General features: G+C 40.4%; 1 non-coding gene and 2 pseudogenes across 2 annotated transcripts; 2 read left to right on the forward strand and 1 right to left on the reverse strand.

Annotated features, from left to right (window-relative positions):
- The first annotated feature begins 4,306 nt into the window (after positions 1-4,306).
- Positions 4,307-7,981, forward strand: LOC148874566 (receptor-like protein kinase FERONIA pseudogene; annotated as a pseudogene). The gene has a single exon (XR_016112182.1). The product of XR_016112182.1 is annotated as a receptor-like protein kinase FERONIA pseudogene (transcript).
- A 7,590-nt stretch (positions 7,982-15,571) lies between these two features.
- On the reverse strand, positions 15,572-36,634 carry LOC148874567 (uncharacterized; annotated as a pseudogene).
- An 8,970-nt stretch (positions 36,635-45,604) lies between these two features.
- On the forward strand, positions 45,605-45,711 carry LOC148874568 (small nucleolar RNA R71). Its single transcript, XR_016106133.1, has one exon. It is a non-coding gene; the product is annotated as a small nucleolar RNA R71 (small nucleolar RNA).
- Positions 45,712-72,089: the final 26,378 nt, after the last annotated feature.

A 72,089-nucleotide genomic window follows, 5' to 3' on the forward strand; every position in this document is an offset into this window, starting at 1 on the left:
TGTTTAGGAACTTGAGGTAATTCCTGAACTAGTTGATCCATTGGAAGATTCTCAGCAACTTGTGGAACTTCAGTGATTGGCTCTTCAGCATTTATTTGAACTTGAGGAGTGCTATGAACTAGTACCAATCTATCTGAAAACGTGGAAGGTTGAGTTTCTGTATGATCATGATTAGGAATTAAGTCCCTGAACCGATCCCTCCCACTGATCATGTTATTTTCAAGAAACTTGGCATTTCTTGATTCCACAATCCTAGTAGAGTGAGATGGACAGTAAAATCTGTAACCCTTAGACGTTTCAGCATAGCCAATGAAAAAACTACTAATCGTCCTTGGGTCTAGCTTTTTCTCTTGTGGGTTATATATTCATACCTCAGACGGACATCCCCAAACACGCATATGTCGCAAACTCGGTTTCCAACCTTTCCATAATTCAAAAGGTGCTTTTGAGACAGCCTTGGTTGGAACACGGTTTAATATATACGCAGCCGTCTTTAGTGCTTCAGTCCACAAAAATTTAGGAAGATTGGAGTTATTAAACATACTCCTCACCATGTCCATCAGTGTTCGGTTCCTTCTTTCTGCAACACCATTCTGGTCCGGAGATCCAGGCATAGTGTGTTGGGCAACAATCTCATGTTCTTGAAGAAACTTGGCAAAAGGACCAGGTGCTTGTCCACTCTTAGTGTACTTACTATAATATTTACCACCTCTATCAGATCTCACTATTTGTATTTTCTTCCCGGATTGGTTCTCTACTTCAGCTTTAAAGACTTTGAAGGCATCCAATGCTTCATGCTTGTTATGAGGCAAATACACATACATGTATTGTGAGTAATCGTCGATAAAGGTGAAGAAATATTTCTGACCGGGCATATCCATGTCTGGACAACATATGTCAGTATGTATGATTTCTAATATGTTTGAACTCCTTTTGGCACTCTTCTTAGACTTGTTTGTCTGCTTACCCTTGATGCAGTCTACACAAGTCTTGAAATCAGTATAATCAAGAGTACTAAGTACTCCATCATTTACTAATCTCTTAATTCTATCTATAAAGATGTGACCTAATCTTCGGTGCCATAACATAGAAGAGTCCTCATTAATATTACACTTCTTAGTGCTAGTATGAACATGCACTGAACTATTAGTAGCATCATTTTGTAAGCAAATACGATAAAGACCGTCAAATAAAATACCATTTCCAACACAAGTTGATTTATAAAATAAACTAAAAGAGTTGTCTTTAAAAGTAAAGGAAAAACCAAACGGCACAAGTCTCGAAATAGAAATCAAGTTTCGTGAGAAACTTGGTACATAAAAGGTCCTTTCTAAAACTAAAACAAAACCACTACTTAAAGTTAGGGTGCATGTTCCTATAGACTCGACATGCGAGCCCATCTTGTTGCATGATAAGATGCTCAGCTCACTTCCCACTGGCTTCCTTAGGTTTTGCATACCCTGCAAAGAGTTTGCAATAAGGATTGTAGAACCATAATCAATCCACCAGGTGTTAATATTAACATTAACCATATTAGATTCATAACAAACAAATGAAGATAGATTACCTTTCTTCTCAAGACACTTCTTGAACTTGGCACAATTTTTCTTTACGTGTCCCTTCTTTTTGCAGAAGAAACACTTATTCTCCTTCTTAATATCAGCTTGGGGTAGTATTTTACCTTTCCCCTTCTGATTAGCCTTAGAAGTGGTGGACTGAGATTTATCAGCTTTGTTCTTCCTGTTGACCGTGGCCAGCATTGCACTTTCACCCAATTCTATCACAAGCATCTCCTCTTCTTGAACAGACATGGTCATTAATTCATTAATGGACCATTTATTCTTATGTGTGTTATAAGATATCTTAAAAGGCTCGTACTGTTGTGGAAGGGTGTTCAAAATGAAGTGTACCAGGAAGGACTCTGACATATCTACCTCAATTCTTTTCAGTTGAGCCGCTATGTCCCGCATTTGCATAATGTGCTCACGCACACCCTTAACAGTTGTGAGACGGAGAGAAGAGAATTTCATGATTAGGGTGCTTGCCAAGGCCTTCACTGAAGTGGCGAATTGATCGTCAATGGCTTTCAGCAAGTCACGGATTTTGTCATACTATTTGACAGAACCACGAATACCAGCAGTAATTTTTGTCTTAATGAACACTACGCTGAGCCGATTGGATCTCTCCCATCGCTCATATAGCGTAATTTCAACAGGAGTACTTTGTTCAGTTACAGCTGGTGGTTCGTCTTTCCTTATAGCATAATCCATGTCCATCCACCCTAAATGAAGGAGAATCCTTTCCTTCCATATCTTATAGTTGTCACCCCGAAGTTCAGGAATGTCAAGACGCATATCAGAGTAAGTAGTAGGTTGAGATACTGTAAAAAGTCCAAATGCTTATGTCAAAATTTGAGGCTTACAAAACTTAATTGCATGTGTTACCAATGTAAAACATGCACAAAATTAAATCTAATGACATAAAAATTGTCTGTGGGCTAAATTTTTATTCAAATAGATCAATATGTCTTTACAATAGAAATGTCAAATTATTTACTTTTCGAGTACTTTATGAAATAATTTGATTTTCTATTCTCAATGATAAAACTACCAAACTATATTCCAGTTCATAATCCCTGTGGGTGAATTATGAAAATAATCTGGTATTTTATCCTAATCAATTATATAAATATAACAAAATTTCCTATGGGATAAATTTTATTATATCAAGTATAATTAATCACGATTTTATGTGATATTAACTTAATATATAATTTTAATTAATTGAAGATGTTGTGGCTACTCTCCAATTAATCAAAAATTATATTGATCACTAGACAATTCTTCTTATAATATTCCAGGCTCTACTTAATGCCTAAGAACTATTATTCCTTATGTGATAAGCATTTACGGAGAATAATCACATAATTCATGCATAAACTTAATTTGAGCAACATAATAAAAATGCCCCAAAAATAATTGCTTTTGTGCTAAAATAACTTAAACTAAAATTGCATGTATAAAATAAAATTATACATAAATATTCACAAAATTTAGGCACATATATAAAACTAAACACTAAAAGTGTTTTTTTCAGGTAACTACCAACATATTGTAGCCCAAAACTAAAATTATTTATGCACTAAAAATATTTAATAACATGATAATGACAAATTAAAATTATACATGCACAAAATATAGTTGTTAGCATGTAAACAAAGTGCATACTACAAACGTTTTAATAATTTTTTTTTTTAATGCCCAAAGCAAACAACATGTCTTTAGTTTAGCTCATCAGGGAGTCAAATACAATCAGCACCTAAAACATGGACCCACACCATTTGGTGTCGTCTCCTACCTTTAGCCGGGTCGTTTTTGACCCGTTTTCTAACCTGGTAAATTCTGGTTCATATTCATCATTTTATGCACCGTTCTACATGAAATCAATCACAAAATTCATAGAAATCCCAGTACAAAAAATGATTATTGTTATTGTTATTAATAATTACCGTTATATATTGTTATTAAAAAATACTATTAATAAATTTAGTAACCCAGTTTTAATAATTACTGATTATTATAGTAATTTAATAAATATATAATTAGTGATTATAATTAATTATTACTGTTATTATAAATATTGTTAATAAAAAGATATTTACTTTACTTTTACTTTAAATTAAAATTATAAATATAGTTATTAATAAATACTATTAATAAATTTAGTAATTATTGTTATATTAAAAATAATTAAAGATGTCATTAAAAGTATTGTTATTGATTATTTAATAAAATATTATAATTACTGACTATTACTGATAAATACTATTAATTTAATTTAATTTTGGTAATTATTAATTTCATGAATATTGTTAATAACTCATATTCATAAATTTAATAATTACTGTTATATTAAAAATAACTAAACAATATTATTAAAACTATCATTAATAATTATTTAATTTAATAGTATAATTACTTACTATTATTGATAAATGTTGTTAATAACGTTCTGACAACCGACGGATCGAACGGATGGTCCGTTCTGGCAACAAAAATTACGAAACCATTATCACCACCGGTTTTTGGGTCGACGTTCGTTCATCCGGTTCGAACGGATAGTCCGTTCTGACAACAAAAATTATAGGCAAAAAATTGAGTTTGTGAGGTCCATTAAGTAGTATCATATATGTTATGTCATTTGAGCGTGTGACTCATACGACCTGAAAATGGAACCATCTAACAATTGGGTTTTGGATCGATGGTTTGACCGTTTGGTTTAAACGAGCGGTCCATTATGACAATTGTAAAGTCCATTTTAGTAAATGAACATTTCTATTATTTAGCTTTTGATTAATAAATCCCATCCATCATATAGGGATCCCTACTAATTAATTATATGATTGAGATACATTAGCAACATCTTTCAACATGCTTCCAATACACAGTTTGGATGTGATGCGGGGCATTATAGAGCGAGATCACTTTTGCTTCCCACAGAGGTGCCCCAATTGACCAAGACTTTTCCTTAGCAGCTTCAGACTTCTAAAGCCTTTATTCTTCACAAAGATATAGAAAGAGATGATTAATGGTCGGCAAAAAAGTCGCGTCGGCGATAACAATCTTGTAGTTAATTTCCTGCTTTCTGCATCCATGAAGAACACCAAGGGAGATCACCTCGTTTCCCTGATCAGTATTTTCTGCCTCTTCATCACTCTAATAATCTCAGTCTCCGGTGACTCTCCTTATGATCCCACCGACAGAATCTTCCTTGATTGTGGTTCCCCTGCAAACGTGGGGTCAACGAAGGATGGTCGGAACTGGACGGGCGACATCGGGTCTAGGTTCGCACCATCCGCACATCTCAACATATCAGCAACCTCCACAGCTCAAGCCTCCTCAGTGTTCCTAATCCCTTACATGACAGCTCGTATCTTTTACTCACCCTTTACCTACACATTCCCACTCACTGCTGGCCAGAAATTTATTCGCCTTTACTTCTATCCAGCCTCATATTCCGGTCTCAACCAGACAAACGCTTTCTTTGATGTCTCCGCTGGTCCTTACACTCTCCTCCGTAACTTCAGTGCCTCTCTTAATGCTGTCAACGTGAGCTACTTTGTTAGAGAATTCGTTATCAACGTAGAGGACGCGATCCCATTAAACATCACCTTCAACCCAACTCCAAATACTTTCAGCACATACGGATTCGTGAATGGAATCGAGATCGTTTCCATGCCCACGGATCTCTATATCCGAGGTGACCAATTCCCTCTTGCTATTGCGGGTCAGAAGTCTCCGTTTTCCATCAATAACGAGACAGCCCTTGAGACGGTTTACCGATTAAACGTTGGTGGATCTGCAGTAAGTCCTGAGCAGGATACCGGCATGTACAGGAACTGGGAAGACGACACCTCCTATTTGCTCGGCAATCAAGGTGTAGTTCCCTCTAATATGACAATCGTGATCAACTACACGGAACAGGTACCTCGCTACAGCGCACCGGACACAGTCTACCGGACGGCCAGGACGATGGGTATTAACAGATTGTATAATGGCGCCCACAACCTAACTTGGTATTTCCTTGTCGATCAGGGGTTCTATTACCTATTTAGGCTTTATTTCTGTGAGTTTCAGACTGAGATAACAAAGAGCTTTCAAAGAGTGTTTTATATATATATTGCAAATCAGACTGCTGAGACACAAGCGGATATCTTCGAATGGAGCGGGTACGGGGTTCCCGTGTATAGAGATTACGTTGCAATGGTTCCAAATGGAAGTATGGGCAAGGAGGATCTGTGGCTTCAGCTGCATCCTAACACGTTAGCAAATCCTGAGTACAACGACGCAATCTTAAACGGACTTGAGATCTTCAAGTTGAGCAATTACGACCACAATCTCGCCGGACCGAATCCTCCTCCACAGGTACTTCCATCTGAGTTGCCTTCCCAGCGATCTAACGGTAACAAGTCAAAGAGAAAGATTTGGCCTTTAGTCTCTGGAGGTGTTTTGGCTGGATTACTCGCGCTTTCCGTTGTGTGTTTCTTTGTTTTCCGGCGACGAAGAGCGAAGGACTCCGGTACCAGCTACGGAGCACCGGGGTGGATCCCCGCGAAGGTCCCTGTTTCACCGTCTGTGTATTCTTCGAAGACAAACAACACTTCATCGCTGCCATCGGGTCTCTGCCGTCACTTCTCGCTTGCGGAGATTAAGGTGGCCACAAATAATTTCGACGAAGCACGGCTCATTGGCATCGGCGGCTTCGGCAATGTTTACAGAGGGTACATCGATGATGGGACCACCCCAGTTGCAATCAAGCGTCGAGATCCAAATTCCAAACAAGGGGCTCACGAATTCCAGACCGAGGTAGAGATGCTGTCGAAGCTACGGCACCTCCATCTCGTCTCTCTGATTGGGTATTGCGACGACCATGGAGAGCTGATTTTAGTCTACGATTACATGGCCCACGGTACCCTTCGTGATCATCTGTACAAGTCCAATAAACCACCTCTCTCGTGGAAGCAAAGGCTAGAAATTTGCATAGGCGCCGCGCGTGGCTTACACTATCTGCACACAGGTGCGAAGTATACAATCATCCACCGTGATGTGAAAACAACAAATATCCTATTAGACGACAAATGGGTAGCCAAGGTTTCAGATTTTGGGCTATCAAAAGCAGGGCCCAATGGGTTGGATAACACCCATGTGAGCACGGTGGTTAAGGGTAGCTTTGGATATTTGGATCCAGAATATTACAGACGTCAGCAATTGACTGAAAAATCCGACGTGTATTCATTTGGAGTAGTTTTGTTCGAAGTACTGTGCGCAAGGCCGGCACTGGATCGGAATCTTGACCAGAAACAGGTGTGCTTGGCCGATTGGGCCCCACAGTGCCTTCGTGATGGGACTCTCCATCAAATCATTGATCCGTATCTAAGGGGCAAGATTGCACCAAAGTGTTTGAGGAAGTTCGTAGAGATTGCTGAGAGCTGCCTGACTGACCAAGGAACAGACCGGCCAACAATGGCTGACGTGTTGTGGAATCTTGAGTTTGCATTGCAGTTACAGGAGACTGCCGAAATTATTGGCAAGGATGATGGTGAGTCAATAAGCCAAACGGACGATATGGTTACCCCGTTTAGTTCCTCTGCCGCCTCTGCAGGAAAATCTACTTCAGACGATGACTATGGTTTATTCAATATGAAGAGCAGTGATATAAGCACTTTCACCAGTGACGGAGGCAGCAAGAGCCACGATGAATATGGAGCATTGTTGTCGGGAACTTTCCCTGTGTTCTCTGAAATTGAGAACCCTAAAGGACGGTGACAGAATAATGCATTGAAGGAGATCAAATCTACCCCGCACAAGATTACCCCCTACAACGTCCCACAGCACACTGCTGTGTATTGGAAACATCTACTGATTTGAACTTGCAGGACAGGGATGTGCCGTGTATTGTATTGGAAATCTACTGCCGTGTATTGTATTGGAAACATCAATAGACGGCAGGGATGTGCTGTGGGACATTGTGGGAACAATCTTGTGCGGGGCTGATTTGAACTTGCATTTTCAAGTTGAAAGGGGGAGAAATGTCATGATTTTAGGTTCACGCTAGGCGTAAGTCTTTATGCCGTGTGAGGATGATAAACGCATGGCCCATGCAGGTGTGTGACATGGCGTAGGAAGAAGAGCAGCAGATTTCCTCCCTTTTACGTAGGAATAGGTTAATAAAGCCAAGGTGTTGGCCTTAGGAAGTAGTCAATTTGGTTAAGTATAGTTATTACTTAATAATAAGTCAAGTTGTTAGTGGTTAAGTAGTTATGTTCCTATGGCTTAGGGATAGACTAATTACTAGAGAAGCTAATCTCTTAATCAGTGGCTATGTTAATGGAAGGAAGTTCAGAATTTTCTTGTATTTAAACACCACCCATCCAACATGGGAGGGCAGTTGGAAGTTAATAAATCTTATGGTTTTATTCTCACCTTAAGAAGAATAATCATTTTTCTTACTAGCTTTGACAAGGACCTATCAATTGGTATTAGAGTTAGGCACTATGGCTACTAACAAGGAGAGAATTGAGAGTTTAGAGGTTGGACTTGGAGGACTCCAAGATAGCTTTAGTCGTATGGAGGCGGGAGTAGCTGATAAGTTCCATCAGTTAGAAGATGCCATCAACAAATTATCAGAAGCTCTACTCTCCAACCGTGTTGCATCGACTCCCAACAGCCTCGAATTTAAGGCAAACTCTCCAACCGGGCGTTCTCGCAACATGAGAGAAGAATCTCGAGACAACTCCGAAGTGGGACGACAACTGTTCTCTTCCAAACTAGCCAAATTGGAGTTTCCTCGATTTACAGGATATGACCCCACCGATTTTTGAATACCAAGGCACCCTTGAATCTCACAAGGTGTCCTTGGCTTCTTTCCATTTGGAAGGCGAGGCTAATCAATGGTGGCAATGGTTGAGAAGATCTTATAAGGAAAAAGGTAAAGAGGTGACATGGGAAATTTTTCAAGAGGAACATTGGGCAAGATTTGGTCCTACCGAATGTGAAGACTTTGACGAAGCATTGTCAAAGATTACACAGGTGGGCTCCTTACGTGATTATCAAAAAGAGTTCAAACGGCTGGGAAATCGGGTACAAGGGTGGACTCAAAAGGCATTGGTGGGCACCTTTATGGGAGGTCTTAAAATTGAAATAGCAGATGGGATTCAGATGTTTAAGCCAAATTCCTTGAAAGAAGCCATCAGTTTGGCTAGGATGCGAGATGAGCAGCTAAACCGTCAAAAGAAGGCTACATGTCCATTCAATAGGACCACTATCGACTCTTCTCCAACGAAACTGAAGTCTGCTTCACCAATGAAACGACTCACATGGACTGAGATGCATAGGAGGCGTGCTCAAGGCCTTTGTTTTAATTGCGATGAGAAATTTGTAATAGGGCACAAATGCAATGGACCGCAGTTGCTGTTGCTTGAAGTAAATTATGACGAAAGTGAGACAGATGACGAAGAGGGAGCTCACACCAACCTTTGACGAGCTACGGAACAAATACATCAAATTTGACCTTAAGGACAAGGTCCCCATGAAAGACGGGGGCAATGATAGATGGATGGCCCATACAAATATCATGTAACCTGAACTTTCGGCGTATGGTTGGAAGATCTACATCAGCAGATAGTTGTTTAGTCAGTTCTTTTTGTTGCATAAGAGTCAGTCAAAGAAGTTAGCTTGCTAGCCCATTGCCATAAGAATCGGTTAGTCTATTAAGAGAGTTAGTCTGTTTGTCTGTTACATAAGAATAGGTCAATTTGTTAAAGAGGTTAGCTTGTTAGACTATGGCATAGGAATCTTTCAGTTAGTTAGAAGGGATAATCCCATAATTAGGGGCTAGTTTAGTGGTAATTAGTTAAGTTGTTCTTGTATTTAAACACCAACAACCAGCTGAAGTGGTGTTGGAAATTAAATAAAAATATTGTGGGTTTCATTCTCACCCTAAGCAGAATACTCTTTCAACTCTAGCTTTGACTGGGACCTATCAATTGGAGTTTGACGAAGCATTATCCTCAATTGGAGTTTCCTCAATTTGCGGGAGATAACCCCACCGAATGGTTCAGAAGAGTAGATCAATTTTTTGAATACCAAGGCACCCTTGAATCTCACAAGGTGTCCTTGACTTTTTTCCATTTGGAAGGTGAGGCTAATCAATGGTGGCAATGGTTGAGAAGATCCTATAAGGAAGAAGGCAAAGAGGTGACATGGGAAATTTTTTAAGAGGAACTTTGGGCAAGATTTGGTCTTATCGAATGTGAAGACTTTGACGAAGCATTGTCAACGATTACACCGGTGGGCTCCTTACGTGATTATCAAAAAGAGTTCGAACGGCTGGGAAATCGGGTACAAGGGTGGATTCAAAAGGCATTGGTGGGCACCTTTATGGAAGGTCTTAAAATTGAAACAGTAGATGGAATTCAGATGTTTAAGCCAAAATCCTTGAAAGAAGCCATCAGTTTGACTAGGATGCGAGATGAGCAGCTAAACCGTCAAAAGAAGGCTACATGTCCATTCAATAGAACCACTATCGACTCTTCTCCAACGAAACTGAAGTCTGCTTCACCAATGAAATGACTCACGTGGACTGAGATGCAAAGGAGGCGTGCTCAAGGCCTTTGTTTTAATTACGATGAGAAATTTGTACCAGGCCACAAACGCAAAGGACCGCAGTTGTTGTTGTTTGAAGGAAATTATGACGAAGGTGAGACTGATGACGAAGAGGGAGCTCACACCAACCTTTGACGAGCTACAGAACAAATACATCAAATTAGACCTTGACGACAAGGTCCCCCTGAAAGACGGGGGCAATGATAGATGCATGGCCCATACAAATATCACGTAACCTGAACCTTCGGCATATGGTTGGAAGATCTACATCAGCAGATAGTTGTTTAGTCAATTCTTTTTGTTGTTTAGTCAGTTCTTTTTGTTGCATACGAGTCGGTCAAAGAAGTTAGCTTGCTATCCCATTGCCATAAGAATCGGTCAGTCTGTTTAGAGAGTTAGTCAGTTAGTCTTTTGCATAAGAAAGGTCAATTTGTTAAAGAGGTTAGCTTGTTAGACTATGGCATAGGAATCTTTCAGTTAGTTAGAAGGGATAATCCCATAATTAGGGGCTAGTTTAGTGGTAATTAGTTAAGTTGTTCTTGTATTTAAACACCAACAACCAGCTGAAGTGGTGTTGGAAATTAAATAAAAATATTGTGGGTTTCATTCTCACCCTAAGCAGAATACTCTTTCAACTCTAGCTTTGATTGGGACCTATCAATTGGAGTTTGAGGAAGCATTGTCCTTGATTGGAGTTTCCTCGATTTGCAGGAGATGACCCCACCGAATGGTTCACAAGAGTAGATCATTTTTTTGAATACCAAGGCACTCTTGAATCTCACAAGGTGTCCTTGGCTTCTTTCCATTTGGAAGGTGAGACTAATCAATGGTGGCAATGGTTGAGAAGATCCTATAAGGAAGAAGGCAATGTGGTGACGTGGGAAATTTTCAAGAGGAACTTTGGGCAAGATTTGGTCTTACCGAATGTGAAGACTTTGACGAAGCATTGTCAAAGATTACACCGGTGGGATCCTTACGTGATTATCAAAAAGAGTTCGAACAGCTAGGAAATCAGGTACAATGGTGGATTCAAAAGGCCTTGGTAGGAACCTTTATGGGAGGTCTTAAAATTGAAATAGTAGATGTGATTCGGATGTTTAAGCCAAAATCCTTGAAGGAAGGCATCAGTTTAGCTAGGATAAGAGATGAACAGATAAACCGTCAAGAGAAGGCTACATATCCATTCAATAGGACCACTATCGACTCTTCTCCAACGAAACTGAAGTCTGCTTCACCAAAGAAACGACTCACTTGGACGGAGATGCAAAGGAGGCATTCTCAAGGCCTTTGTTCTAATTGCGATGAGAAATTTGTACCTGGGCACAAATGCAATGGACCGCAGTTGTTGTTGCTTGAAGGAAATTATGACGAAAGTGAGACAGATGATGAAGAGGGAGCTCACACCAACCTTCGACAAGCTATGGAACAGATACATCAAATTGGACATTGAGGACAAGGTCCCTCTAAAAGACAGGGGCAATGATAGACGCATGGCCCATGCAGGTGTGTGACGTGGCATAGGGAGAATAGCAGCAGATTTCCTCCCTTTTCTCTTCATTTTCTTGTTAGTTTATTTCTGTTCTATTTCCTTGTAACCTGTACATAGGAATAGGTCAATAAAGCCAAGGTGTTGGCCTTAGGAAGTAGTCAATTTGGTTAAGTATAGTTATTACTTAAGAATATGTCAAGTTGTTAGTGGTTAAGTAGTTTTGTTCCTATGCCTTAGGGATAGGCTAACTACTAGAGAAGCTAATCTCTTAATCAGTGGCTATGTTAATGGAAGGAAGTTCAGAATTTTCTTGTATTTAAACAACACCTATCCAACATAGGAGGACAGTTGGAAGTTAATAAATCTTATTGTTTTATTCTCACCTTAAGAAGTATAATCCTTTTTCTTTCTAGCTTTGACTGGGACCTATTTCCTCACAGGACACATATCGATCATTTTCTATTATATTTTGTAATCTTACAATGTTCTCACCGGCTTGTAGAATATGTTTACATTTGATTTTTCTTGCTTCTTCAGGGCTCCTCTTTATTAATTTTTGTTATTTTCCTATAGCGAAACAGAATCTATAAAAATGGCATGGCGCCTATTAGTGAAGACTCATACATTAACTTTGTCAATAGAAATTGACGAAGCTCTTAGCTTATGTGACATTCCAAATCTCCTCATGTTAAGAGAAAGAAATATCGACTTATTATAAGAGAAGACGCCTAATTGACGATCTATGATTCTATATCCTTCTCAAATTTCATTATTAATTAGGCTATCTTAAATGTCAAATACAAATAAGCATGTTATTTTTTGTGTTGAGTGATGATAGAAATAATCATGCATAACGATCCATCTGTTGGACCATCGAATGTTTTTAGCTTGTCAATGGATTATAGGTTAGAGATAGAGGTGTATATCGGTCTTTTTTCGTCTAAGACTCAACATAACCCAGCATGCCAAGTTGACAACACGCAGACCGTCTTAGGCCTGGGGTTCTGGTCTATGGGCTGACACGGCATGGCACTATCTAGTGGGCTGTGCCACCCGTGGCCTGCATGTCAACACGGCCTGGCCTAGCATGACTTGTGGGGCCATAGTAGGTCAAGCACGACCTGCCTGAGTGTTTAGCTTTGGGTATTTATGTATTTTAGTTTCTGGGGGAGGAAAATGACAACAATGCCCCCAAACAACTATATAACAGCTAGTTTGGGAGTGTTTCAGTAAAGTGAAACGACTTTATAATGATAAAAATGCCCCTCTCAATGACTAAAAAGTGACTAGTTTTTTAGGGTAGTTTGGAAAATTGAATTATTTTCAATTCTTATAAATAGTCATATCCTCCTCCACTCTCATCCCACCAATTTTCATATTCTCTCTACCCTCCAATTGGCTCTAATTCTCAACTTTATTCAAGTTTCAACAATAATAGTATTTTCTCAAGTATCTCAAGTTAGCAACTTCGGAGGTTTGGAGGCTTTGAAAACAAATTGAGATTCCAAATTGAAAATCCGGGTAAGTGCAATTAAATTAATTTTTATTTTTTAGGATTTAAAAAATACGACCGGCTCTTCCTTCCAAAATCAATTCCCTAACATGTTTAGTGTTAGCACCGATATGGATGCTATTGATATTGTCGAAATTCTCACCCTTAGTACTCTACTAGGGAAAGTAAAACAAGAGTACTAAGTGGAGTAGCCTTGTCTAGAAAATATTTAGAATGAGGAGGTTGAGAAGAAGGGAAAAAGAACCATTTGTCAAAAATGTAGGAGTAACTCTAGTTATTGAAATAGGGGTGGTACTAGCCACTCGAACAGGCATTTGCTCTCCCATGACAAACAAGAAGAAAAAGAAGAATAAGAGAAAGAAAATCACAAACACAAATTGGATGTGGGGTTTTTAGTATTTTCAAATATGAAGGGATGAGAGATCTATCCCATGGACGCCCAAAGATTGCGGAATAAAGGGCGAATTTCAAAAAAATTTTTCTCTCCCTTAAACTGGGAATCGCATTCCCTATTTAGAAAATCATATTTTCAAGGATCATTCTTGAACCTTAAACTGAATCAGATCTGAACCAAAAGGAGTAGGAGAGAATTATACCTGATGCGGAGAAGTAGTATCTCCTAATGGAGGTGTTCACGCCCAAGGAAGGATCCAAAAACTGCTCTCACTGAAGATGGCGCAGTGCAGGATGGAGCAGAATCAACAGTGTTCTTCTCCAAAAACTCTGTCATTTGCAAGAATCAGCAGGATGGGACGTGGGCACAGCTTCCTTTCAATCATTTCTCAAAGAACTGATGTCAAGATCCAATCTTGACTACTTCCACAACTAGAGATCGAACTGGAAAACAGGGCGGCAAGAGAGTATTCGCAGGGTGCAGAATTCTCTCTTCTTGATTTCAACACTAAAGAAAATCTGATGATCTGTTTTCTAAAGACTGCCGCCCCCTTCTTTCTTTCGTTAACCTAAAAGATCAGCTCCTAATCCAATTACGAGCAACTTATCCAAATCATATTTGGATAAGACTTCTCTTTAGGTGATAGGGATAAACCCTTATCTTATCTGTAGATTAGATTAGCTTTCTCCTAATCTCATTAGGAGGTTTCTAAATCTGAATCACATTCAGATCTGGACTCTCTGAGTGGATAGGGTCAAAACCCTATCCTATCTGCTAGACCATCTCAGAATTCGCCCCTTTAATTAACTAAAAGAATAGCTCAGTTCGAAATGGGCTTTAGGCCCATTAAGCTTATGTGCTCACTTATCCTTTCTAACTGCTGCCCAATTGGGCTTCCTCGTATGGCGTGGGACCCAAGCATTGATCTACACATCAGCCACATGGGTTCGGCCCAGCCTTTGTTACAAGGCTTGGCCGAATACACTGTTAAAGACAGTGCACCCCCTGAAACCCATCGAATGGGCTCTATGGGCCCAACACTTACCCTAAGTGGTCCCTGGGCCAAGCCACCTTGTAACACCCAAGGACTGTGGGCAAATGCAAGATTAGCCCATCAGGTATTATCCTCAATTGTCTTACACTTAACCTCTCAGCCCATAATGATCATACACTGCCCGACAAGAGAGGACCTCTCCCTCGGCTGCAAGGAACAGTGTTGCACTCTCTACTTATATGGATCCCGAGAATTAAAACCTTCTTGCAAACATTTTAGAAACCATAATTTATATACTTTTATCTCATATAAAATATACTTTGCAAAACAAATCTCAACGGTTGAAATCGGCTGCCGACAGTCTTGGTTTCCATCAGTGAGAGTGCATCCCCGATCATTACCTTTGTCCGACAAAGGGGCTGATCCTGTCACTATGATCACCCACTCAGATGAATTCTCGGACTGTCCCAACATACCCAGGTTTTGACCCCCGCTAAGGATCTCACTGATTGGTATATCAAAGACAGCTCAATCCGACACCTAGTGCAGTATCATAATCGAGTCTAGGGGTCAGGTGTAACTTTCCAGTTTTGCCCATCAATCTCCAAGGTCCAAGGCAATACTGGAAATCTGGTCCAGTTCATAGATTCAATTAATCCTACACTATATGTGCCTATGGTCTCACCCTGGCAGCTGAGACAGGCCACCCCAACCGACTTGGTGGCACCACAGTGTCAGCCTTGTCCGGATAGGTCTCCCTAGACCGACCCACTGGCTGTGAACATTCTAAACTAACATGAGTCTCATTAAGTGTCCAGTTTAAGGGTATTACACAGAAACATACCAAGGGAACATGAATCAAATATGCACTTTTATTCATTTACAATAAACTCATAAAGTACATTATTCTGATTGAAGCTAAGGGCATACAAAACTGTCTAACAGCTCCCACTTGCACTTAGGTCCAATCAGGTACTAGCCGGAGCCCCATGCTTTCCACATGTTTCTCAAACACTTTCTATGACAGTGGCTTTGTCAATGGGTCTGCTACATTTTCTGCTGACGCTACCTTCTGAATCAGGACGTCCCCTCTACCAACAATCTCCCGTAGTACGTGGTACTTCCTCTCAATGTGCTTTGACTTCGAGTGGGCTCGCGGCTCCTTAGCCTGAGCAATGGCTCCATTGTTGTCACACAACAATGGGATGGGTGATGTGCTGGACAGAACTACTCCCAACTCGTGAACGAACTTCTTCATCCACACGGCTTCTTTGGCAGCCTCACTTGCGGCAATGTACTCGGCCTCGGTTGTGGAGTCTGCAGTGGACCCCTATTTGCTGCTTTTCTAGCAAACAGCACACGATCCTATTGTGAAAACATATCCAAATGTAGACTTTCTATCATCTGGGTCTGACTGGAAATCAGCATCTGTATACCCTTGGATCTGTAGTGAGCTACCGTCGAATACTAGACAAAACTCTTTTGTCCTTCAAAGGTACTTAAGTATGTTTTTCACAGCAGTCCAATGCTCCTGCCCTAGGTTGGCCTGAAATCTGCTTACTACACTCACTGCCTGAGCTATGTCAGGACGAGTGCACAGCACGACATACATGGTGCTCCCTACGGCTGAGGCATAAGGAACGTCTTTCATGCCATCAATCTCCTCAGAAGTCTTGGGAGACATCTTCTTGGAGAGAGTGACTCCGTGCCTGAAAGGAACATTTCCTTTCTTGGAGTTTTTCATGCTGTATCTCTTGACTATTTTGTCAATGTAAGCAGATTGGGATAATCCTATTATCCGCTTCGATCTATCTCTATAGAGTCGAAGACCCAGTATATAGGAGGCTTCTCCAAGATCTTTCATGGAGAATTGCTGTGATAGCCATACTTTCACCGTAGTTAACATTCCTACATCATTCCCAATGAGTAGAATGTCATCTACATACAGAACCAAGAAGGTAACCTTATCTCCACTGTACTTCCTGTAGACACAGGGTTCATCCGGATTCTGTTCGAAGTAAAACGATTTGATAGCAGAATTAAAACGGATGTTCCAACTTCTAGAAGCTTGCTTAAGTCCATAAATGGATCTGTTAAGTTTACATACCATGTTTTCCTGTCTTGCAGCAATGAAGCCTTGCGGCTGTTGCATATAAATATCTTCAGTAAGATCTCTATTCAGGAATGCAGTTTTGACATCCATCTTCCAAATCTCATAATCATGGTATGCTGCTACAGCTAGTAGGATCCTAATGAATTTAAGCATGGCCACAGGCGAAAAGGTTTCCTCATAATCGATGCCCTCTTTCTGAGTGTACCCTTTCGCCACCAGACGAGCCTTGAAGGTCTCAACCTTACCATCGGGGCCCTTCTTCCTCTTGTAAATCCACTTGCAATCGATTGCCTTTACCCCAAAGGGCGGATCTAATAGAGTCCAGACTCTATTGGTCTCCATTGAGTCCATCTCTGCTCTCATGGCCTCCACCCACTTCTGGGAATCTATGTCCAACATAGCTTCCACGTAAATCACGGGATCCTCCTCACTACTCAAGGTTTCCACCAGGTAACTATCCTGGTCATAACCATAACGGACTGGTGGCTTGTATACCCGAGTGGATCTTCTATGTTGTTTACTACCAGGAACTTGTGGGACATCTCCCACTGCTCCTGAGCTCTCCTCATCAAGAACAACTTCCTGACTATGGGTGTCCAAGATATAATCGGTTTCCAAGAATTGTGCATTTCGACTACAAAACACTTTCTACTCACTTGGGTCATAGAATAGATAACCTACAGAGCCTTTTAGGTAGCCTACAAATAGGCAACGACTGGTATTGGATTCCAACTTGTTTGCACTCGATCTTTTAACGTGTGCTGGACAACCCCAAATCTTCAAGTGTCTGACACTTGGTTTCTTTTCGGTCCAAAGTTCATATGGAGTATTCAGAACCGATTTGGTTGGAACCCGATTCAGCACATAAATCGCTGTCTCTAATGCGTAACCCCAAAAAGATGTGGGTAACTCTGAGTGTATGAGAAGTGACCGGACCAAATCCAATAAGGTCTTATTCCTCCTCTCTGAAACACCGTTAAGTTGTGGTGTAGCAGGAGGAGCTAATTGTGATACTATCCCATTGTCCTTTAAGTAGTCCCTGAATTCGTTAGAGAGATACTCGCCACCTCGATCTGATCGGAGGGCTTTAATTTCTCTCCCTAACTGTTTCTCGACCTCTTGTCTAAACTCTTTGAACTTTTCAAAGGATTCAGACTTGTGTCTCAATAGGTACACGTAAGCATATCGTGAAAAATCATCTGTGAAGGTGATGAAATACACGTGTTGATTTTGTTTCCTAACACTCAGGGGACCACATACATCAGTATGTATTAGGTTAAGTGTGCCTGTACATCTTTCAGGCTTCCCGTTAAATGGTCGTTTCGTCATCTTGCCTTGTAGGCAAGGCTCACAAGTGGGAAGATCTTCTACAGTTAGAAAATCCAAAGGACCATCCTTTACCAACCTTGTGATTCGGTCAACACCGATGTGGCCAAGTCGGTAATGCCACAGACACGTGGGATTAACTGTATCACGGGCTCTCTTCTTGGGGATTTCAGTCGATATAGTTTCGATTATGTTAGTTTCTAGAGAAGGATGTAGAACATAGAGACCGTTCTCCAGTTCCTCGTATGCGATGAATCTGTTGATTCTTTTAATAGTGATCAGATGCATGTAGATAGCAGTCTAGCAAGGTCCTGGGGATTTCAACTGATTTGGTTGGAACCCAGTTCATCATGTAGATAGCATTCTCTGATGCATATCCCCAAAAGGATGTGGGTAATTCTGAGCGTATGAGAAGTGATCAGACCATGTCCAGCAAGGTCCTATTCCTCCTCTATAAAACACCATTGAGTTGAGGTGTATCAGGAGGAGTTAATTGTGACACTATCCCGTTGACTTTTAAGTAGTCCCTGAATTCGTCAAAGAGATACTCGCCACCTCGATCTGATCGAAGGGCCTTAATTTCTCATTAGGTACACGTAACCATATCGTGAAAAATCATCTGTAAAGGTGATGAAATACACGTGTTGATTCCGTGTCCTAACACTCAGGGGACCACATACATCAGTATGTATTAGGTCAAATGTGCATCCAGATCTTTCAGGCTTACCGTCAAATGGCCGCTTAGTCATCTTACCTTGACGGCAAGGCTCACAAGTGGGAAGATTTTCTACGGTTAGAAAATCCAAAGGACCGTCCTTTACTAGCCTTGTGATTCGGTCAATACCAATATGGCCAAGTCGGTAATGCTAGAGGCACGTGGGATTTACTGTATCACGATTCCTTTTCTTGGGATTTTTGACCGATGTAGTTTCGGTTAGGTTAGTTTCTAGAGAAGGATGTAGAACATAGAGACCGTTCTCCAGTTCCCCGCATGCGATGAATTTGCTATTCCTTTTAATAGTAATCATATTACTAAAATAAACACTATATCCATTAGCACACAGTTTAGAAACAGAAATTAAATTTCTTCTCAAGTTCTGTACATAAAGACAATCTTTAAGTACAAGGACTCATTCTCTAAAAACTAATTCTACGGTTCCTATTGCCGCAGCTGCAACACTTGTAGTCATTCCCAAAAATAGTGTCACTTCGCTTTCACTCAATCTTCTATTAACTTTGAACCCCTGCAGTGAGTTATACGCATGAGTTGAAGCCCCGGAGTCAACACACCAGGACACAGAAGTAACTAACATATTAGTTTCTATGACACAAGTTTCGATGTTACCTTTCTTGGATTCCAAGTAGGCAAGACAGTTCCTCTTCCAATGGCCGATCTGCTTGAAAAAGTGACAGACATCAGATGCCTTGTTCTTCTTCTTCTTTTTGGGTTTGGCAGCTTTCTTCTGGGGCTTCTTTGCCTTTCTCTTTTTCTTGCCCGATTTGTTAGCTTCAACAAGCATAACCACAGGCTCATCTTTCTTGAGTAGATCCTCGGCCCTCTGCAGCATATTGCTGAGTTCCTGGACGCTGACATTCAGCTTATTCATATTGTAGTTCATTGTGAACGCATTGAAGGAAGAGGGCAAAGAATTCAAGATGGCATCCACTTGCGTGCCAAGATCTAGCCCGGATCCAAGAGCTTCGAGTTCGTTAATGTATTCCATCATCCGAAGACAATGGTCATGAACTTTCTGCCCCTTGGACATCTGCGCGGTCATGAACAATTTCAGGACCTTCTGTCGAGTAGAACGGTTCTGCTCTACATACACTGTTCTTAGACTGTCCAATATGTCCTTGGCCAGTTCGATCTGATCGAACTACCTCTGTATTGAGTTGTCTAATGAGGCAATGACAAAGCAGTGGGATAGGGAGTTCTTATCCTCCCAATCTTGGTAGTCCCTCCTACAGGCCTCAAAAGCCCTATCACTCGGATGCTCCGGGGCAGGATTTTTCACCACCTTGTCTAACTTTTCGGAAGTTAGGACCAGAATAAGATTTTTGTACCAGTCGGCATAGTTTGGGCCCTTAAGCTTGTTATCGTCTAGAAGCTTTGCAAATTGACCGTTTGTCATTTTCTGATAAAACAACAAAGACGTCAGTCCACAACCTTAGTTTGATTCATGTTACCTATATAGATATGGTTTTTAACCTATGTTCCATTCCCATTTGTTCATCTCTGAGATTTCCCTCCTTTCTCAGTGACGAAGATGATGAAATGTCTTTGGAAATGTGGAAAATCACATAGGGTGCGTAAAGCCAACTGTTTTAGCTGCAAAACCCCACCACCTTTCTGTGACGGATCATATCCACTCATCAAATGAGTTTCCCTTTGGCCTCTGTCAGACAAGGTTCAGAGCCGTTTTCAGGTAAACCTTTCTGTCCAGTGAGTGCTCACCCATCATATTCAGGTTACGCCAAGGTACTGTGAGAGAGTTCCCATTTTCTGGTGAAGCCCTCCCACATCGGTCTATGACGCCCCTATCATCTTATGAAACACTCTAACAGATCCAACAGCAAATGGATAGCCCAATTTTATTGTGTGTTTCCTCATTACTGAAGAACCCATCATTGTGCTAATGACGGAAGGCCTTTAGAGAGTCCATCATATGGTGAAAGAATGGTAGGATCCATCTAATGGACGCCATAAAGGTTGCGGAATGGGTGGGCGAATTTCAAAAATTTCCTACATTCTCTCAACTGGGAATCATATTCCCTAAATTTAGAATACAATATTCAAAGATCCTACTTGAACCATAATCAAACCAGATCTGTACCAAAAGATAAATGGGAGGAATATACCTGATCCGGAGAAGCAGTATCTCCCAAAGTTGGTGTTCACGCCCAAAGAATGCTCCAAGATCCGTTCCTGCTGAAGATGACACAGTTGTGAATGGAACAGAACCAGCAGGGTGCGTCCTACACACTGGATCCTTCACAAGAATCCTATGAAAGTATTAAACACTGAATCTTTTTCAGTCTTTTTTGCAAGACTGATGTCAAGAACAGATTTCTTGACTTTCTTTTCTGCAAAGATCTAATCTTGCTATGGCAGATGGCGGCGGCAGGAGGAGATCTCCAAAACGAAAAAGGTTGAACTGCTTTTCCTGTTTTTCTGGAGAGTATGAATGAGAGCCTCTCTCAATTCGCAGGAGATATCCTATATCTCTTTAAGGTGGTTCAAAATCTCCTTTCTTCTTGATTAAGAAACCTCCCTTTTAGGAGTTATCCCAATCCAAATCAGTATTTGGATAGGGGATAATCTTAATCCTTTCTGCAGATAGAGTTAGCTTACTCCTGATCTTATCAGGAGGTTACCGGATTTAAATCTAATTTGAATTTGGTATCTAAGAGTGGATAAGGCTAAAGGCCCAATCCTTTTACAAACTTTAATCTCAAATTCGCCCCATGGATGGGTGATCATATCAGCCCACCTCGAAATGGGCTTTTGGCCCATTAAGTGTTCAGTGTCTAATTACTTTCCAATCTGCTGCCCAATTGGGCTTCTTTGTATGGCATGGGACCCAAGCATTGATCTACACACCAGCCACATGGGTTCGGCCTAGCCTCTAAAACAAGGCCCAGCCGAATTCACTGAAAAACTCAATGAACCCCTTGAGTCCATCATATGGACCCTATGGGCCCAACACTTACATTAAGTGGTCCCTGGGCCAAGCCATCAGCCCTTAATGATCAAGCACTGCCCGACAAGAGAGGACCTCTCCCTCGGCTACAAGGAACAGTGCCGCACTCTCCTCTCACATGGATCCCGGGAATTAAAACCATTTGCAAACAATTCGAAACCGTACATATATATATAAATATATTAATTTTGCAAAACAAAATTCCAACGATTGAAATCAACTGTCGGCAGTTTGGTTTCCATCAGAGAGAGTGCATTCCTGATCATTACCCTTTGTCCGACAAAGTGGCTGATTCTGTCACTATGATCACCCACTCAGATTATTTCTCAAACTGCCCCAACATACCCAGGTTTTGATCCCCGCTAAGGATCTCACTGAATGGCATATCAAAGGCAGCCTGATCCAACACCTAGTGAAATGTCATAATCGAGTCTAGGGGTCAGGTGTAACTTTCCAGTTTTGCCCATCTATCTCCAAGGTCCAGGGCAATACTAGAAATCTGGTCCGGTTCAAGGATTCAAGTAATCCCATACTGCATGTGCCTCGGGTCTTACCGTGATGGCTGAGACAGGCCATCCCAACACTTGGTGGCACATCAGCATCAGCCTTGGCAGGATAAATCTCCCCAGACTTATCCAATGGCTGTGAACATTTAAAACTAACATGAGTCTCTATAAATGTCCAGTTTTAGGGTTTTACACAGAATTAAACCAAACAACATGAATCAAACATGCACTTTATTTATTTCCACTAAATAACAAAAGTACATCAAATCAGATTGAAGCTAAGGGCACACAAAACTGTCTAACAGCTCCCACTTGCACTTAGGTCCAATCTGGTACAAGCCGGAGTCCCATACTTTCCACGTGTTTCTCAAACACCTTCTGTGCCAGTGGCTTAGTCAATGGGTCTGCCACATTATCCGCTGATGCTACCTTCTGAATCAGGACGTCCCCTCTACCAACGATCTCCCGTAGTACATGGTACTTTCTCTCGATGTGCTTCGACTTCGAGTGAGCCCGAGGCTCTTTAGCCTAGGCGATCGCTCCATTGTTGTCACACAACGGGATGGGAGATGTGCTGGATGGAATCGCTCCCAATTCGTGTATGAACTTCTTCATCCACACGGCTTCCTTGGCATCTTCACTTGCGGCAATGTACTCGGCCTCGGTTGTGGAGTCTGCAGTGGACCCCTTTTTGCTGCTTTTCCAGTAAACAGCACACGATCCTATCGTGAAAACATACCTAGATGTAGACTTTCTATCATCTGGATCCGACTGGAACTTGTAGTGAACTACCATCGAATACCAGACAAAACTCTTTTGTCCTTCGAAGGTATTTGAGTATGTTCTTCACAGTAGTCCAATGCTCCTACCCTGGGTTTGCCTGGAATCTGCTTACCACACTCACCGCCTGAGCAATGTCAGGGCGAGTGCACAGCTTGGCATACATGATGCTCCCTACGGCTGAGGCATAGGGAACGTCTCTCATGCTCTCAATCTCCTCAGAAGTCTTGGGAGACATCTTCTTGGAGAGAGTGACTCCGTGCCTGAAAGGAACGTTTCCTTTCTTGGAGTTCTCCATGCTGTACCTCTTGACAATTTTGTCAATATAAGCAGCCTGGGATAATCCAATTATCCGCTTTGATCTATCTCTATAGAGTCGAAGACCCAGTATGTATGAAGCTTCTCCAAGATCTTTCATGGAGAACTGCTGTGATAGCCATACCTTGACCGAAACCAACATTCCTACATCATTCCCAATGAGTAGGATATCGTCCATGTACAACACCAAAAAGGTGATCTTATCCCCACTGGACTTCCTGTAAACACAGGGCTCATCCGGATTCTGCTCAAAGTCAAACGTTTTGACTGTATAATCAAAACGGATGTTCCAACTCCTAGAAGCCTGCTTAAGTCCATATATGGATCTATTAAGTTTACATACCATGTGTTCCTGACCAGCAGCAATGAAGCCTTGCGGCTGCTGCATGTAGATATCTTCACTAAGATCTCCTTTCAGGAACGCGGTTTTGACATCCATTTGCCAAATCTCATAGTCATGGTACGCTGCTACAGCTAGCAGGATCCTAATGGATTTAAGCATGGCCACGGGCGAAAAAGTTTCCTCATACTCGATGCCTTCTTTCTGAGTATACCCTTTTGCCACCAAGCGAGCTTTAAAGGTCTCAATCCTGCCATCGGGGCCCTTCTTCCTCTTGTAGATCCATTTGCAACCAATTGCTTTTACCCCGGGGGGCGGATCCACTAGAGTCCAGACTCCATTGGTCTCCATTGAGTCCATTTCAGCTCTCATGGCCTCCACCCACTTCTAGGAGTCTATGTCTAACATAGCTTCCGCGTAAGTCACGGGATCCTCTTCACTAGTCAAGGTTTCCACCAGGTAACTATCCTGGTCATAACCATATCGGACTGGTGGTCTGGATACCCGGGTGGTTCTTCTAGGTTGGTAATTACCTGGAATTTGTAGGACATCTCCCACTGCTCCTTAGCTCTCCTCATCAAGAACTATTTCCTGACGATGGGTGTCCAGGATGTAATCTGATTCTAAGAACTGGGTGTTTCGACTGCAGAACACTTTCTGCTCACTCGGGTCATAGAATAGATAACCCACCGAATCCTTTGGGTAGCCTATAAACAGGCAATGACTGGTTTTAGATTCCAACTTGTCCGCACTTGTTCTTTTAACGTGTGCAGGACAACCCCAAATCTTCAAGTGTCTTACACTTGGCTTCCTTCCGGTCCAAAGTTCATATGGAGTTTTCGGAACTGATTTGGTTGGAACCCGATTCAGCACGTAGATAGCAGTCTCTAATGCGTATCCCCAAAAGGATGTGGGTAATTGTGAGCGTACGAGAAGTGACCGGACCATGTCTAACAAGGTCCTATTCCTCCTCTCTAAAACACCGTTGAGTTGAGGTGTAGCAGGAGGAGCTAATTGTGACACTATCCCATTGACCTTTAAGTAGTCCCTGAATTCGTCAGAGAGATACTCGCCACCTCGATCTGATCAAAGGGCCTTAATTTCTCTCCCTAACTGTTTCTCGACTTCCTATCTGAACTCTTTGAACTTTTCAAATGATTCAGACTTATGTCTCATTAGGTACACGTAACCATATCGTGAAAAATCATCTGTAAAGGTGATGAAGTACACGTGTTGATTCCGTGTCCTAACACTCAGGGGACCACATACATCAGTATGTATTAGGTCAAGTGTGCCTTCAGATCTTTCAGGCTTACCGTCAAATGGCCGCTTAGACATCTTAACTTGAAGGCAAGGTTCACAAGTGGGAAGATTTTCTACGGTTAGAAAATCCAAAGGACCATCCTTTACCAGCCTTGTGATTCGGTCAATACCGATATGGCCAAGTCGGTAATGCCAGAGGCACGTGGGACTTACTGTATCACGATTACTTTTCTGGGGATTTTCGACTGACGTAGTTTCGGTTAAGTTAGTTTCCAGAGAAGGATGTAGAACATAGAGACCGTTCTCTTGTTCCCCACATGCGATGAATTTATTATTCCGTTTAACAGTAATCATATTACTAAAATAAACAGTATATCCATCAGCACACAGTTTTGAAACAGAAATTAAATTTCTTCTCAAGTTCTGTACATAAAGACAATCTTTAAGTACAAGTATTCCTTCTTTAAAAATTAATTCTACGGTTCCTATTGCCGCTGCTGCAACACTTGCAGTTGTTCCCAAGAATAATGTCACTTCTCCTTCACTCAACCTTCTGCTAACTTTGAACCCCTGCAGTGAGTTACACGCATGAGTTGAAGCCCCGGAGTCAACACACCAGGACACAGAAGTAACTAACATGTTAGTTTCTATGACACAAGTTTCGATGTTACCTTTCTTAGATTCCAGGTAGGCAGGACAATTCCTCTTCCAGTGGCCGGTCTGCTTGCAGAAGTGACAGACATCAGATGCCTTGTTCTTCTTCTGCTTCTTAGGATTGGTAGCCTTCTTCTGAGGCTTCTTTGCCTTTCTCTTTTTCTTGCCCGATTTGTTAGCTTCAGCAAGCATAACTACAGGCTCATCCTTCTTGAGTAGATCCTCGGCTCTCTGCAACATATTGCTGAGTTCCTGGACGCTGACATTCAGCTTATTCATATTGTAGTTCATTGTGAACGCATTGAAGGAAGAGGGCAAAGAATTGAGGATGGCATCCATTTGCATGCCAAGATCTAGCCCGGATCCAAGAGCTTCAAGTTCGTTAATGTAACCCATCATCCGAAGACAATGGTCATGAACTTTCTGCCCTTTGGTCATCTGCGCGGTCATGAACAATTTCAGGACCTTCTGTCGAGTAGAACGGTTCTGCTCTACATACATTGTTCTTAGACTGTCCAATATGTCCTTGGCTAGTTCGATCTGATTGAACTGCCTCTGTATTGAGTTGTCTAATGAGGCAACGACAAAGCAGCGGGCTAGGGAGTTCTTATCCTCCCACTCTTGGTAGTCCCTCCTACGGGCCTCAGAAGCCCTATCACCCGGACGTTCCGGTGCAGGATTTTTCACCACCTTGTCTAACTTTTCGGAAGTTAGGACCAGCATAAGATTTCTGTATCAGTCGGCATAGTTTGGTCCCTTAAGCTTGTTATCGTCTAGAAGCTTTGCAAATTGACCGTTTGCCATTTTCTGATAAAATAGCAAAATCATTTGTCCACAACCTTAATTTGATTCATGTTACCTACATAGATATGGCTTTTAATCTATGTTCCATTCCCATTTGTTCATCTCTGAAATTTCCCTCCTTTCTCAGTGACGGAGACGACGAAATGTATCTGGAAATGTGGGAAATCACATGGGGTGCGTGAAGCCAACTGTTTCAGCTGCATAACCTCACCACCTTTCTGTGACGGATCATATCCACTCATCAAATGAGTTTCACTTTGGCCTCTGTCAGACAAGGTTCAGAGCCGTTTTTAGGTAAACCTTTCTGTCCAGTGAGTGCTTACCCATCATATTCAGGTTACGCCAAGGTACCGTGAGAGAGTTCCCATTTTCTGGTGAATCCCCTCCCACATCGGTCTATGACGCCCCTATCATCTTATGAAACACTCTAATAGATCCAACAGCAAATGGATAGCCCAATTTTATGGTGCGTTTCCTCATTACTGAAGGACCCATCATTGTGCTAATGACGGAAGGCCTTTAGAGAGTCCATCACATGGGTCTCCCTATCACAAGCATTCATATTTGCTGGAGGGAACAAAAACGCCCTAGTTTTAATTTAGGTCAAACCAGAGTGGCTCCCACTGACTTTCATAAAGTCAGATTTCTGGTGGGCCTTAATCGGCTAGGGGTTCCGTACGCATCCCTTTTCAGGGTTGTGGGGCCCACCAAGCAAAGAGGGGTCATCCAATGACCTTGAAGGACACTATGGCAATGATGTGCATTCAGCCGGTGTGCGCAAGAGCCACTAACGATTCTTCATGGGCCAAGTACTTATGGCCCATGGTCGCAGCACATCAAACATCCAAACATCACATGTAAAGGAGGAATTGATCCAATCAATTAACTGCTGTAAAGCCCATTGAACAACCCATTTAAAAACTATGTCATTAACAATTAGTGACTACTAGGTGTATGGGCTGAATCGCAGATAGCAGTTCGGCCCATACAGCTTATCTCACAGTAATGGGCCTTTTGCAGTTTTAGCCCTTTAAAACTGGGCTTTACAGGTGGGCCGAATTAATCCTTGTAATTGAACATCAGATTTGGAACAGCAAGTGTGAGAAATACAGACTGAAAAGCAGTCCCTATCGAACCCCAGATTCGGTCCAAACAGTTTTGGTCCAATCTAGTCCGAGAGGATCCAAAACTGATTTTCATTTCAAGAATTAATTCATGAAAGATTTGAAATTAATAATTTTGATTTCAAACAATCACAAATCAAACTATGGACTGTTCGCACCACCTGCAAAACAGAGGTTAATCACAAGGGTTGTAGTTTCACAAACTGCAAATCGCAAAAAACGATTTCTCCAATTGCAAACCTCCAGCGCCGCCTTCTTCTTCCTTCTTCTTTAATCAAGAAAAATAACAGAAATCCTATTTCTATTAATTACATTCTTGATCAAATCCTATACATTCAGTCTAAAATTAAAAAAAAAATTATTTACAAACCGAATATAAATAAATAGAAAGAAAAAGGGTGCGCAGACTATCTGCGCCAAATCTGCACTGTGATCTCCAGGTTCGAACAGTCCATTAAATCAAAATAAATAAAGAACAATTCTAAATAAATTTTGGATTTAATAAAATTAATTTCAGATCAATCGCCCTTAACAAGAAACAGTTTCTTGAAAAATAGAAAACAATCTGCGCAAATCCTGAAAGAACACCTTCTATCCACCTGCACAGGGTCAGATCTGATTTTCTTTTGGTTAAAGATTCGAACCTGTGGCTCTGATACCACTGAAAGAATGGTAGGATCCATCTAATGGACGCCATAAAGGTTGCGGAATGGGTGGGCGAATTTCAAAAATTTCCTACCTTCTCTCAACTGGGAATCATATTCCCTAAATTTAGAATACAATATTCAAGGATCCTACTCGAACCATAATCAAACCAGATCTGTACCAAAAGATAAATGGGAGGAATATACCTGATCCGGAGAAGCAGTATCTCCCAAAGTTGGTGTTCACGCCCAAAGAATGCACCAAGATCCGTTCCTGCTGAAGATGACACAGCTGTGAATGGAACAGAACCAGCAGGGTGCGTCCTACACACTGGATCCTTCACAAGAATCCTCTGGAAGTATTAAACACTGAATCTTTTTCAGTCTTTTTTGCAAGACTGATGTCAAGAACAGATTTCTTGACTTTCTTTACTACAAAGATCTAATCTTGCAATGGCAGATGGCGGCGGCAGGAGGAGATCTCCAAAACGAAAAAGGCTGAACTGCTTTTCCTGTTTTTCTGGAGAGTATGAATGAGAGCCTCTCTCAATTCGCAGGAGATATCCTATATCTCTTTAAGGTGGTTCGAAATCTCCTCCTTTCTTCTTGATTAAGAAACCTCCCTTTTAGGAGTTATCCCAATCCAAATCAGTATTTGGATAGGGGATAATCTTAATCCTTTCTGCAGATAGAGTTAGCTTACTCCTGATCTTATCAGGAGGTTACCGGATTCAAATCTAATTTGAATTTGGTCTCTAAGAGTGGATAAGGCTAAAGGCCCAATCCTTTTACAAACTTTAATCTCAAATTCGCCCCATGGATGGGTGATCATATCAACCCACCTCGAAATGGGCTTTTGGCCCATTAAGTGTTCAGTGTCTAATTACTTTCCAATCAGCTGCCCAGTTGGGCTTCTTTGTATGGCGTGGGACCCAAGCATTGATCTACACACCAGCCACATGGGTTCGGCCTAGCCTCTAAAACAAGGCCCAGCCGAATTCACTGAAAAACTCAATGAACCCCTTGAGTCCATCATATGGACCCTATGGGCCCAACACTTACATTAAGTGGTCCCTGGGCCAAGCCATCTTATAAAAACCCAGGGACTGTGGGTAGGTGCAAGATTAGCCCATCAGGTATTATCCTCAATGGTCTTACACTTAACCTCTCAGCCCTTAATGATCAAGCACTGCCCGACAAGAGAGGATCTCTCCCTCGGCTGCAAGGAACAGTGCCGCACTCTCCTCTCACATGGATCCCGGGAATTAAAACCATTTGCAAACAATTCGAAACCGTACATATAGATATAAATATATTAATTTTGCAAAACAAAATTCCAACGATTGAAATCAACTGCCGGCAGTTTGGTTTCCATCAGAGAGAGTGCATTCCCGATCATTACCCTTTGTCCGACAAAGTGGCTGATTCTGTCACTATGATCACCCACTCAGATTATTTCTCAAACTGCCCCAACATACCCAGGTTTTGATCCCCGCTAAGGATCTCACTGAATGGCATATCAAAGGCAGCCTGATCCAACACCTAGTGAAATGTCATAATCGAGTCTAGGGGTCAGGTGTAACTTTCCAGTTTTGCCCATCTATCTCCAAGGTCCAGGGCAATACTGGAAATCTAGTCCGGTTCAAGGATTCAAGTAATCCCATACTGCATGTGCCTCGGGTCTTACCGTGGTGGCTGAGACAGGCCATCCCAACACTTGGTGGCACATCAGCATCAGCCTTGGCAGGATAAATCTCCCCAGACTTATCCAACGGCTGTGAACATTTAAAACTAACATGAGTCTCTATAAATGTTCAGTTTTAGGGTTTTACACAGAATTAAACCAAACAACATGAATCAAACATGCACTTTATTTATTTCCACTAAATAACAAAAGTACATCAAATCAGATTGAAGCTAAGGGCACACAAAACTGTCTAACATATGGATCTTCTTATCACGTTCACTCATATTTGCTGGAGGGAACAAAATTACGCCCTAGTTCTAATTTAGGTCAAACCAGAGTTGCTCCCATTGACTTTCATAAAGTCAGATTTCTGGTGGGCCTTAATCGGCTAGGGATTCCGTATGCATCCCTTTTCTGGGTTGTGGGGCACACCAAGCAAGGAGAGCTCATCCAATGACCTTAAGGGACACCATGGCAATGATGTGCAATCAGCCATGGTGTGTGCAAGAGCCAGTAACGAGTCATCATGGGCCAAGTGCTTATGGCCCATGGTCGCAGCACATCAAACATCCAAACATCACATGTAAAGGAGGAATTGATCCAATCAATTAACTGCTATAAAGCCCATCGAATAGCCCATTTAAAAACCAAAGCATTAACAATTAATGTCTATTAGGTGTATGGGCTGAATCGCAGTTAGCAGTTCGGCCCATACAGCTTTTCTCACAATAATGGGCTTTTGCAATTTTAACTCATTAAAACTGGGCTTTATAGATGGGCCGAATTAATCCCTGTAATTGAACATCAGATTTGGAACAGCAAGTTTGAGAAATATGGACTGAAAAACAGCCCCCTTCGAACCCCAGATTTGGTCCAAACAGTTTTGGTCCAATCTAGTCCGAAATGGTCCGAAACTGATTTTCAATTCAAGAATTAATTCATGAAAGATCTGAAATTAATAATCTTGATTTTGAACAAACACAAATCAACTATGGACTATTCGCACCACCTGAAAAATAGAGGTTAATCACTAATGTTGCAGTTTCACAAACTGCAAATCGCAGGAAGCGATTTGTCCATCTGCAAATCTCCAGCGCAGCCATCTTCTTCCTTCTTCTTTAATCAAGAAAATAAATAACAGAAATCCTATTTCTATTAATTAATTACATTCTTGATCAAATCCTATACATTCAGTCTAGAAAATAAAAAAATTATTTACAGACCGAATTGAATAAAATAAATGGAAAAAGGGTGCGCAGACCATCTGCACCAAAACTGCATTGCGATCTCCAGGTTCGAACAGTCCATTAAATCAAAATAAAGAAAGAACAATTCTAAATAAATTTTGGAATTTAACAAAATTAATTTCAGATCAATCGCCCTTAGCAAGAAACCATTTCTTGAAAAAAAGAAAGCAATCTACGCAAATCATGGCAGAACATCTTCTGTCCATCTGCGCAGGGTCAGATCTGATTTTCTTTTGGTTCAAGATATGAACCTGGCTCTGATACCACTGAAAGAATGGTAGGATCCATCTAATGGACGCCAAAAAGGTTGCGGAATGGGTGGGCGAATTTCAAAAATTTCTCTACCTTCTTCCAACTGGGAATCACATTCCCTAAATTTAGAATACAATATTCAAGGATCCAACTTGAACCATAATCGAACCAGATCTGAACCAAAAGCAAAAGGAAGGAATATACTTGATCCGGAGAAGCAATATCTCCCAAAGTTGGTGTTCACGCCTAAAGAAGAAACCAAGATCCGCTCCTGCTGAAGATGACACAGTTGTGGGTGGAACGGAACCAGTAGGGTGCGTCCTACACACTGGATCCTTCGCAAGAATCCTCTGGAAACTCTGAACACCGAATCATTTTCAGTCTTTCCTGCAAGACTGATGTCAAGAACCGATTTCTTGACTTCCTATTGCTGCAAAGATCAAATTTTGCAAGAGGGAATGGCGGCGGCTGGAGGAGAATTCCAGGGACGAAGATTGCTGAACTGCTTCTCTTCTCTCTGGAGTATGAATGAGATCTAATCTCTATTCGTAGGATGTATCCTTGCACACAACCTCTGGTTCGAAATCTGATGTTTTTTTTTTTTTTAGGGTTTCTCCTCTTTTCTTCTTGATTAAGAAACCTCCTAATTAGGAGTTATCCCAATCCAAATCAGTATTTGGATAAGGGATTATCTTAATCCTATCTGCAGATTAAGTTAGCTTACTTCTGATCTTATCAGGAGGTTACCAGATTCAAATCTAATTTGAATTTGGTCTCCTAGAGTGGATAAGGTTAAAGGCCCAATCCATTTACTAACATTAATCTCAGATTCGCCCCATAGATGGGTGATCATATTAGCCCAGCTCGAAATGGGCTTTCGGCCCATTTAGTGTTCAGTGTTTAACTAGTTTCCAATCTGCTGCCCAGTTGGGCTTCTTTGTATGGTGTGGGACCCAAGCATTGATCTACACACCAGCCACATGGGTTCGGCCCAGCCTTTATTACAAGGCCCAGCCGAATTCACTGAAAAACTCAGTAAACCCCTGAGCCCATCATATGGACCCTATGGGCCCAACACTTACATTAATTGGTCCCTGGGGCAAGCCATCTTATAAAAACCCAAGGACTGTGGGCAGGTGCAAGATTAGACCATCAGGTACTATCCTAAATGGTCTTACACTTGACCTCTCAGCCCTTAATGATCAAGCACTGCCCAACAAAAGAGGACACCTCCCTCGGCTGCAAGGAACAGTGCCGTACTCTCTGCTCACATGGATCCCGGGAATTAAAACCATTTGCAAACGTTTTGAAACCGTACATATATATATATATATATATATATATTAATTTTGCAAAAACAAAATTCCAATGATAGAAATCAACTGCCGGTAGTTTGGTTTCCATCAGAGAGAGTGCCTTTCCCGATCATTACCCTTGTCCGACAAAGGGGTTGATCCTGTCACTATGATCACCCACTCAGATGAATTCTCGGACTGTCCCAACATTCCCAGGTTTTGATCCCCGCTAAGGATCTCATTGATTGGCATATCAAAGACAGCCCGATCCGACACTTAGTGAAGTGTCATAAATGAGTCTAGGGGTCAGGTGTAACTTTCCAGTTTTGCCCATCTGTCTCCAAGGTCCAGGGAAATACTGGAAATCTGGTCCGGTTGAAAGGTTCTATTAATCCCATACTGCATATGCCTTGGGTCTTACCCTGGTGGCCGAAACAGGCCATCCCAACACTTGGTGGCACACCAGTATCATCCTTGGCAGGATAAATCTCCCCAGACTTATCCAATGGCTGTGAACATTTAAAACTAACACGAGTCTCTATAAGTGTCCAGTTTTAGGGTTTTACACAGAATCATACCAAACAACATGAATCAAGCATGCACTTTAATTATTTCCACTAAATACAAAAGTACATCAAATCGGATTGAAGCTAAGGGCATACAAAATTGTCTAACACCTAATCCCATTAGGAGTTGCTGATCCAAATCATATTTCGATGAGAAGTCCCTTTAAGTGATAAGGGAGAACCCTTATTTTATCTACAGATTAGATCATTCCTCTCCTAATCCCATTAGAAGGCTCCTAGATCAAAATATTATTTAGATCTTGGAATCTCTTAGTGGATAGGGTCAAGGCCCAATCCTATTAGCTGATCCAATCCCAGAATTCGCCCCTTAAGTAACTGATCAAATCAGTCCAGTTTGAAATGGGCTTTAGGCCCATTGAAGTTGTGTGCTCATTTAGCCTTCCAAACTACTGCCCAATTGGGCTTCCTTGTATGGCATGGGACCCATGAAGGGATGAGAAATCCATCCCATGGACACCCAAAGATTGCGGAATAAGGGGCAAATTTCAAAAAAAAATTCTCTCCCTTCAACTAGGAATCACATTCCCTATTTAGAAAATCATATTTTCAAAGATCATTCTTGAACCTTAAACTGAACCAGATCTGAACCAAAAGGAATAGGAGAGAATTATACCTGATACGGAGAAGTAGTATCTCCCAATGGAGGTGTTCACGCCCAAGGAAGGATCCAAAGACTGTTCCCACTGAAGATGGCGCAGTGCAGGATGGAGCAGAATCAGCAGTGTTCTTCTCCAAGAACTCTGTCCTTCGCAAGAATTAGCAGAATGGCACGTTAGCACAGCTTTCTATCAATTCTTTCTCAAAGAACTGATGTCAAGATCGAATCTTGACTTCTCCCACAACTAGAGATCGAACTGGCAAACAGGGTGACAATAACAGGGAGGCGGCAAGAGAGTATTCACAGGGTGCAGAATTCTCTCTTCTTAATTTCAGCACTAAAGAAAATCTGATGTCTCTACCTAAGGCTGCCGCCCCCTTCTTCTTTTGTTAACCTAAAAGATCAGCTCCTAATCCCATTAGGAGCTGCTTATCCAAATCATATTTGGATCAGCCTTCTCTTCCGGTGATAAAGATAAACCCTTACCTTATCTGCAGATTTGATTAGTTTCTCCTAATCTCATTAGGAGGCTTCTAGATCTGAATCACATTTAGATCTGGACTCTCTGAGTGGATAGGGTCAAGACTCTATCCTACCTGCTAATCTATCTCAGAATTCCCCCCATTATTAACTAAATAAATAGCCAAGTTCGAAATGGGCTTTAGGCCCATTAAGCTTATGTACTCACTTAACCTTCCTAACTTCTGCCCAGTTGGGCTTCCTTGTATGGCGTGGGACCCAAGCATTGATCTACACATCAGACACATGGGTTCGGCCCAGCCTTTGTTGCAAGGCCTGGCCGAATACACTGTTAAGGACAGTGCACCCCCTGAAATCCATCAAATGGGCTCTATGGGCCCAACACTTACCCTAAGTTGTCCCTGGGCCAAGCCACCTTTTAACACCCAAGGACTATGGGCAAATGCAAGATTAGCCCATCAGGTATTATCCTCAATGGTCTTACACTTAACCTCTCAGCCCTTAATGATCATACACTACCCGACAAGAGAGGACCTCTCCCTCGGCTGCAAGGAACAGTGTTGCACTCTCTACTTATATGGATCCCGAGAATTAAAAGCTTTTGCAAATATTTTGGAAACCAAAATATATATACTTTTATATATCATATAAAATATACTTTGCAAAACAAATCTCAACGGTTGAAATCGGCTTCTGGCAGTCTTGGTTTCCATCAGTGAGAGTGCAACCCCGATCATTACCTTTGTCTGACAAAGGGGCTGATCCTGTCACTATGATCACCCACTCAGATGAATTCTCGGACTGTCCCAACATACCTAGGTTTTGACCCCCGCTAAGGATCTCACTGATTGGTACATCAAAGATAGCCCAATCCGACACCTAGTGTAGTATCATAATCGAGTCTAGGGGTCGGGTGTAACTTTCCAGTTTTGCCCATCAATCTCCAAGGTCTAGGGCAATTCTGGAAATCTGGTCCAATTCATAGATTCAAATAATCCTACACTATAAGTGCCTAGGGTCTCACCCCGGTAGCTGAGACACGCCACCCCAACCGACTTGGTGGCACTATAGTGTCAGCCTTGTCAGGATAGGTCTCCCCAGACTGATCCACTGGTTATGAACATTCTAAACTAACACGAGTCTCATTAAGTGTCCAGTTTAAGGGTATTACACAGAAACATACCATAGGAACATGAATCAAATATGCACTTTTATTCATTTACAATAAACTCATAAAGTACATCATTCTGATTGAATCTAAGGGCATACAAAACTGTCTAACAATCCAAACATTGATCTACACATCAGCCACATGGATTCAGCCCAGCCTCTGCTACAAGGCCTGGCCGAAGACTCTGTTATGGACAGTGCACCCCCTAAAACCCATCACATGGGCTCTATGGGCCCAACACTTACCCTGAGTGGTCCCTGGGCCAAGCCACCTTGTAACACCCAGGGACTGTGGGCAGATGCAAGATTAGCCCATCAGGTATTACCCTCAATGGTCTTACACTTAACCTCTTAGCCCTTAATGATCATACACTGCCCGACAAGAGAGGACCTCTCCCTCGGTTGCAAGGAATAGTGTTGCACTCTCTACTTATATGGATCCCGGGAATTAAAACCTTTTGCAAACATTTTGGAAACCATAATATATATACTTTTATATCTCATATAAAATATACTTTGCAAAACAAATCTCAACGGTTGAAATCGGCTTCCGGCAGTCTTGGTTTCCATCAGTGAGAGTGCAGCTCCGATCATTACCTTTGTCTGACAAAGGGGCTGATCCTGTCACTATGATCACCCACTCAGATGAATTCTCGGACTGTCCCAACATACCCATGTTTTGACCCCCGCTAAGGATCTCACTGATTGGTACATCAAAGATAGCCTAATCCGACACCTAGTGTAGTATCATAATCGAGTCTAGGGGTTGGGTGTAACTTTTCAGTTTTGCCCATTGACGGGTTTGTCGAAGCCCTTAAAATTATTACTAGTCCCACAATAAAATATTTGCAGTAAAAGTGGTTCTAGGTCGAATCCCACAGGGAGCAAATCAATAATCTCTTATCCGAATGGGTAAAGTAATTGTGTGGGAAAAATAAATAACTAAAATTAAAAGAATAACAAACTAAACAAACAAGAGAAAATCAGTCTTACCGAATTCTGGTTCAAGGGTTCGGGTTGAATCGATTGGCCATCGATCCTAGGTACAATTTAGCATTCTTACAATTCAAGCATTTAACCTTAGATTTATTAGGATAGCCATAATAAACCATGTGTTTTCCTAATTCAGTTGACCAAACCTAGCATTCGATCAACACTTATCACCACTCAGCTGTGTACGATAACGTTCCATGTTAAACAATGATAGCATTAAGATTTGTGAAAATAGTTAAACCAAATTAACAATAATTAAGATAGCTACAATTACTGAATTTTGTTCCATCGATTCTTTTATGTTGAATCATGTTAAAACATTGGTCAAAGGCTGTCACGAACAATTGACCCAAAAAGATATTAACCTAATTGCTACTTGTACCATTATTCGTGACAATTACGGATCACCGAAATCATGGATAGCAGTAGGAAAATCAACATTAATTCAGTTTGTCAGACTAATTAACATTAACATCCAAAATAAATGTGCACAAGAACCAATGAATACTTGAATTAAAAAGAAAGAAAATAAAGTAACTACAGAACCTCACAATGACACAATCGAACCTCCCCCCTTGAACCAGAAAAAGAAGCTTAGCTACTCATGATCTGCGCAATCTCCATGCTCTTCTTCTCCATAGCCGAACTGCCTTCTTGCTTCTTGGTCTTCTTGATGATCTCTTGGATCATGGAATGAATGATTAGTAGAGCTGGTTCACCCCCCTCTTTATATAGCCAAAGGAGAGGGCTGTTTTCCAACTCCTTTTAGGAGATCATCTTATCCTTAGGGTGTTTTGATCTTATCTTGAACTAATCCTATCCTATCTCTTATCTAATGCTCTAATCTCAATCTTCTTATCTCTCTAGAATTACATTCAAGACTTTAGATCTGATAAAACTCTCTCCTTGGAGATTCCATTCGAAATTCGGACTCTTAACTCTTGAATTCGAGTTGGGCTGCTTCAAGGTACTTCTGCGAGTTGGGCTTAAGTTGTGAAATGGGCCTGGCTGCGAACTTGCTCCGACTTTGGGTTCATTTTCGTAATCGATGCGGGCCGAATCTGTCAAAACCCAAAACATAAAAGTTGTGGGCCTTCCTTTTATCTTTCTAATGCTTATTGAATTGTCCAATTCGATGTCCGGAATTGAGAGTTAGGCCCAGATTACTGACTGTCGCCGAAACTGTGTAAAATCACCCGATTTGTCCTGTTTTCTTCCAATTGCCTTCTTTATTGCCCTAAATCGAAATACAAGAGTAATGAGTCCATTTAAGTGCTAAATAAACGTAAAAGAGTAAATATTAGGGGATAAAATTAGGGTTCATTTTGGTCTCATCACCCATCAATCTCCAAGGTCCAGGGCAATTCTGGAAATCTGGTCCAATTCATAGATTCAATTAATCCTACACTGTATGTGCCTAGGGTCTCACCCCAGTAGCTGAGACACGCCACCCCAACCGACTTGGTGGCACTACAGTGTCAGCCTTGTCAGGATAGGTCTCCCCCGACTGATCCACTGGCTGTGAACATTCTAAACTAACACGAGTCTCATGAAGTGTCCAGTTTAAGGGTATTACACAGAAACATACCACAGGAACATGAATCAAATATGCACTTTTATTCATTTAAATAAACTCATAAAGTACATCATTCTGATTGAAGCTAAGGGCATATGATGTGTGGCTCATTGTGACACTAGCAAGTGCACTAGCCGTTCAAGTAATAAAGTAGTGAGTGAAGTATCGTTCCCATGAGGATTTAGGAAACAATTACCAATACTAAATTGAACATTTCTTATCTGATCAACAAATAAATCAAAACTCTAATGAAAGCTAAGAAATCCTAAATTAAAATCTATCTAAATCATTGGTCCAATTGCCTTCAATTCAGGTTAGAAGAGTAAGCAGTAAATGTCAATCTCAGAATTCAGCAATCTATCAATTTGGATCATTCGAATGAATCATGATTGAGCCTTGGTTTGGTGAAACCCCAAGGTCATGAACAGCCTCTCTCAAGCGCATGTTCATCCTATGCATGAGTGACGGTTCTTCTATCTCTAGCAAGAATCTAATCCCCATGCATGCATTTCTTCAAACACTTCTAAGGCATCAATTCAAATCTGAATTGATCACCAACTGAATTGTGCAAGTTATCTCTAACCTTGCACTCAATTCAGTTCTTGAATAGTAGATCTGAATTCCTAGAGTCTCTCTCAAGCACTCTAGGAATTCCAAGCTGTAGATTAATTCGCCCAATCTGAAATTTGCAGATCTGAATTCTCTTTCAAGCAATTCAGATCTTGCAATCTCAGATCTGAGAATTCAGATCTGAGTTTTGAAGGTTAGTTGGTCGAATTGATCTGCAATCACACCCTTATTCAAGAAACTTCAAGTACAATGCATGATCATTTGAATGAATCAAAAAGAATTAGATTGTTGAACTGAAATTTTACAAGCTGAAATACATCAAGGAAGAATGGAAACAAGGAGAAAGAAGAAAGAACATATAACTAAGAAACTGAATTCAAATCAAAAGAGAATGAAACTACAAATGATTTATTACAAAAAATCTTTGAATCACAATCCCTCAATTCGAACTCACCTTCTTCTTCTAGCTTGCTTGTCTTGAACTTCCTTCAGCCCTTCTTCTTCTTCTTCCTTGCGCCTAGCCTTCTTCTCTTCTCTTCTCTCAAGGTGGCTGAACCTCTAAGAGTGGGAGAGCCTTTCTCTCAAGCAATTGAACAACTTTCTCCCCTCCTAGAGGCCTCCTTATATAGTTTTTCAAGGGGGCTCTTGCCCCTTCTTGAAGCCTCTAGAATGGGGTGTATTACACCCCTCATGAACCTTCTAGAGTGCACCCTCCTTCTCTTCAAGAAACTCCTAGAAGTTGCCGCCCCTAGCTCCCTTTGGGCTGCTATTTGGGCTACAACTTAGCTTGCTTTTGAGCTCATGTGGGCTACACTCTAGGCTGTTATTTGGGCTAAAAATGGGCCTTCCTTGCTGGGCCGAATTCTCCTCATAGCTAGGCTTTATTTTCTTGGGTTTTCTCAAGGAATTCACTTGCTCTTTTTGGGCCGAAGTGCTCTCTCTTGCTTCCATGACCGGGCTGGACTGAAATTGGTCTTTTTGAACATTCTTTTCTTGCTTTTTTCCTTCCTTTTCTTGGATTGATTATCCCTGAACTTATTCTTAGCATTAAGCTAAATTAAGGCAAAATTTAATAAAACCGGCATAAAAATCCATGCTAAAGTCCTCAAAAATTATAGATAAATTGTAAGTTCATCAAATACCCCCACACTTAAGCTTTTGCTTGTCCTCAAGCAAAGACATCAGCCATAAACTTAACATTCCCCCCTTCTGTTCTCACCATTTACCTGGTGAACTTTTTAAGATAGAAATGCATTGAGTAGTCGGGGAACTTTTGTAAGTGCTCAACTCTTATTCTTGTAAATTACCATTTAAGATATGTATCAGATCCGAGGAAAGGAGAATATGAATTTCATCATAGTCTAGCCTTCACTCCTAATTCATATATAAATCAGCTCCTTAATTATCAAGGTTAATAATCAAATTTCACTAAGTTTCACATCTGTAACTAAATCTCAATGAGAGTTCAACTTTAGAGTGCCCCTTTGAACCTCGGTTGTCACCACAATTACTTATTTCTAAGGGTGAGTGCATCTTATGCTCCATCTCACCCTTTTCTTTTTTTTTTTTTTTTTTTTTTTTTTTTTTTTTTTCGGTGTGAGTGCATTTTATGCTCCATCTCACACACTTGTCTCTCTCTTTTTTTTTTTTTTTTTTTTTTTTTTATGGTGTGAGTGCATCTTATGCTCCATCTCACACTGGTAACTTACTTGAGGTAGGACTCATGTTCTGAGCTGCTAGTTTTACTATTCAACTCAAAATAGCGGAGTCAATTTGGGCTTTTGTCCTTCTTTGCAATTATTGAACCTCAAGAATTAGCACTTCAGATGTGCACTAGCTCTCTTGACCATTAACCATAAAATCAAGGGCTTCCATACACATGAAGATAGTTAGGGCTAGTCATGCTGAAAGGCATATTCAGCTCCCCTTTTCTCCTGCATAAATCAAATTGGGTCATTTACAAGAATAAAAACTTAACAAGTACATCAGTCTCCCTCAACTCATTGAATTCCTTCTTAAAAAAAATCATCAAATAAATAGTAATGAACTTGAGGGGTTCCAGTCTTTTTTTTTTTTTTTTTTTTGTGATGTCATTGCTTGCATATGTGTGTTGGGGTGCATGAGGTGCATGGTTTCAACCCCCATACCCTAGCCTCGGGCTCACTCCCCCACACTTGAGATGAACATTGTCCTCAATGTTCGTAGTGTTAGGGAGTCACACTTGCTAGAGCAAACTGAAGAAAAGAAAATGATGAACTGAGTCCTTAAAGAATTGGAATTTTGAGAAAAAGATCTTTATTTTACTAACTAATATTCTAAAAAGATAAATGACAAAAAGATTCCTTAACTTGTTCATGAGCAAGCATAAGAGATTATTGGTTATCTAGATAAACAGTGGATGGAGGGGGTACAGTACTGCCCATTAAATATGGTTTCAGGCGCTGACCATTTACTTTAAACGTGCCCTGAACTGGGTGGGTGAGTTCTATAGCCCCATGGGGAAAAACCTGTGAAATGGTAAAGGGTCCAGACCACCTGGATCTCAGCTTACCTGGAAACAAGCGGAGACGGGAATTATATAACAATACCTGTTGGCCCACATAAAAGTCCCGTCTCAGCAAGTTCTTATCATGCCAGTTTTTTATTCTTTCTTTATAAACTTTGGCATTCTCATAGGTGGTAAGTCTGAATTCATCCAATTCATTCAATTGCAACCGCCTTTTAGCCCCTGTGGCCTGAATGTCAAAATTTAAGAATTTAAGAGCCCAATAGGCCTTGTGTTCCAATTCAACTGGTAAATGGCATGCTTTACCAAAGACCAATCTGTAGGGGGACATGCCAATAGGTGTCTTAAATGCAGTTCTGTATGCCCATAATGCATCATCTAATTTGATGGACCAATCTTTTCTGGTGGATGCTACGGTCTTTTCCAGAATTCTTTTGAGTTCCCTGTTAGCCAACTCCACTTGGCCACTGGTTTGAGGGTGATAAGGGGTAGCTAATTTATGTGTAATTCCATATTTCTGCATTAACCTCTCAAATTGGCTATTGCAGAAGTGAGTTCCCCTATCACTAATTATAGCTCGCGGAGTGCCAAATCGGGAGAATAGCTTCTTTAGGAAGTGTACTACCCTTCTTGAGTCATTTGTGGGTAAAGCCATGGCTTCTACCCATTTGGATACATAGTCAACTGCAACGAGGATGTACTTATTCCCAAAAGAATTCGGGAAAGGTCCCATGAAATCTATACCCCAAACATCAAAGATTTCACAGATTAAAATATTGGAAAGGGGCATTTCATTCCGTCGGGAAATGTTTCCCGATCTTTGGCATTTGTCACATGTGGACACATACCGATGGGCATCTTTGAAGAGTGTGGGCCAATAAAAACCTGATTGCAAAACCTTGGCTGCCGTGCGACTAGCTCCAAAATTACCTCCTGCTTCTTTATCATGGCAAAATTGGAGTACCGACTCCATCTCCTCCTCGGGGACACATCTCCTTATGATCTGATCTGCACACAATTTATACAAAAAGGGTTCCTCCCACAGATAGTATTTTACATCAGAAAAGAATTTCTTTTTCTGTTGATATGAAAGGTTAGGAGGAAGGACTTGTGCAGCTAGATAATTAGCAAAATCAGCATACCAAGGATATGAGTATTTCTGTATTGAGTACAACTGCTCATCCGGAAATTCTTCTCGAATGTTGCTGGTTATCTCCTCTTTTGAGCTTACCGTGTCCAACCGGGAGAGATGGTCAGCAGCCAGGTTTGCAGCACCCTTCAGGTCTCTAATCTCAATGTCAAACTCTTGCAATAAAAGGATCCACCTGATCAGTCTTGGTTTTGAGTTTTGCTTGGTAAGCAAGTGCCTTAATGCCGAGTGATCTGTGTGGACAACAACCTTGGATAATATCAGATATGAACGAAACTTATCAAGTGCAAATATTACTGCTAACAGCTCCTTTTCTGTGGTGGTGTAATTGAGTTGGGGTCCAGTCAAGGTTCTGCTAGCATAGTAAATTGGCTGAAAATGTTTGTTCATTCTTTGTCCTAAAACAGCTCCTATAGCAAAATCACTCGCATCACACATCAATTCAAATGGGAGGGTCCAATCTGGTGCTATCATGATAGGTGCATGGATCAATTTGTCTTTCAAGATGTTGAAAGCATGAAGACATTCAGTTGAAAATTCAAAAGGCACTTCTTTCTGAAGCAAGGTAGATAATGGCTTGGAAATTTTTGAGAAATCTTTAATAAACCTTCTATAGAATCCGACATGTCCTAAGAAACTTCTCAAAGAACGAATAGATGTTGGGGTTGGTAATTTTTCAATTGCCTCCACCTTGGCCTTGTCGACTTCTATACCTCTTTGAGAGATCTTGTGTCCAAGCACTATGCCTTCTTGCACCATAAAATGACATTTCTCCCAATTCAACACAAGATGTGTTTCTTTACATCTAGTAAGCACCTGTTCCAGATTATTCAAACATGCATCAAATGAAGAGCCAAAAACTGAAAAATCATCCATGAAGATCTCAATAAATTTTTCAACCATATCAGAAAATATAGACATCATACATCGCTGAAAGGTTGCTGGGGCATTGCATAACCCAAAGGGCATCCTTCGGTATGCAAAGGTTCCATATGGGCAAGTAAAAGTGGTCTTTTCTTGATCTTCTGGTGCAATTGGTATCTGGTTATACCCTGAATATCCATCCAAGAAACAATAATACTCATGCCCGGCTAGCCTCTCCAACATTTGATCCATAAATGGGAGAGGGAAATGGTCCTTCCGGGTGGCTTCATTTAATTTTCTATAGTCAATACACACACGCCATCCGGTAATGGTTCTAGTAGGGATGAGTTCATTTTTCTCATTTGGAACAACAGTCGTACCCCCTTTTTTGGGCACAACTTGCACAGGGCTTACCCAAGAACTATCAGAAATAGGATAAATGATCCCAGCATCTAACAACTTAATTATTTCAGCCTTTACCACTTCTTTCATGTTGGGATTCAGGCGCCTTTGGGGCTGAACGGAAGGCTTGCTGTCCTCTTCCATCAAAATTCTGTGAGTGCAGATTGATGGATTAATGCCTTTGATATCTTCTACCTTCCAAGCTATAGCATTTTTGTGTTCCCGCAGCACTCTTAATAATTTTTCTCTTTGTAAGGGATTCAGTGCTGCGGAAATTATCACGGGGAGATCTGATGGTTCCTCAAGGAAAGCATACTCTAAATGGGATGGTAATTGCTTCAGTTCAAGGGTGGGGGGTTCTTGGGGTGATGGCTTACCTGATGGTCCGGGCAATTTGCCTAAGTTCTCTAATTTAAGAAACCCCTTTCCCTTGAATTGAGGCTTATCATTCAGGTATGCTATCATGAGGTTTATTTTTTTATTTTCTGTTTCTTCAAGTTCTCCCTGCTGGAGGCAGAGTTCAAGAGGATCAGTTATTCTACTTACCTGGAAGCATTCATCAATTGTCAATTCAATGGCATCAATCATAAAACAAGAATCATCACTAGAGGGTGCATGTTTCATAGCATCAGACATTTTAAAAATTATCTCCTCATCTTGTATCCTAAGGCTGAGTTGTCCTTGTTGGACATCAATCATTGCTTTCCCGGTAGCCAGGAAAGGTCTCCCTAGGATAAGCGGGACCTCCACATCTTCTTGCATGTCTAACACAATGAAATCAACTGGAAAAATGAATTTGTCAACTTTAACTAACACATCTTCTATGATCCCCCTAGGATGTCTAATGGATCTATCAGCCAATTGTAATGCCACTCTAGTGGGTTGGGGTTCATTCAACCCCAATTTCTTGAAGATAGAATATGGCATTAAATTGATGCTAGCTCCCAGGTCACATAAAGCTTTTTCAATTTTTAAACTGCCAATGGTACAAGGAATAGTGAAACTCCCTGGATCTTTGAGTTTCTGAGGCAGCTTGTTCAGAAGGATAGCAGAACATTCCTCATTTAATGCAACTGTAGCCACATCTCCCAGTTTCCTTTTGTTTGCCAATAATTCCTTCAAAAACCTTGCATAGTGTGGCATCTGGGCTAAAGCATCAGCAAAAGGAATATTAATATGTAAACTTTTAAATATTTCAAGAAACTTACCAAATTCCTTCTCCAATTTTTTTTGCTTCAGCCTGTTAGGGAATGGAACTTGTGGTTGTTGGTGCATCCCTTGTTGTGCTTCTGGTTGTTCCGTCTTCTGTTGTCTGGTTCCAAGGCTTGTTTCTGCCTTGGGTTCAGCCCAATTCTTCTTTTCTACCTCAGGCAACTCTTTTCCACTTCTTAAGGTAATAGCTTGCACCTGCTCTCGTGGATTCACTTCAGTGTTGCTTGGAAGAGTTCCCGGTAGTCTGGAAGAGATTAATTGTGCCAATTGCCCCACTTGGTTTTCCAGGTTTTTGATTGAGGCTTCCTGGTTCTGGAACCTAGTTTCTGCACCTGCTATAAATTTTGTCATCAGTTCCTCCAAATTGGATTTCGGTTCAGGCTGATGATAAGTCTGGTGGAACGGCTTGGAAATATGCTGATTTGGCCAGGACTGGTTTGAATGTCCCCTCCATCCTGGATGAAAAGTATGGTGACTCTGGTAACCCTGCTGTCTTGACGAATTGCTGACATAGTCAACTTGTTCAGTAGATGGTCTGAACTGATTGCCAACTTGGCAGTCTGTACTGATGTGGCCTCCCCCACACAATTCACAATTAAGAGGCTGCACATGCATGGCAGCTATCTGCATTTCATCTATTTTTTTACTGAGTGCTCCTATTTGTGCAGCTAGTGCTGTATAAGTGTCAACATTATGCAAGCCTTGCTGCTTCCTAGTTTGAGTCCTTTCCGAATGCCATTGATAATTGTTGGCTGCCATTTCCTCAATAAGTGCATGGGCAACCTCAGGAGTTTTATTATTTATGGATCCTCCGGCTGCAGCATCTAATATGGTCTTATTTGAGTCAGTAAGACCATTATAGAAAGTCTGCACTTGCAGCCAAATGGGGAGGCCATGGTGAGGAACTCTCCTTAACAGCTCCTTGTATCGTTCCCATGACTCATATAAAGATTCCCCCTCTTGCTGGAAAAAAGTAGTGATGTCATTCCTCATTTTAGCAGTTTTAGAAGGGGGAAAATATTTAGAGAGAAAACGGCTGGCCATTTCGTCCCATGTGGCTATAGATCCTGCCGGTAATGAGTTCAACCAAGCTTTGGCTTTATCCTTCAAAGAAAATGGGAATAACCTCAGCCGGATGGCATCATCACTTACCCCATTGTGTTTGAAGGTGTCACAGATTTCCAAGAAGTTAGCAATATGGGCATTCGGATCCTCATGGGCCATACCACAAAACTGAACCGTATTTTGTATCATTTGGATTATGGCCGGTTTAATTTCGAAGTTATTGGCAGCAATAGTTGGCCTGATAATGCTGGAGACAGTCCCGGTGAGGGTAGGCTTGGCATAATCCATCATAGTTCTTTGTTCAGCCATTTCTTGTGCTTCTTGTCTGACTTGCTTAGCAACTCTTAAACGGACACGGAGAGTCCGTTCAATCTCTGGGTCGTAAAGGATCTCTTCCAGTTCAGGTCTGCTTGTCATAAACTGTTAAAGTTAAAGCAATAAAAATGCCAATATTCACAAAAGAAAATAAATAACTAATCCTATCACACTGAAAATGTAAAGTGAAGTATTGGAATACAAAACCTACATCCTATCATGAATAAATGAAGCCGATTATACTAAAAGCAGATTTAAACCAATCATCTTATTCAAGGTTCCTTTATCTACATCCATCGATTGCAACATCTGAATTCAGACCCAATTTAGATCTGAGTTCAGATCTACAAGTCTTTGGTATTGTTAGTCTAGAGAAATTAATAAATAATAATTCAGATCTGAGCTGGATATCTCATACACACTCATTGGTATACACTACAATATACATCCATTAAGGTTGGAATCAATTCTGTGATGCTTTAGGGCTGAAATCAGATCTGATCTAAAAAAAAAAAAAAAAAAAATTTAAAAGGATCTGAAATAAACTAAAACCAGTCCTGAGTTAGGCTTGGGTTAAAAACTCTACAATTGAAGCTCAAACCTGTATAGCTGATGCATATCAAACACTTGCTAAGACCTGAAAATTGGGTCTGCAATGTTTGGTATTGCAAGCTATTCGGCCCATACAACTTTTGTAGAAATCTGAAATCAGGTCTGCTAACTGTTGCACTATAGCAGCCCTGCTACAGATCTGAATGCTAAAAGAAATACTTGGAAAGTGCTAATTTTTCTTAAATATCTGAGGCATAACAATTATTCAATCCAAACATACACCTCCTTAGCTAATGTAGCTCGGTTACAAGTGGGTAAAGCCAAGAATTCAGTCCACCCAGAATTCATAGTATGCTCTGTATCAGTTCAGTCCTCACATCATATCAACTGAATTTCAGATTTGAATTTCTCTCATTCCTTGCTATCCATTCACCCTTGAGGCAGGTTGGATGTATCCTAGGGTGGATTGGGGTAGTGATGGCACCCAATTCACCTCAAACTTGCATCGGTTCAGATCTGAGTTCAGAGGAATTCAGATCTGAACTGAGCAGATCTGTAACAGCAGAATTCAGATCTGAACTCAAGTCTGAGTTTGGATCTGAATTCTCAATTGCCTTACCTTCAGTTATTGCTACCAAATTGTTTTTGGGGAATAGCAGAAGTGCCCTAGGGTGAATTGGGGTGGTGATGACACCCAATTCCCCTCAAAATTGCATCAGTTCAGGTCTGAGTTCAGAGGAACTCAGATCTGAACTGTTGCAGATCTGCTGTAGCAGAATTCAGATCTGAACTCAGATCTGAGTTCTGATCCGAATTCTCAATTGCTCCTCTTATTGTTCAAAAGATCTCCCCTTTGTTTTTTTTAATTTGTTTTTTTCTTTTTGTAATGAAAGAAAGAAAAAAAAATAAAGTCTGAAACACAAGCAACTCTTTTCGGCTGAGTGCTGCAGATCTGAAATCTGCTGATCTGAGTGCCGAATGCAACTCAGATCTGCAACACTCATGTTTATGTGAATTTTTTTTTTCTTTATTCTTTTTGAAAGGAACAACACCAAGATTGAATAGAAATCAAATATGCATTTATTAAAATGAAACTGAAACCAGAAAAAGAGAGTAATCTACTTAAGAAAGAAGAAACATAACTACATGAGTACAGCAGTTGCAGTCCAAGCTGAAATGAAAAAGTTAGCAAATTAACCCAACTATGAATGCAATGCTGAATGAGATCAGATTAAGAATGCTCAATGTTTCCTAATATTGCTTCTCTAAATCCCCGGCAACGGCGCCAAAAACTTGATGTGTGGCTCATTGTGACACTAGCAAGTGCACTAGCCGTTCAAGTAATAAAGTAGTGAGTGAAGTATCGTTCCCACGAGGATTTAGGAAACAATTACCAATACTAAATTGAACATTTCTTATCTGATCAACAAATAAATCAAAACTCTAATGAAAGCTAAGAAATCCTAAATTAAAATCTATCTAAATCATTGGTCCAATTGCCTTCAATTCAGGTTAGAAGAGTAAGCAGTAAATGTCAATCTCAGAATTCAGCAATCTATCAATTTGGATCATTCGAATGAATCATGATTGAGCCTTGGTTTGGTGAAACCCCAAGGTCATGAACAGCCTCTCTCAAGCGCATGTTCATCCTATGCATGAGTGACGGTTCTTCTATCTCTAGCAAGAATCTAATCCCCATGCATGCATTTCTTCAAACACTTCTAAGGCATCAATTCAAATCTGAATTGATCACCAACTGAATTGTGCAAGTTATCTCTAACCTTGCACTCAATTCAGTTCTTGAGTAGTAGATCTGAATTCCTAGAGTCTCTCTCAAGCACTCTAGGAATTCCAAGCTGTAGATTAATTCGCCCAATCTGAAATTTGCAGATCTGAATTCTCTTTCAAGCAATTCAGATCTTGCAATCTCAGATCTGAGAATTCAGATCTGAGTTTTGAAGGTTAGTTGGTCGAATTGATCTGCAATCACACCCTTATTCAAGAAACTTCAAGTACAATGCATGATCATTTGAATGAATCAAAAAGAATTAGATTGCTGAACTGAAATTTTACAAGCTGAAATACATCAAGGAAGAATGGAAACAAGGAGAAAGAAGAAAGAACATATAACTAAGAAACTGAATTCAAATCAAAAGAGAATGAAACTACAAATGATTTATTACAAAAAATCTTTGAATCACAATCCCTCAATTCGAACTCACCTTCTTCTTCTAGCTTGCTTGTCTTGAACTTCCTTCAGCCCTTCTTCTTCTTCTTCCTTGCGCCTAGCCTTCTTCTCTTCTCTTCTCTCAAGGTGGCTGAACCTCTAAGAGTGGGAGAGCCTTTCTCTCAAGCAATTGAACAACTTTCTCCCCTCCTAGAGGCCTCCTTATATAGTTTTTCAAGGGGGCTCTTGCCCCTTCTTGAAGCCTCTAGAATGGGGTGTATTACACCCCTCATGAACCTTCTAGAGTGCACCCTCCTTCTCTTCAAGAAACTCCTAGAAGTTGCCGCCCCTAGCTCCCTTTGGGCTGCTATTTGGGCTACAACTTAGCTTGCTTTTGAGCTCATGTGGGCTACACTCTAGGCTGTTATTTGGGCTAAAAATGGGCCTTCCTTGCTGGGCCGAATTCTCCTCATAGCTAGGCTTTATTTTCTTGGGTTTTCTCAAGGAATTCACTTGCTCTTTTTGGGCCGAAGTGCTCTCTCTTGCTTCCATGACCGGGCTGGACTGAAATTGGTCTTTTTGAACATTCTTTTCTTGCTTTTTTCCTTCCTTTTCTTGGATTGATTATCCCTGAACTTATTCTTAGCATTAAGCTAAATTAAGGCAAAATTTAATAAAACCGGCATAAAAATCCATGCTAAAGTCCTCAAATATGCATTTTATTCATTTAAATATGCACTTTTATTCATTTAAATAAACTCATAAAGTACATCATTCTGATTGAAGCTAAGGGCATACAAAACTGTCTAACAACCCAAACATTGATCTACACATCAGTCACATGGGTTCAGCCCAGCCTCTGCTACAAGGCCTGGCCGAAGACATTGTTATGGACAGTGCACCCCCTGAAACCCATCACATGGGCTCTATGGGCCCAACACTTACCCTGAGTGGTCCCTGGGCCAAGCCACCTTGTAACGCCCAGGGACTGTGGGCAGATGCAAGATTAGCCCATCAGGTATTACCCTCAATGGTCTTATACTTAACCTCTCAGCCCATATTGATCAAACACTGCCCGACAACAGAGGACCTCTCCTTCGGCTGCAAGGAACAGTGTTGCACTCTCTACTCACATGGATCCCGGGAATTAAAACATTTTGTAAACATTTCGAAACCAAATCTGGTTTTATTAATCCTACACTACATGTGCTTCAAGTCTCACCCTGGTGGTTGAGAGAGGCCACCCCAATCACTTGGCAGCACTGCATTGTCAGCCTTGGCAGGATAAATCTCCCTAGACTTACCCAACGACTGTGAACATTCTAAACTAACGCGAGTCTCATTAAGTGTCAAGTTTAAGGGTATTACACAAAAACACACCACAGGAACATGAATCAAATATGTACTTTATTCATTTACAATAAATTCATAAGGTACATTATTCTGATTGAAGCTAAGGGCATACAACTGTCTAACAGCTCCCACTTGCACTTAGGTCCAATCTGGTATAAGCCGGAGTCCCATACTTTCCATGTGTTTCTCAAACACTTTATGTGTCAGTGACTTAGTCAATGGGTTTGCTACTTTCTCCATTGATGCTACTTTCTGAATCAGGATGTCTCCTTTACCAACAATCTCCTGGAGTACGTGGTACTTCCTCTCGATGAGCTTCGACTTCGAGTGGGCTCGTGGCTCCTTAGCCTATGCAATTGCTCCTGCCCTGGGTTGGCCGGGAATCTGCTTACCACACTCACTCCCGGAGTACGAGTGCACAGCATGGCATACATGATGCTCCCTACGGCTGAGGCATAGGGAACGTCCTTCATGCCCTCAATCTCCTAAGAGGTTTTGGGAGACATCTTCTTGGAGAGATTGACTCCATGCCTGAAAGGAACATTTCCTTTCTTGGAGTTCTCCATGCTGTATCTCTTGACTATTTTGTCAATGTAAGCAGATTAGGATAATCCTATTATCAGCTTTGATCTATCTCTATAGAGTCGAAGACCCAGTATATAGGAGGCATCTCCAAGATCTTTCATGGAAAATTGTTGTGACAGCCATACTTTCACCGTAGTCAACATTCCTACATCATTCCCAATGAGTAGAATGTCGTCTACATACAGAACCAGAAACGTAACCTTATCCCCACTGGACTTCATGTAAACATAGGGCTCATCCGGATTCTGCTCAAAGTCAAACTTTTTGACCATAGATTCAAACCGGATGTTCCAACTCCTAGAAGCTTGCTTAAGTCCATATATGGATCTATTCAACATACATACCATGTGTTCCTGACCCGCAGCTATGAAACCTTGCGTTTGCAGCATATAGATATCTTCAGTAAGATATCCATTCAAGAACGCAATTTTGACATCCATTTGCCAAATATCATAGTCATGGTATGCTGCTACAGCTAGCAGGATCTTAATGGATTTAAGCATGGCCATAGGCAAAAAGGTTTCCTCATAATCGATGCCTTCTTTCTGAGTGTACCCTTTCGCCACCAGACGAGCTTTGTAGGTCTCAACCCTGCCATCGGGGCCTTTCTTCCTCTTGTAGATCCATTTGCAACCAATTGCTTATACCCTAGAGGGCGGATCCACTAGACTCCAGACTTCATTGGTCTCCATTGAGTCCATCTCAACTCTCATGGCATTTACCCACTTAAGGGAGTCTATGTCCATCATAGCTTCCGCATAAGTCACGGGATCCTCCTCACTAGTCAAGGTTTCCACCAGGTAACTATCCTGATCATAACCAAAATGGACTGGTGGCCTGGATACCCGGGTAGATCTTCTAAGTTGGTCATTACCTGGAACTTGTGGGACACCTTCCGCTACATCTGAGCTCTCCTCATCAAGAACAATTTCCTGGCGAAGGTTGTCTTGGATATAGTCATTTTCCGAGAATTGTGCATTCCGACTAAAGAACACCTTCTGCTCACTTGGATCATAGAATAGGTAGCCTACAGAGCCTTTTGGGTAGCCTATGAATAGGCAACGGCTGGTATTGGATTCCAATTTGTCCGGATTCATTCTTTTAACGTGAGCCGGACAACCCCAAACCTTCAAGTGTCGTACACTTGGTTTCTTTCCGGTCCAAAGCTCATAGGGAGTCTTAGGAACCGATTTGGTTGGAACCCGGTTCAGCACGTATATTGCAGTCTCCAATGCGAATCCCCATATTTAATAAGGTCCTATTCCTCCTCTCTGAAACACCGTTATGCTGTGGTGTAGCAGGAGGAGCCAACTGTGATACTATCCCATTGACCTTCAAGTAGTCCCTGAATTTGTTAGAGAGATGCTCACCACCTCGATCCGGTCGAAGGGACTTAATTTCTCTCCCTAACTGTTTCTCAACCTCTTGTTTGAACTCTTTGAACTTTTCAAAGGATTCAGACTTATGTTTCATCAGGTACACGTAACCATACCGAGAATAGTCATCGGTAAATGTAATGAATTACATGTGCTGGTTACGGGTCCTAACACTCAGGGGAGCACGTACATCAGTATGTACAAGGTCAAGCGTGCCTGTACATCTTTCAGGCTTACCGTTAAATGGCCTCTTTGTCATCTTACCCTAAAGGCAAGGCTCACAAGTGGGAAGATCTTCTACAGTTAGAAAATCCAAAGGATCGTCCTTTACCAGTCTTGTGATTCGGTCAATACCGATATGGCCAAGTCGGTAATGCCATAGGCACGTGGGATTATCTGCATCACGTGCTCTTTTCTTGGGGATATCAGCTGACGTAGTTTCGGCTATGTTAGTTTCTAGAGAAGGATGTAGAACATAGAGACCGTTCTCCAGTTCCCCGTATTTTTCCTCTTTTTCTTTCCCGTTTTGTTAGTTTCGACAAGCATAACTACAGGCTCATCCTACTTAAGTAAGTCCTCGGCCCTCTGCAACATATTGCTGAGTTCCTGGACGCTGACATTCAGCTTGTTCATATTATAGCTCATAATGAACGCATTGAAGGAAGAGGGCAAAGAATTCAAGATGGCATCCACTTGTGTGCCAAGATCTAGCCCGGATCCAAGGGCTTCCAGCTCGTTAATATAGCCCATCATCTGAAGACAATGGTCATGAACTTTCTGCCCCGTGGACATTTGAGCTGTCATGAACAATTTCAAGACCTTTTGCCGAGTAGAATGGTTCTGCTCTTCGTACATTGTCTTTAGACTGTCCAATATGTCCTTAGCAAGTTCTATCTGATCGAATTGCCTCTATATTGAGTTGTCCAGTGAGGCAATGACAAAACAGCGGGCTAGGGAGTTTTTATCCTCTCAATCTTGGTACTCCCTCCTACGGGCCTCAGAAGCCCTATCACCTGGACGCTCCGGGGTAGGATTCTTGACTACTTTGTCCAGTTTTTCTGATGTTAATACCAGGATCAGGTTACGGTACCAGTCGGCATAGTTTGGGCCCTTAAGCTTGTTGTCGTCAAAAAGCTTTGCAAATTGTCCGTTTGCCATTTTTTAATAAAACCGCAAACATTAGTCCACAACCTAATTTGATTCATTCTCATTACATAGACATGGCTTTTAATCTATGTTCCATTCCCATTTGTTCATCTCTGAGATTTCCCTCCTATCTCAGTGACGGAGACAACGACTTGTCTCTGGAAATGTGGGAAACCACATAGGGTGCATGGAGCCAACTGTTTCAGCTACAAAACCCCACCACCTTTCTGTGAAGGATCGAATCCACTCATCATATGAGTTTTCCCTTTGGCCTCTATTAGACAAGGTTCAGAGCCATTTTCAAATAAACCTTTCTATCTAGTGAGTGCTTACCCATCATATTTGTAAACGCCAAGGTACCGTGAGAGAGTTCCCATTTTCTGTTGAAGCCCCTCCTACATTGGTCTATGATGCCCCTATCATCTTATGAAACACTCAGACAAGCCCAGCAGCAAATGGATAACCCATTTTCTGGTGTGTTTCCTCATTACTGAAGGACCCATCCTCATGCTAATGATGGAAGGCCCTTAGAGAGTTCATCACATGAATTTCCCTATCACATGCACTCATATTTGCTGGAGAGAACAAGAATTACGCCCAAGTTTAATTTTGGTCAAACCAAAGTGCCTCCCACTGACTTTCATAAAGCCAGACTTCGGTGGGCCTAAATCGTCTAGGGTTCCGCACGTAACCTCTTCATGAGGTGTGGGGCCCACCACTGAGGGAGGTCATCCAATGACCAGGAGGGACACCATGGCAATGATGTGCATTCAGCCATGATATGCGCAAGAGCCACTATCGAATCTGCATGGGCCAAGTACTTATGGCCCATGAACATAGCACATCACACATACACACATCACATGTAGGGAAGAATTGATCCAATCAATTAATTATCTGTAAAGCCCATTTTAAGCCCAATTTAATCCATAATATTAACCATTAATATTATCTCGGTATATGGGCTGAATTTGAGTTGATCAGTTCGGCCCATATAGCTTTATCCTTTCAAGTGGGCTTTTAGCAGTTTTAACTATTTAAAACTAGGCCTTACAGGCTGGGCCGAATTAAGCATTTAATTAATTATCAATCCTTAGGCCCATTTTGGGAAAAAATTAGGACTGACATTCAGCCTTGATCGAACCCTAGATTCGGTCCAAACAATTTGAACCAATCTTGGTTCGAATGGGTCTAGGGTTTGATCTTTAATTAAATCTTTAATTCAAGAAAATAATCTGAAATTAAAAACTAATAAAAGAAAATCAAGAATCAGACAACCAGGGCTGTTCGCACAATCCATCCTGCAAAACAAGGGTTAGATCACAGTTTACAGTTTCATAAACTGCAAATCGCAGATAGCGATTCTCCCATCTACGAAATCTCCTTCCTTGCACCGCCATCTTCGATCCAAAATAAAATAAATAAGAATCCTAATTTCTATTAATATTACATCAGATCGAATACCTATACATTTAGTCTAAAAAAAATAAAAAAAAAAAAATTATTTACAGACCAAATGTAATAAAATAATCCAAGAAACTGCAAAATTGCAGGTTCCCTGCGCCAATCAAGAATTTGATCTCCTCTTGTATGAACAACCCATAAATCAAGAAAATCATAAAGAACAGTTCTAAACAATAATCAGATTTATATAAAATTTAATTTTAGATTATTCGCCCATAATTTTGGGAACAGTTTCCCAAAAACCCATATCTGCGCAAATAGGGTAGAACGTCTCCTACCCATTTGCGCAGGTTCATATTTGAATTAAATTGGTTCAAGATTTGAACCATGGCTCTGATACCACTGAAGGGATGGGATATCCATCATATGGATGCCCAAATCTTGCGGAATGGACTGTGCGAATTTCAAAAAAAAAATTCTTCCATCTCTGTTGGGAATCAAATTCCCTATTTTAGAAAAAACATATTTTTCAATGATCAATCTTGAACCAAGAACCAAACCAGATTTGAACCAAAAGAAATAGGAGAGAGGTATACCTGATACAGAGAAATACTTTCTCTCAATGGAGGTGTTCACGCCCAAGGAAGGATCAAAAGACTGCTCCCATTGAAGATGGCACAGTGCAAGATGGAGCAGAATCAGCAACGTTCTCCAAGAACCTGATCCTTTGCAAGAATAGCTGGATGGCACGTGAGCACTGCTTCCAATCAGCCCTTTCACAAAGGACTGTTGTCAAGATCGAATCTTGCTTTCTCCCACAGAGTTGGAGATCGAACTAGATGTCTGGCGGTAGTAGGTAGGTGGCGGCAAGAAAGATTTTCGCAGGGATTGCAGAAATCTTTCTTCTGTGATTTCAGCTCTGAAGACTAGGATGTTGGTGTGTCTAAAGGCTGTCGCCCCCTCCTCCTTTTATAAGCTTAAAGGGATCAGCTCCTAATCCCATTAGGAGATGCTGATCCAAATCATATTTGGATCAGAAGTCCCTTTAACTGATAAGGGAGAACCCTTATCTTATCTGCATATTAGATCAGCCCTCTCCTAATCCCATTAGGAGGCTCCCAGATCTAAATCTTATTTAGATCTTGGACTCTCTGAGTGGATAGGGTCAAGGCCCAATCCTATCAGCTGATCCAATCCCAGAATTCGCCCCTTAAGTAACTAATCAAATCAGCCAAGTTCGAAATGGGCTTTAGGCCCATTTAAGTTGTGTGCTCACTTAGCCTCCAAACTACTACCCAATTGGGCTTCATTGTATGGGTGGGACCCAAACATTGATCTACACATCAGCCACATGGGTTCAGCCCAGCCTCAACTATAAGGCCTGGCGAATACACTGTTATGGATAGTGCACCCCCTGAAACCCATCTCATGGGCTCTATGGGCCCAACACTTACCCTAAGTGGTCCCTAGGCCAAGCCACTTTGTAACACCCAAGGACTGTGGGCAGATGCAAGATTAGCTCATCAGGTATTATCCTCAATGGTCTTACACTTAACCTCTCAGCCCATAATGATCAAACACTACCCGACAAAAGAGGACCTCTCCCTCGGCTGCAAGGAACAGTGTTGCACTCTCTGCTCACATAGATCCTGGGAATTAAAACCTTTTGCAAACATTTCGAAACCATAACACACACACACACACACACACACACACACACACACACACACATATATATATATATATATATATATGTATGTATATAAATATATATATATATATATATGTATGTATATAAATATATTTTGCTAAACAAATTTCAATGGTTGAAATCAACTGCCGGCAATTTGGTTTCCATCAGAGAGAGTGCATCCCTGATCATTATCTTTGTCCGACAAAGGGGCTGATCCTGTCACTATGATCACCCACTCAGATAAATTCTCGGACTGTCCCAACATACCTAGGTTTTGACCCCCGCTAAGGATCTCACTGATTGGCATATCAAAGACAGCCCAATCCGACACCTAGTGCAGTATCATTTTTGAGTCTAAGGGTTAGGTGTAACTTTCCAGTTTTGCCCATTTATCTCCAAGGTCCAGGGCAATACTGGAAATCTGCTCCGGTTCAAAGGTTCTATTAATCCTACACTGCATGTGCTTCGGGTCTCACCCTGGTGGCTGAGACAGGCCACCCCAACACTTGGCAGCACACCAGTGTCAGCCTTGGTAGGATAAATCTCCCCAGACTTACCCAACGACTGTGAACATTCTAAACTAACACGAGTCTCATTAAGTGTCCAGTTTAAGGGTATTACACAGAAACACACCACAGGAACATGAATCAAATATGTATTTTATTCATTTACAATAAATTCATAAGGTACATCATTCTGATTAAACCTAAGGGCATACAACTATCTAATAATTAAAACCTTTTGCAAACATTTTGAAACCTTAATATATATGTATATCTCTATATAAATATATTTTGCAAAACAAATTTCAGCGGTTGAAATCGATTACCGGCAGTTTTGGTTTCCATCAGAGAGAGTAAATCCCCAATCATTCACTTTGATGAGAGTAGAATTTATTATATTTTTATCTCCAATTATTCTGTCTTTTATACTGAATTAGCACCTAATTGGACTCATATTTCTGTTCAAGGCATGAAAGAAGGCATCAGGAGCAAAAAAAGACAAATCGGATGATTTTTCACAGTTTCAACATCGTTCAGTAATCTGGGCCTAACTCGCGTATCCAAACTCAAATGGGCTGATTCAAAATACACTGGAAAGATAAGAGAAAAAGACACAACTTTCATGTTTTGGGCTTTCGCAGATTCGGCCTGCATCAAAGTCAAATTCGGACCCGAAGTCGCAGCAATTTCATAGGAAGGCCCAATCCGCAGCTGAAGCCCAACTTGCAGAAAAGCCTGGCTGAAGCCCAATTCGCAGAGGACGTCTAATACGAATCCAAGAATAAGAAATTGAGAAGAGTCCTTCCAGATCTAAATTCTTGATGTAATCTTAGAGATATAAGAGGATTGAGTTCATTAGATAAAAAGATAAGATTAGAATTAGGATAGGACTTTCTATGCTTGTAAAGATAAAGTTTAAGAGGAAGTAGGAGACCATCCCCTCCCCTTAAGCTATATAAAGGAGGGGAAGGATCAGCTTTAGGCATCACTGAATCACTTGATCACTTTTTCACTGAATTATTCAATCATTCAACTTCTGATCTGAATCAAGAAGAAAGGAGCAACCAGTCAAGAAGGGTTCAAGAAAGGTTCAAGAATTCAAGAAACTTCAAGAAGAGGAGATCTCAGCACCATGGGCAAATTCAAGAGTTCTTTCTTCCCCTTTGTTTGTTTTAATTCTTTCATTATGAACTAATTTGTTTCTTGTTAGGGCTATGGAAAGTCTAACCATGTTAATGAATATATTTTTATCTTCTTGATTTATCCAAGATTGTGATTTCCATATAGCCTATGAATTATTGTGCTTAATGCAATTAAGAGCTTGGCCACCTCTTAATTGATTTGGGTTATGTGAATGAATTAAGAGAGGAATTCACATAATTGACATAATAATTCATAGTGTGAATTGAATGGTATATAGAGATATATATACATGATTTATCTGAATTTAATGGTTTTCTTGAACTTAATGCACTTCCATCTTGAGAGCTCTACTCGAGAGATCGAAGGGCTACCTGATGGGCGTAGGTTTAGTATATCTCGAGAGAGAATATTAAATAAATTTGTGAAAATCTCAACTTATGGGAATAACAATTAGTCTTGGATAATTGGACCCATCAATATTCATTACATTGGTTAGGTGGACCAAAAGTCCTAGCGATTTCATCATTGCATATTCCGTTAGTGATCATCTTTGTTTTTATTTTCTTTGTTACAGTCTTTATTTTCAGTAGTTCTTGTTTCCTCAAATATAAATTTCGATTGTCCAAATAATTAGGGAAGACTGTGATTCTAATACTTATTTTGTTAAATCCCCGTGGGAACGATATTATTATGCTACTTGATAACTAGTGCACTTGCTAAAGTTATATATTTATAGCTATCACACTTTGTTTGACAAAGGGGTTGATCATGTCACTATGATCACCCACTTAGATGAATTATCGGACTGTCCCAACATAACTAGGTTTTGACCCCTTCTAAGGATGTCACTGATTGGCATATCAAAGGCAGCCCAATTCGACACCTAATGCAGTATCATAATCGAGTTTAGGGGTGAGGTGTAACATTCCAGTTTTGCCCATCAATCTCCAAGGTCTAGAGCAATACTGGAATTCTGATCCGGTTTAGGGTTTCAAGAAAACCCACACTTCATGCACCTCAGGTCTCACCCTGGCAGTTGAGACAAGCCACCCCAACCAACTTAGCAACACATCAGTGTCAGCCTTAGCAAGATAAATCTTCTCAGATCTATCCAACGACTGTGAAGATTCTAAACTAACACGAGTCTCACATGTATCCAGTTTAAGGGTATTACACAGAAACACACCATAATAACATGAATCAAATATGTACTTTATTGATTTACAATAAATGTCATAATGTACATCATTATGATTGGAGCTAAGGGCATATACTGTCTAACAGTTTGATACAATCAAAATTGACCATCGGTTAAAAGTTGCTAAGTGGTAGAAGGATGGGGACAAATCAATAATTGACCTCACATCACCTTAGAAGGTTGAGCTGACTTGGATCAATTGATGTAAGAGTAACTAACTTGGCCGATCTGACTGACCAAACTCACCATAAAAGATCAAATTGGCCCGGCCGAGCCAACTTGAAACCAAGTCAATTTGGCCAAGTAAACCTAACACCTAAGGTTCAAAATTTCACAATGTATTGGCCCATATTAGTTGATACATATTTTTCTGTTAAAGGTCCGATAAACAGAACATATAATAAGTTGTTGTTCCGTTAAAGGTCTATGTCTTTTCGGTTCAGTATCAGTCGAATCTGATATAATAATGTATTGATACATTACGAATTAATTACTCTCCCAATCATTAATTACTTTAATTACTCCCTCTCCCATTAATCTTTATGCTATTGCTAATCCTTTTCGTTAATGTTTCTTTTATTGTTAATTCTTCTAATTAATTATTTCATCTCCCTCTTTTTAATATTTAAGTGAAGTTTGAAATTGAATTTCAAATTTGACACGCCATTCAAATGCCTAATACACATAATTTTGGGCGCAAAGTCTAAAGTAGATTGTAAGAAGGTTTGAACATTGGTCACTAATTTGTAATGACCATGAGTCCATCACTATGTCCAAATCTAATTTCTTATAAAGATTTTATCCATTTTAATCCTTAAATCTTTGGAGTGGATATTTATTGGGGTGATTACGCAATCCGGATTCAGTGGACCCTTAAGTTAACGGGGCACTGAACCGTCCAATGGAAAACGTGCACGTTGATACTTGTGAACTAACCTTGTAATAACGGACGTTTGCAATTATCTTTTATCCGTTGGTTGAACCGAACACTAAAAGGCAAAAAAAATGAAAAATCTTATTTTAAAATTTAGGCCCAGCTCCTGTACCAGTCTTCAGTCCTACCGTTGCTTTCGTCATAGCCATACCCTCCATCCGGCATGTTGGCAACTTGGCACCACCACCCATACCTCCAGGCATGTCACGTCTGCCAACTGATTCTTGTCAAGCCAGTCCATCGTCTCCTCAATTGCCTTCTCCATATTCTGCTTATCTGCAGGGTTCAATTTCCCAGCAAATTTCTCATCCCTGATCGTATTCTTCATGTTATATGCATAGTTCTCTAATGAGGTAGAAATAGGCCAGATGTCGAAGTCCTCACCCCCGAATCAAACATGAAATTGTTCTTTTAATCAGACCTCAAAGCCTTCTTATCCAAACCATAAGCAATGGCTCTGGCATCCTTCGTCGCCTGTCTCTGTGAATCGTTGAAATAGGACAGCATTTTTGACTGATAAATATGCATTATATATAAATATATATATTTATAATATATTATATATTATTTAAAATACAATATTTTATATATATTTATAATTTTTTATTATATATTTATATATATTTTTATAATAAATATTATAAAATCAAAAAACCGATAAGCCGACAAATTAAACCGGTCAAACGTTTAACTAACTGGTTTTGGTTCGATTCCGATTATCGATTTTCTAGAAATCGATACTATCGGTTTGATTCACAGAAAAGGCCCACAATTCAATTACCCAAACTCTGAGCACCCCTAATTATAAACCACCCAAAATTATTATATTTTTATTTTTAGAAATATTTAATTAATACATAAAAATAGGTATTTCTTTAAAATAATATCTAACGGAGGGATTAATTAAGGCATTAGTCAATCGTTACACTAGATAGGCAGCTGGGATAGTTTTAATGGGTTAGTAGAGAGGGGAGTAGAGGGAAGTTAGTAGGAAATCCGGACTGAAGTAATTGAGCTCAACACTAGTATAAGAGGTAAAAGAACATTTGACAAAAGAAGTTGAGATAAATTGGCCACTAGAATTTAACCTAACACGGCCCAAAAAATTTTCGGGTTTTTGGGGTTGGGCTGGGTTAGTGTCAACTTCAACCCGACTTAATTCCACTTAACTTGCACACCCTAATGATGAGTAGAGGTGTAAATCGGGTCTTGTTGCCCATGGCCCAGCTCGGTACAATGGCACGTGAATTGTGCTAGGCCTAGTATGATGGTTTGAATTGGGCTTGGGGTTTTAGGTTTGTGGGTCAGGCCGATATGGCCCGAGACGACCTGCGGCACGTCCATATATATTATTTATATATATTTTATATATTTATATATAATATATAATATATTATGTAAATTATAATAATATAATAATATATAATATATAATATATTAATAAAATAAACAATTATTTTTAATTTTATTATACTAATTTATTTAATTATTGTATATATAAACAATTGCATAGATCAAAATTCATATAAAATTAAAATTTTATGTTTTAATTTTAATTTTTTAAATAAATAGGCAAAAATAACTTTGACCTGACCCATGACCTAGCCTGGGCTAAGGCTTGGCCCATGGATCAGCCCAACATGCAGTATGGCATGGCCCGCAGGCTAACAGGACACGGCCTACACTTTGCACGAGTAGCCCTTCTACACCTCTAAATTGACGAGTGAATTTGTGGAAACAGTATATGATGGACACATCAGCAACCATACTCAATAATCATATCATAAATTTACTAAAACCTGTATAGGAAAGAGAGAATGACTGATCAATCCAGATCAGAATTTTATAACCTCAATGTACAAGGGAATACATCCTGACCGTGAATTGATATAAATTTATGGACAGGATGTAGTTTATAGGGAGGCTACTAATAGACTATGGAGAGGGCTGTAATTAAGAATTCTGCATTGCGTTGCAATGTATTAATGGACGTGTGTCTACTTGGACTTGTACTTAACCCACGTACTTGTGTTTCATTCGTCGGTGCTTCTTTCATTTAGAGCTGTCTTCTTTTAGCGATATTATTCATCTCACTTTGTACCAACACAACGCGGTGGGGTACATTGAGTAGGTTAACGTCATTTTCTACATTTTGTTTTCCATTCCAAGTTGTCAAAATTTTATATTTAAAAACAACAAATAAAAGACAAAACGAATGGTTTAGGAAAATTTATATCAAAATTTATATACAGTTGAGGTAGGTATCGACTTGGAATTGATGCGAATATACGAGTGGATATTAATATTTAGGGTGGAGGTATTTAATATTTTGTATTATTATGGTATACAGTATAATTCAGAATTTTCATAATTTAAGTGAAATTTTTTTAATACCCTATTGAAAATAAAAACTGATAGAATTTCTTAAATGTTCTGACTTTATTATCATGAAAATATTTAAAAGAAAAGTCAGCAAACTTCAAATACCCATTGAGAATGTTTCTCCACCAAACGTTTTGATCTATTTATTTTTTTAAAGATGCATAATCAGGGATGCAGGATTGACTTGTTCTTGGTATAAGAAAGACTAAAGAGTAGACTCAGTCAACAAATTCGCAACTCATATAGATTAAGAAAAATATGCGTCTAAATCTATTTTTTATACTTAAAATGCTGTCGGCCATAAGATTATACCGTTACTCTCTGCCTGTTTCTCTTTCTTTTTTAATTTAAAAAATAAAAAATTAAACATGAAAATATTTAAATTTACCCACAATTCAAAATTGGATGTGATCACTCACCTACAGAATATGGGCATCATGTAACATCATCCTGTGCATTGTGCATCTCGTTCTTAAATATAGGAGAAATGATATAATAATGGAGTTTAGGCGACTTTTCGCATACATTACACTAGAGTTGGTTTGAGAAGGCTTCTCTGTTCATTGAGTTTCATTGACTAAACAGCTTCAGATAAACGACGTAAAATAGGTTCACTGTAAAATTAATTTTTCAGTTTAATTAATACCCAGTTTTAGCTTTGTAGTTTCTTTATACCTTGGTTAATGGCAGATAATATTAAAAGCCGCTACGTGAAATTTAACCCAGGGTTATGACCTTCATGCATTACAAATGGTCCCTACACGAAAAGATTAAAAGTCATGTGCGGTACATACGGTCCCCCCTCAATAGCAACTTTGCCATGCTTTCACTTTTGTATTTTTCTCTTTATTGCTGTTAATTTTTTTTTTACATTATAACCCCAGCATATATGAATGAATTTACATTTAACGTACAAAAAAAACTTTTCCGTGACTGTGCACAGATCCCGTCTCATAAAATAATTGTAACAAAAATAGTATGATAATAAAATTATTGTTACAACTAGCATTTATCAAAAGATGCCAGATAAAAAAATGAAAAAGAGGACAATACAATAACAAACAAGATTATAGGCCATTGGTCATCGTCTCGGTGACGATGAGGGGTTAGGTTTCGTTTGTATTATAAAGAATAAAGCTTTTGGGCGAGATGGGGAGCAAATACCAGCAACTAGCAGAGCATAAAGAGGAAGAAAAAAAAGAAAAAGAAACTGGTGCGTCGATGATGAGATCGTCAATTGTTTTCGTCTTTGCAACAGTACTACTTATGTTGCTACTACGTTCAAATGCCGCTGCTGCTGCAGAAATAAGTTTCGAGAAGCCTTGTAATGGTTCCATTGCGGAATGCTTCGAAGAGGAGGAACTGTTGATGGAGTCCGAGAGCAGTCGAAGGATTCTTGCAGGAAATAAAGGTATTGATATTAGTAAAACGACTAGTGATCCAAATAATCCTGCCTGTAATAAAGAGGGGAGCAAGCAGAACTCATATAGAAAAAGTTGCTTCTCCACCGACAAAAATGGCGGTCGACCATGTGACGTCTTTTGCCAGGCGCGCCTTAAAGCTAATAAGTAATAATTGATTTCAACTGGGTTGTGCAACCAACCTGTATCTGGATTTCTCACTTCCATTGTTGGATCGTGCTGTTTTAGAAGCCTGTATGTGCTCAAGTTGTGGGATTATATGTTCTACTTTATTTTGCATATTACAGTTTCGTTTATAAAGATGTATGATGTCCTCTCACCTTTCGTCTTGATAATCCCTTCTATGTGTGTGTAGAATTTTATAGATCAGAATAATGATGTAACTGTGCAGACTGTTAATTTAGATTGGTCAGCATCTCTCTTTGTTTTGTTTATGTATTTTCTGTGTGGGGTGGAGCTCGAAAGCCCTTTGAGTAACGGTGTACTTAATTTCTGATGAGGCTCTTTATTGTTGATTCCCCTCGTTGTTCTGTGAATAATATCAAATCTCTCCAAGTGGCCGGCGGCACTTTGATAATGCTTTAATAGGTGACAAAAGCAGAAGTCTAAAACGATTAATCCAAGTTTTTAAATGGCTTAAATTCAGCGATTTTATTGGTAAATGGTAAGCAATCTTTTTGTTTTCTGGTAATACAAAAACGCAGTTCGGATATTCTACCCATAAGAACCCTATCCACACCAATCCACACATCGGTTGCACATTGAGAATATCATCCGTATTTACATCTTATAGCCTTCTAGTGACATCTTGCCACGTGGCATTCCCGAACTGTTGTATAACACTTCGGTGCCACATAGGCAATGATCTGCCCTTGTCAAGATGCTTGAGTCTACATCGGAGCTATGTTGGACACACCATACCTTGAAAATGCTTCTTCGCCACCTCAGCAGGGTTGACCTATAGGCACCTTAGCATGATCAGGTCGGCAACTTCAAGACTAAGCCGGAGACCTCAATACAAGGGATGACCTACTATCGAGGTTCCATTGACCTGACTGAGACCTATTTGGCGACTGAACTCCAGTATGTGTGACTTATCATCTTTGAATCCTTTGAGATCACATCGCCCGCTTTGGAGGTAACCAGATAAGCTCTATCATTTTACGCAGAAACCGTCTTTGAGCGTGAAACCACCTCCGGCTGTGGCAAGCTGATAAGCCACGTGTAGGCGAGGTGTGGTTAGGTTAGGTGAGAGTGGTCTCCTTGAAGGACAAAGGAAGATCAGAAACGGGGAATCAACCAAATGGTCAGGGCAAGGGGGAGTGATAAGGTGGTTGGTTAGGATGAGTAGGGAATCCAATGATTAAGTGAATCAGTGGACGAATGCCCCTTTCTGTTATGAGGAGGGTCATTATTTATAAGGAGGGATCCCGAGATCCCGGAAGGGAGCAACCAAAAGTGCTCGATTCCTATTAGGAAAAGAGAATATTAGATTCGTGATCGGTCATTAAGGAGCATTGCTAGGGTTTCACCACGTGTCTTATGAGATCTCAAAAGAGCTAACTTTCCTTTCACCCGAGGATTCTCATAATTTACGCGTACTACTTCCTTTTGCATCCTACTTAACCGACATGGCGCTAGTGACGTCATCGTATGATGGGCGTGTCCCTTTACTCTCTTATGCGGCACTTTATCACGTGCATAACTTAAAGTTACACGTGGGATCGATATTCAACTTCGGTTGATGGCGACCCATGGTTCTATGATGGTCTTGGGTTCATTGCAAAGCCACGTACGCCTAAGATTCATCGCAGAACCACACACATATAAAATTCATCGCAAGTTTACATTAATCAAAATATGTTTTTGGCTTGTGTCGAGTACTGAAGGGATGGGAGATCCATCATATGGTTGGCCAAAACATGCAAAAAGGTTGGGCGAAATTTCAAAAATTTCTTTCTCCCGTATTCCCTAATTTAGAAAACTACATTTTCAAGATTCATTCATGAAATCAAAACCAGATCAGATTTGAAACCAAAAGAGAGTGAGGGATGTACCTGATACGAAGTAATAGTAATTCCCAACACAGGTGTCCACACCCAAAGAGAAAACCAAAACCCGCTTCCACCGAAGATGACACAATGTGTAGTGAAGCAGGATTGGCAGGATGGCTCTTCAGCAAGAAACTAAATTCTTCAACAAGAATCGAGCAAGGGTTGGTGAGCACGACTTCAAATCCAAGAAATAATATCAAGAACTCTTCTTGATCAGATCCACAAGTGGAGATCAAACTGAGTAGGGGCAGAAAGAACTAGGGAAGAATTCTGTAGTTTGTTGTTGTCTGAGAGTGTGTTTCATCTAAAGAATTCGCCCCCTATTTATAGCCTTCTATGGATTAGCCTCCTAATCCAATTGGGAGAGAGTTTCTTAATCCAAATTTGATATTTGGATCTGGACTCTTAAATGGATAAGACTTATCTTATCCTTCAGTTAATCCTAATTAGGTTAGAAATAAGATTTCGATCGCTTTTAATTAACTAATTTAAGCCTAGTTTGATTGGGCCTTAGGCCCATTTAGCTTATGTGCTCACTTACTCTTTAATTTACTGCCCAGTTGGCTCTCTCTATATGGCGTGGGACCCTAACATTGATCTACACATCAACCACATGGGTTCAAACTAGCCTTTGTTACAAGGCCTGGCCGAATTCACTATATGTCACAGTGAACCCCCGAATCCATCACCATGGGCTCTCAATGGGCCCAACATTTACATTAAATGGTTCTTGGATCCAACCACCTTATAAAATCGAAGAACTGTAGGCAGATGCAAGATTAGCCAGCCCATCAAGTATTACCCTCAATTGTCTTACACTTAACCTCTTAGCCCTTAATAATCAAACACTGCTCGCCAAGAGAGGACCTCTCCCTCGGTTGCAAGGTACAATGTAGCACTCTCTACTCACATGGATCCCGGAAATTAAAACCATTTGCAAACAATTTGTGAAACCATAATATATAAGTATATCTTTATATAAATATATTTTGCAAAACCAATTTCAAACACATTTGAAATCTATTGCTAGGAATTTAGGTTTCCATCAAAGAGAGTGCAATTCCCAATCATTCACTTTGTTCGACAAAGGGGTTGATCCTGTCCTATGATCACTGATGGATTTGTCGAAGCCCTCAAAATTATTACTAGTCCCACAATAAAATATTTGCAGTAAAAGTGGTTCTAGGTCGAATCCCACAGGGAGCAAATCAGTAATCTCTTAGCCGAATGGGTAAAGTAATTGTGTGGGAAAATTAAATAACTAAAATTAAAAGAATAACAAACTAAACAAACAAGAGAAAATCAGTCTTACCGAATTCTGGTTCAAGGGTTCGGGTTGAATCGATTGGCCATCGATCCTAGGTACAATTCAGCATTCTTGCAATTCAAGCATTTAACCTTAGATTTATTAGGATAGCCATAATAAACCTTGTGTTTTCCTAATTCAGTTGACCAAACCCAGCATTCGATCAACACTTATCACCACTCAACTGGGTACGATAGCGTTCCATGTTAAACAATGATAGCATTAAGATTTGTGAAAACAGTTAAACCAAAATAACAATAATTGAGATAGCTGCAATTACTGAATTTTGTTCCATCGATTCTTTTAGGTTGAACCATGTTAAAACATTGGTCAAAGGCTGTCACGAACAATTGACCCAAAAAGATATCAACCTAATTGCTACTTGTACTATTATTCGTGACAATTACGGATCACCGAAATCATGGATAGCAGTAGGAAAATCAACATTAATTCAGTTTGACAGACTAATTAACATTAACATCCAATAAAAATGTGCACAAGAACCAATGAATACTTGAATTAAAAAGAAAGAAAATAAAGTAACTACAGAACCTCACAATGGCACAATCGAACCTCCCCACTTGAACCAGAAAAAGAAGCTTAGCTACTCATGATCTGCGCAATCTCCATGCTCTTCTTCTCCATAGCCGAACTGCCTTCTTGCTTCTTGGTCTTCTTGATGATCTCTTGGATCTTGGAATGAGTGATTTCTAGAGCTGGTTCGCAACCCTCTTTATATAGCCAAAGGAGAGGGCTGTTTTCCAACTCCTTCTAGGAGATCATCTTATCCTTAGGGAGTTTTGATCTTATCTTGAACTAATCCTATCCTATCTCTTATCTAATGCTCTAATCTCAATCTTCTTATCTCTCTAGGATTACATTCAAGACTTTAGATCTGAATAAAGCTCTCTCCTTTGAGATTACATTCGAAATTCGGACTCTTAACTCTTGAATTCGAGTTGGGCTGCTTCAAGGTACTTCTGCGAGTTGGGCTTAAGTTGTGAAATGGGCCTGGCTGCGAACTTACTCCGACTTTGGGCTCTTTTTCGTACTCGATGCGGGCCGAATCTGTCAAAACCCAAAACATAAAAGTTGTGGGCCTTCCTTTCTTCTTTCTAATGCTTCTTAAATTGTCCAATTCGGTGTCCGGAATTGAGAGTTAGGCCCAGATTACTGACTGTCGCCGAAACTGTGCAAAATCACCCGATTTGTCTTGTTTTCTTCCAATTGCCTTCTTTATTGCCCTAAATCGAAATACAAGAGTAATGAGTCCATTTAAGTGCTAAATAAATGTAAAAGAATGAATATTAGGGGATAAAATTAGGGTTCATTTTGGTCTCATCAAATCCCCCCACACTTAAACTTTGCCCGTCCTCGGGCAAGGCAAAAACTCAAGTAACACAAGAGAGACTAACTATTGATTTTCAATCTTTTCTTTTTCTCTACATGAGGCCTGGTTCATTTCATGCTTTAGTTCAGACTTGGTAACCTTTCCCTTTTCATCTCTTTCTCCCCTTTTTCTTGTCCAAGAGTGATCACAAATCACCATTCCTCATGGTCCCAAGTTAAATCGATAGTCAAGGAGACAAGCCTTCCAGGGCTGAAACTCCTTGGACTGCACGGGTGCTCATTGCTTTTAACAAACCAATTCAGCCAGATGCAATTACTTTCCTTTGAATCAAAACAAGGTGTGCTTATTGCCATAAACTTGCTATGTATCACATCTTCACCACTTAGTGTGAATTCTTAGGATCTGAAGGTGAGAATGGGGTTGGGGTTCTAGGGTGAGTGCATTTTATGCTCCATCTCACCCTTGCCTTCTTTTCAAGATGTGAGTGCATTTTATGCTCCATCTCACACTTGTTTTTTTTTTTTGTTTCTAGATGTGAGTGCATTTTATGCTCCATCTCACATTAGTTACTATTTTATTTTCAAACTCCTCTTTCTTTTTTTTTTTTTTTTTTCACAAGAATCACAGGGTTTCACCGCCTGATCCATGAATTCATTGATCGTGGTCTCTATATGCCTAACATAGCAAGTTCTAGAATAATCAATCCATGTTTGACAAATAATTATGTGAAAATCAATCAAACCCTTATGCATCTTGCCTATTGATCGATTAAAATCATGAGATACCATATGCAGCCAAGAAAGATTCAGTTAGTCATGCTTGCATCCTATCTTATCTATTCAGCCTAAGCACATGATTCCTGATAAGTTGAAATCGTTCAAGGATAAGTTTTCGGGAGCAGAAATTTGAAGAAGGTAAGGTATCCCAAATTTCCATTAGATTTTCCTAATCCCCCCACACTTAAGTTATACATTGTCCCCAATGTATGTGATTATGCATAAAGTAGAAGGATTTGGGGGTACTTCCCTGTTTGTCTTGTTGGGTTCCTGCTAAACACAAAAATCAAAACCAAACAAAATAACAAAATTAACTAAACACAATGGGTTGCCTCCCACAAGCGCAATTGTTTAACGTCGTTATGCTCGATGTCCTCTTTTTTTTTTTTTTCCTTAATCCAATAAATACCGTGGAATGTCCAACGAGATGTCTACCATAGAGGGGACATTTGCATCCTCATGGAACATCTTCAATCGATGTCCATTCACCTTGAAGATCTTACCTGTGTCGAGACTTTTGATCTCTACTGCACCATAGGGAAAAACATTAGTCACAGTAAATGGTCCCATCCACCTGGAACGCAGCTTACCTAGCATGAGTTGAAGTCGAGAATTATACAATAAGACTTTTTGTCCAATTTTAAATTGTTTTCTTAAGAGTGCTTTGTCATGGAACGATTTGGTCTTTTCTTTGTAGATTCTTGAATTCTCGTATGCCTCTAACCTCAACTCTTCCAGCTCTTGCAACTGGAGCTTCCTTTCCTTCCCTGCTTCTTCCATATTCATGTTGCATTGCTTGATTGCCCAATAGGCCCTATGTTCAATTTCCACCGGCAAGTGGCAAGATTTGCCAAAAATTAACCTGTAAGGGGACATACCTATTGGGGTCTTGTAAGCTGTCCGATATGCCCAGAGAGCATCATCTAGACGTAGGTTCCAATCCTTCATTCTTTCGAGCAGTCCTCTTTGGCCCAAAATGGCCCCCACAAGCATAATTATGACAAAACTTTAGAATTGACATCTGCTCCTCCTCAGGGACACATCTCCTAATCATTTGGTCAGAACAAAATTTTCATAGGTAGGGTTCGTCCCATACATAATATTTTGCCTCATACTTGACTTTATTCTTTATGGATCTGCTAAGGTTATTAGGCAAAATTCCCGTGACCAAGTAATTCACAATGTCAGCATACCATGGAGTCATACCTCTCATGTGAAACAACTGCTCATCAGGAAACAACTCACAAATGGGAGAGGAGTCCTCGTCTTTCACCAACCTACTTAGGTGATCAGCCACCGAATTTTCAGCTCCCCTTCGATCCTTGATTTCTAGATCAAACTCTTGGAGCATGAGTATCCACCTTATCAGCCTCGGTTTCGACTCCTTCTTTGCTAGTAGGTATCTCAAAGCTGCATGGTCAGAAAAAACAATCACTTTAGAGCCAAGCAAATATGACCTAAATTTGTCTAAAGCAAACACAATAGCTAATAACTCTTTTTCAGTGGTTGTGTAATTGCTCTGTGCAGCATTCAACGTTTTGGAAGCGTAGTGAATGACATGGCTCTTCCCATTTATTCGCTGTCCTAGAACAGCCCCTACTGCATAATTACTTGCATTTGTCATGATCTCAAAGGGCAAGTTCCAATCGGGTGGTTGAATGATGGGTGCAATGGTTAATAAATTTTTAAGCTTGTTAAAAGCTTCCTTGCACTCATCATCAAAATCGAAAGGCGCATCTTTTTGCAGCAAACTGGACAATGGCAGAGCAATTTTTGAAAAATCTTTGATGAACCTGCGATAAAAGCCTGTATGTCCAAGAAAAGAACGAACCTCCCTAACATTTGTAGGGTAAGGTAAACTCACAATCAAATCAATTTTTGCCTTGTCGACTTCTATTCCTCTGGCTGAAACTACATGTCCCAACACAATACCCTCCTTCACCATAAAATGACATTTTTCATAGTTTAAGACAAGATTTGTTTCCACACACCTATTCAGAATTTTACTTAAACTATTCAAACAATCATCAAACGAATCACCATAAATAGTAAAATCATCCATGAACACTTCAATGCATTTTTCAATAAAATCAGAAAATATGCTCATCATGCATCTTTGAAAAGTGCCCGAAGCGTTACACAAACCAAAGGGCATTCGTCTGTAGGCGAAGGTGCCGAATGGACAAGTGAATGTCGTTTTCTCTTGGTCCTCCTACGCAATAACAATCTGATAATACCCGGAGAATCCATCGAGAAAACAAAAGAAAGCCTTACCTGCCAGTCTCTCTAGCATCTGATCAATGAAGGGTAGGGGAAAATGGTCCTTTCGAGTGGCCAAGTTGAGTTTTCGAAAATCTATTACCATTCGCCAGCCACCTTGTACCCTCATGGGAATTAGTTCATTATTTTTACTTTTTACTAAAGTCATCCCAGTTTTCTTAGGCACAACATGAATAGGACTTACCCATTTGCTATATGAAATTGGATAAATTATCCCTTCATCTAACAGTTTAAGCACCTCTTTCATTACTACCTCTTTCATCACCGGGTTGAGTTTTCTTTGTGGTTCTCTAACTGGTTTAGCATCATCTTCCAAAAGGATCCTATGCATGCAAATCGAGGGGCTGACCCCTTTTATGTCGGCTAGGGT

The sequence above is a fragment of the Nelumbo lutea genome, chromosome 1 (assembly GCF_056320005.1).
Source record: "Nelumbo lutea isolate HS-2025 chromosome 1, American lotus-T2T, whole genome shotgun sequence".
NCBI lineage: Eukaryota > Viridiplantae > Streptophyta > Magnoliopsida > Proteales > Nelumbonaceae > Nelumbo > Nelumbo lutea.